Raw genomic sequence first — 71,920 nt, 5'->3', positions numbered from 1 at the left:
CGGGCGAAAGGACCGACAAAGAACTCCACGCTGTTTAGACCTGGTTTAGACCTGGGTCAGTTCTGGTTTAGACCTGGTTTACACTTGTCCCTCGCTCTATCGCAGTTCACTTTTCGCGGTCTCGCTGTTTCGTAGATTATTTTTGTGCAATTTTGCATGCCTTTTGTTTTTACAGTGTATGAATGCGTATTGCGTTCCTCCCGCTGCGTCCTGACTGGCCAAGGGACTCCTGTCTCCTGTACAGTACAGTGCAGAATGTGTTCAGATGCCAAATTTAAATACATGTTCAATCTCTAGCAGTGTGATTCTGAAGTGCTGTACGGTTGCAAGTTTTCTCCCCGACGAAACCCACAACGTCGACGAAACGTTCTGCACCGACAAAGGCTCCTGCACTCGCACCCAAAAGACAGAGGAAGATGCAACCATCGCACAAAAAGTTGGACTTCTGGACACACTGAAGGAAGGTAGAAGTTACGCGCTGTAACAGACTCTTGCACCTGCAAATAGTTGCTGAAATCAGGGCCGCGAGCCCGAGCAGCAGGGTGTCCATAAAGAGCGATCGGGTTTAGTCCTGGTTCAGTACTGGTTCAGTCCATATACAGCGCAAAAGTTCAGCATCTTCGCAGTTATTTTGGTGAGAGTAACGTAAAGTAATGCAATAGTAATGTAATGCCTTACATTTTAAATGCAGTAATATTGTAATGTAACAAATTACTTTCAAATGACAGTATTAAGTAATAAATAACGCATTACAGTTTTAAAGTAACTTGCCCAACAGTGGCGGGGGATGAGCAATAGTCGGACTTTCATAGTTCCTGGTCTGTGATGCCTCCAAGAAATCAGTAACATTTCATAACTATTGTGTAATGGATGTTCCAAAACCCAAATTGTGCTTGTTTATGTGCAGAAGATACAATGTGAAAAGTTATTTTGCATGAGATGGGCCCTTTAACTACTAACATATAATACAAAACATGTCATGTACAAATGTGTTTAAATCGTTGGAAGTCCAGTAATGAACAATTATTATTTAGAATCAAACTTGACACGTTTCCTTTTAGTAACAGGTTTTTTGTTTTGTTTTTTTATTAGGTTTAGTAGAGAAACACTTGTAGAGAAGGTACCACCGGTGAACTGATTAGGTTTATTATTTCTTACATATGTACAGATTCAATTTACATACATAAATTTTAAAAAACAGATTGAAGTCAAATTTGGAGACAAAAAATAACAATTAGGTGATTCAACAAATGTGATTTGTAACAGAGAATATGAACAGAACAGATGAACAGGATTACACATTTCAAAATACAATATATTTTTGAAGAAAATATAGACAATAAACTAATACTTAAACTAATTCATGCCACTAACCTAACTCCAAAAACTTAAAAATGTAAAATAAAGTGGCAAAAACACAAACTGCAATGAATAAAAAGCAAAGTTAAATTATTTGAAGCCAGGATCTAGATTTTTTTTAATGAACAAAATAGTGGAAAACCAGCAGAATCATGTAAAGCGGCTTAATATGAACTTTTTAAAACCAAAATCATGAGGCTCACAGCAGCAGGTACAGAGACAGGGGCCCCAATATTCCAACGTAAATCAACAGGAGCCGGGGTCAGCAGGAGCCGGACGAGCCGCACGGGAACTTCCTGTTTGGAACGCGGCGGCTAGAGCGTGAGCTGTGACAATTTATAAATGCGGTCTGTTGTGTGTCCTCATATGCAGTCTGAGAGTCGATTTATGAGAAAACGCTTTGTTACAGACTGAACAGCCGAATGGTATCTCCCCTGTGTGTGTCCTCATGTGTGTTTTGAGATGAGAGGATGTAGCAAACACTTTTTTACAGACTGAACAGCTGAACGGTTTCTCCCCTGTGTGTGTCCTTTTATGTTTTTTTAAACTAGAACTATCAGCAAACGCTTTGTTACAGACTGAACAGCTGAACGGTTTCTCCCCTGTGTGTGTCCTCATGTGTGTTTTGAGATGAGAGGATGTAGCAAACACTTTTTTACAGACTGAACAGCCGAACGGTTTCTCCCCCGTGTGTGTCCTTTTATGACTTTTTAAACTAGAAACTATCAGCAAACGCTTTGTTACAGACTGAACAGCTGAACGGTTTCTCCCCTGTGTGTGTCCTCATGTGTTTTTTTGAGATAAGAGGCTTTAGCAAACGCTTTCTTACAGACTGAACAGCCGAACGGTTTCTCCCCCGTGTGTGTCCTTTTATGACTTTTTAAACTAAAACTATCAGCAAACGCTTTCTTACAGACTGAACAGCCGAACGGTTTCTCCCCCGTGTGTGTCCTTTTATGACTTTTTAAACTAAAACTATCAGCAAACGCTTTGTTACAGACTGAACAGCTGAACGGTTTCTCCCCTGTGTGTGTCCTCATATGCAGTGTGAGACTAAATTTTACAGTAAACTCTTTCTTACAGACTGAACAGCTGAACGGTTTCTCCCCTGTGTGTGTCCTCATGTGTGTTTTGAGATGAGAGGCTTTAGCAAACGCTTTCTTACAGACTGAACAGCCGAACGGTTTCTCCCCCGTGTGTGTCCTTTTATGACTTTTTAAACCAGAACTATCAGCAAACGCTTTCTTACAGACTGAACAGCCGAACGGTTTCTCCCCCGTGTGTGTCCTTTTATGACTTTTTAAACCAGAACTATCAGCAAACACTTTCTTACAGACTGAACAGCCGAACGGTTTCTCCCCTGTGTGTGTCCTCATGTGTGTTTTGAGATTACATTTTGTAGCAAACTCTTTCTTACAGACTGAACAGCCAAACGGTTTCTCCCCTGTGTGTGTCCTCATATGCAGTGTGAGACTAAGTTTTACAGTAAACTCTTTCTTACAGACTGAACAGCTGAAAGGTTCCTCTCCTGTGTGAACTCTGCGGTGTATTTGTAGTTTATATTTAGACCCAAATCTCTCTTTACAAACAGAACACTTGTGTTTCTTGCCCTCAGCTCCTTCTCCGGTTCCTGTCGTGTCTCCAGTATTCACGGTGGCTCTGGTCTCTGGCGCAGACTCGTCTTCGTCAGACCCTGTGTCCATGTGTGAACGGCTGGGTGGAGCTCTCCAGTCTTCATCACTGTCAGTGTCAGAAGAGTGCTCTGTCTCTCCTTCAGTCTCTCCTTCAGTCTCTCCTTCAGTCTCTGGTCTGATGTCCTCCTTCTGTGCGTCCTCACTGTGGACATGTGGCTCTGCTTTGACGTCCTCTCTCTGCTCAGTTTCTCTTTGTTGAAGCTGCGACGACTCTTCTGTCTTCACACTCACAGCACCAAACTCTGGCACAGACCTGAAAAATAAGACACATTTGTATATTTTAGACCCAATCTGAATATTTGTAATAGAAATGAATAAGAATCAAAGAATAACCAAATAAAAAATTGCAGTTTGAAAGTGTCTGAGACTCACACTTGCAGCTGTTCCTCCTCCTGTCTGATGTTTTGTTCTTGTTTAATGTTTGGAGTCACATCAGGGCTCAGAGAGGGGGGCTGGACAGCTGCAGGAGACAAGAGAATACACACTTATATATACACATGCAGTCTTGTGGCACGAACATTGAGTGCGTACACATGCACATCATTATTCCGGTTATGTAAAACGCAGTAACCCGGTTATGGCAGTATCTCGGTTATTAGAAACCGGGATACTGTAGCTGGTTTATTCTGATAGTAACCGGGATACTGTGGCATGTAAAAGCAGTATCCCGGTTACTGCAACATAAAGTTGAGTGCGCAAGTGTCCAAACGACAAACACTTTCCAGTCTTTTCACCTCAACAGTAGCAACATAAATAAAGTGACCAATATAAATAAAGTGACCAACATAAATAAATTGACCAACATAAATAAAGTGACCATACATGAGTGAAATGTCTGTAAAATAAAGAGCTGCGCTAAACCTGCACATGTACAATCTGCACTTGTACGACCTGCACTCGTGTGATCGCTGAAAAGCTAAAACATGAACTATCTCCAACACGATACACGCACAGAACAGACTTACAATCATTAGCGACTCTTTTGTCACAAAAAGAACACACATAATCCACCGAGTCGTGTCTTTTAGTCCGAAAGAAGCTGAATCACATCATCGGCACAAGGAGCGAACTGTTTTTATCGCCGCTAACAGTTTATGCTAATTAGCCATGCAGACCTTAGTTTCGTCTCTGTAAAATGTAAACAAATGAGATCAGAGCTGAATTATATTATCAAACGGGCTGATGTGGCTCTATATTGGTTATGGTTTATATGTTGTAAAGTTGAGTTTATTTATGCAGAAGATTTTAATGTGGGGTTTAATTGTGGAATCTAGTAGCTCTTTAAACCTCCCGAGTTTCCTCTGCTAAAGGAGCTCATGGTTTGTATTTTTCCTGGTTTACTAGATGGATTTAAGTTAATTTTTCTGTCCATGAAGTTATAAGAAATATGTTTTAGTCAATATTTGAAGTCGTACTGGTTCTTCTGCCGTTATATCCACGGTGCACGTTTCTAACGCGCTGTTTTCTACATCAGATGCGTTTTTCACACTTTTTTAACAACCATGGACAAAAAATAGGATCCATGTTTAGACTGACCGGCTGTGACGAGCAGGACCCTCGGGCTCAGGGCGCTCAGAGCCGAGTCCAAGAGCCGCTGTAACCGCTGGTTCTCCCGTTTGACGCGGCGCAGCTCCTCCTCAAAGTCCGCTTCTGTGTCCTCAAACAGCGCACGTATGTCCTGGGCCCTCGCACTGAGCCGCTCCTCCACACTCGCTCTCCACCCTGCGGACATGTCTGGTTGTTTTTTTCACCGGTGTCTCGGCTCTGCTCCTCTGGTCCCGGTGTCGGTACGTGGGCGGGAATCAGAGCTGCTGTTGGTCACATGTTTGTGTCCAACGGTCCGCGCGCGCTGCTGCTGTTCTGCTTCAAACTTGAAAATAAACAAACTGTTGTTTCTGTTCGTGTTTAGTTTGGATCTTTTAGCCCAATCTGAGACTTCAGCTGATTGTACTGACAAAATGTTCACTTTCACATCAAAAATAAAAGTGAGTTTTTAGTACTAACTTAACTTAACTAGCTAACTAGCTTATATAGCACATATATATAGCACGGTGGCGTGTTGCTGCCATCCACTGGTCGTCCGTGGTACTGCAGTAGAGAAGCTTAGCTCACACTTTTATTGACACAGCCAGAGCATGATTTATATGTATATGTATATGTATATATATTCTCAACAACCTTTTTGAGGTGTTGGAGAATGGTGGTGGACATCGCAATACCAAGCGATGGTAATATCAGGAAAAAAGGAACACGAGAAACTAGAGAAATACCAGGGGCTCAAGGAGGAGCTGGAGAGAGCCTGGAAAGTGAAGGCAACAGTGGTGCCTGTGGTGATCAGACACTCGGGGCTGTAACCCTGAAACTGGAAGAGACGACAAACAGATACCGGGAAAAGCAACGGACAACTCAGTCCAGAAAAGTGCAGTACTGGGAACAGCAAAGATACTGCGCAGAACTCTCAAGCTGCCAGGCCTCTGGTAGACGACCCAAGCTGAATGAGGGTGAGAGAGACCTACCACCGTGGAAGGTGAGAAACACATTATATATATATATATATATATATATATATATATATATTATATATATATATATAATATATATATAACCCCCTCAGCCAAATAATCGACCGCACTGGCTATGGCCGACTCAGAAACGGGGCCACCATCAGTCACCTCCTCTACATGGATGACATCAAGCTGTACGCTAAGAGTGAGCGAGACATCGACTCACTGATCCACACCACAAGGATCTACAGTACAGACATTGGGATGTCATTCGGGCTTGAGAAATGTAGCAGGATGGTGACAAAGAGAGGGAAGGTAGTCCACACAGAAGTACCTTGGTATCCCACAAGCAAATGGCAACCTCGAAGAGGCAACAAGGAAAGCGGCTACGGCCAAATACCTGCAAAGAGTGAGGCAAGTCCTTAGAAGCCAGCTCAATGGCAAGAACAAGGTGCAGGCAATCAACAGCTACGCCCTGCCAGTGATCAGATACCCTGCAGGGATTGTAAGCTGGCCAAAGGAGGAGATACAGACCACAGATGTTAAGACACGAAAACTCCTGACCATGCATGGAGGGTTCCATCCCAAATCCAGCACCCTGAGACTGTACGCAGGCCGGAAGGAAGGGGGCCGAGGACTAGTGAGTGTGGGAACCACTGTCCAGGATGAAACATCCAAGCTCCTTGAGTACATCAAGGACAAGGCCCCGGCAGATGAGGTGCTCAGAGAATGTCTCAGACAGTGGGGTCCAGAGGAAGAGGAGCTGGAGGGACCATCATGGCAGGACAAACCCCTACATGGGGCGTACCACCGGAACATAACTGAAGTGGCTGATATCAAGAAATCCTACCAATGGCTTGAGAGGGCTGGTCTGAAGGACAGCACAGAGGCACTGATCCTGGCTGCTCAGGAGCAGGCCCTGGGCACTCGAGCAATAGAGGCCCAGATCTACCACACCAGACAAGACCCACGGTGTAGACTGTGCAAAGAGGCTCCTGAGACAGTCCAGCACATAACTGCAGGGTGTAAGATGCTGGCAGGGAAAGCATACATGGAGCGACATAACCAAGTGGCGGGCATTGTGTACAGAAACATCTGTGCAGAGTATGGGCTGGAAACCCCAGGATCAAGATGGGAAACACCTCCAAAGGTTGTGGAGAATGACCGAGCCAAGATCCTGTGGGACTTCCAGATACAGACTGACAGAATGGTGATGGCGAACCAACCAGACATAGTGGTGGTGGATAAGAAACAGAGCAGAGCCATGGTGGTGGACATCGCAATACCAAGCGATGGTAATATCAGGAAAAAGGAACACGAGAAGCTAGAGAAATACCAGGGGCTCAAGGAAGAGCTGGAGAGAGCCTGGAAAGTAAAGGCATCAGTGGTGCCTGTGGTGATTGGACACTCGGGGCTGTAACCCCCTTAAACTGGAAGAGTGGCTTCAACAGATACCGGGAAAAACAATGGACATCTCAGTCCAGAAAAGTGCAGTACTGGGAACAGCAAAGATACTGCGCAGAACTCTCAAGCTCCCAGGCCTTTGGTAGACGACCCGAGCTGAATGAGGGTGAGAGACCTACCACCGTGGAAGGTGAGAAACACATTTTTATATATATATAAATTTTTTTAATAATATATATATATATATATATATATATATATATATATATATATATATATATATATATATATATATATTCCTTCTGGTTCTATCTGGGAAAACTGCTGAAAAATCCCCATAAAACTTATTTACATATGTCCAAATGATGTCCTCACTCAGACCAGATTTATTGGTCTGATCTTATTGGTCCTCAAGGCATCATTTAGCAGAAGCCAAATTATAAACCAGCAGCACTTAAGCTCAAACAAAAGTCTCAGAGCAGCTCAACTGGTCAAATCATCAGATCCAGCATCACCGCTGTTTTTCTTTACAGTTTACAGCAAATATAATAGATTCTACCATAACCAGACCAAACTCATCACCGCTGTCTGTAGGATCTGGTTCACCTTTACATAAAATACATTCACAGCGCACACACAGATGTGTGTGTGCCACAGACACAGATGTTTTAAATTACCTTGGTTAGTGTTAGTGAGGGCAATGTTGAAGAGATGAGCAGACAAACCGTGTCATTTTTATTTAACGATACGTCACTTTATTCGATTTTTTGATTGTTTTGACAGTAATAAGTTGTATAATTCTATCATCCTTGTTCTGTCATTACATAGTTCAGTTCATAATCATTCATTTAACATTTATTTTTAAAAGCAAAACAAAAAGAAAAGGACGGACATGTAAAATCAGAGGTGGGTAGTGGTCCAAGAAATTACTCAATGGCAAAATGGTATTTGGGGGAATTACTGTGCATTTGAACATTTGTATCAGATTTTTTTATGTTCATATAGTTCATATAATTGGAAGGAGAATCATAAGAAACATAAACACACACACAATCTGGTGGGTCTATTTTAAATATAAAAATATGATCATATCTGAATGAAACACAAATGTTCAAATCATTCAATATTGTCAACATAAAATGTTTGTCAGTTGTAGACTTGGTCACAATGAGGATATTGACATTGACAATACATGCATCACAAATTTCGGACTTCTGGTCATCGCGCAATACATACTGGGAAGGATCCTCCGAAAAAGTGAACATCAAACCTCCATGTTTGTTTTCCCAGTGGGATGCGTCTATTGTCAAAGTCGATCTTTTCAAGTCTTTTGAACCATATCACTTTTGTTTCTGGTTTTGATATTGTCATATTTTAGTTTTGGAATTCGGACATTGTAATTGTGTGGTTGTTGGATCCTAACAGCGGAAAAGGGCTTCGGAAGTTTGCAAACTCCATAACTGCAAAAGGGAATCAGATGTGTGTGACTGCAAACCTCTGTTCAAACTGTTTCTCTTCCCAACGGAACTGAAAAATAGTGAAAGGTGAAGGCGATGGGCAGGACTGATCCACGGGAAGGACCAAAAAGGAAACATTTGACTGCCTAAGAAATCATCCTGAGTTTGCAGTGAACATTTTGTATGTGGAGCAACAACAAAACATTACCCCGATCCCTCACTCAGCCTTGATTATGAATTTAAAAAGTCAACGCCAAAGTGAAAGGCACCAAGAAACACCTTCCACTGCAAAGAGACCAAGACGTGATGTTGCTGTAAAGTTGAACAAGAAAGTGCGAGCTCAGTCTGTTTGTCTTCTCCACCTCTCGCTTAACAATTTTTGTTGTTGTCGCTCCACATACAAAATGTTTGCTGCAAACTCGGGAAGATTTCTTAGGCAGCCAAACGTTTCCTTTTTGGTTCTTCCTGTGGATCAATCCTGCCCTTCGCCTTTCTCTATTTTTCAATTTCGTTGGGAAGAAAAACAGTTTGAACGAAGGTTTCCAGCCACACACATCTGATTCCCTTTTGCATTTATGGAGTTCACGAAGTTCCAAAGCCCATTTTCCACTGTTAGGGTCCAACAACCACACAATTATGATGTCTGAATCCCAAAAGTAAAATATGACAATATCAGAATCAGAAACAAAAGTGATATGGTTCAAAAGACTTCAAAAGATCAGCTTTGACAATAGACACATCCCACTGGGAAAACAAACATGGTGATTTGATGCTCACGTTTTCGGACGATCCTTCCCAGTATGCATTGCGCAATGACCGGAAGTCCAAAATTCAGAATGCATGTATTGCCAACTTGTAATAGTTTCATGTATGAGGCTGTTCCCCATCTTTGAGGGAGGGAGTCCTGTCCTGCAAAGCCAGCCCCTCCTCCTGTAGCTCCGTCCTGTAGCCCCTCCTCCTGTAGCCCCGCCTTCTCAGTCCTCTGTTTTCTCCAGGATGAGCACAGAGCAGAAGGAGACACCCGTGTGGTACCAGCTCACCCTGGAGAAATACAGGAAGGGACTGCAGAAGGCGGGGCTACAGGAGGAGGGGCTACAGGAGGAGGGGCTACAGGAGGCGGAGCTACAGGAGGAGGGGCTGGCTTTGCAGGACAGGACTCCCTCCCTCAAAGATGGGGAACAGCCTCATACATGAAACTATTACAAGTTGGCAATACATGCATTCTGAATTTTGGACTTCCGGTCATTGCGCAATGCATACTGGGAAGGATCGTCCGAAAACGTGAGCATCAAATCACCATGTTTGTTTTCCCAGTGGGATGTGTCTATTGTCAAAGCTGATCTTTTGAAGTCTTTTGAACCATATCACTTTTGTTTCTGGTTCTGATATTGTCATATTTTACTTTTGGGATTCAGACATCATAATTGTGTGGTTGTTGGACCCTAACAGTGGAAAATGGGCTTTGGAACTTCGTGAACTCCATAAATGCAAAAGGGAATCAGATGTGTGTGGCTGGAAACCTTCGTTCAAACTGTTTTTCTTCCCAACGAAATTGAAAAATAGAGAAAGGCGAAGGGCAGGATTGATCCACAGGAAGAACCAAAAAGGAAACGTTTGGCTGCCTAAGAAATCTTCCCGAGTTTGCAGCAAACATTTTGTATGTGGAGCGACAACAACAAAAATTGTTAAGCGAGAGGTGGAGAAGACAAACAGACTGAGCTCGCACTTTCTTGTTCAACTTTACAGCAACATCACGTCTTGGTCTCTTTGCAGTGGAAGGTGTTTCTTGGTGCCTTTCACTTTGGCGTTGACTTTTTAAATTCATAATCAAGGCTGAGTGAGGGATCGGGGTAATGTTTTGTTGTTGCTCCACATACAAAATGTTCACTGCAAACTCAGGATGATTTCTTAGGCAGTCAAATGTTTCCTTTTTGGTCCTTCCCGTGGATCAGTCCTGCCCATCGCCTTCACCTTTCACTATTTTTCAGTTCCGTTGGGAAGAGAAACAGTTTGAACAGAGGTTTGCAGTCACACACATCTGATTCCCTTTTGCAGTTATGGAGTTTGCAAACTTCCGAAGCCCTTTTCCGCTGTTAGGATCCAACAACCACACAATTACAATGTCCGAATTCCAAAACTAAAATATGACAATATCAAAACCAGAAACAAAAGTGATATGGTTCAAAAGACTTGAAAAGATCGACTTTGACAATAGACGCATCCCACTGGGAAAACAAACATGGAGGTTTGATGTTCACTTTTTCGGAGGATCCTTCCCAGTATGTATTGCGCGATGACCAGAAGTCCGAAATTTGTGATGCATGTATTGTCAATGTCAATATCCTCATTGTGACCAAGTCTACAACTGACAAACATTTTATGTTGACAATATTGAATGATTTGAACATTTGTGTTTCATTCAGATATGATCATATTTTTATATTTAAAATAGACCCACCAGATTGTGTGTGTGTTTATGTTTCTTATGATTCTCCTTCCAATTATATGAACTATATGAACATAAAAAATCTGATACAAATGTTCAAATGCACAGTAATTCCCCCAAATACCATTTTGCCATTGAGTAATTTCTTGGACCACTACCCACCTCTGATTTTACATGTCCGTCCTTTTCTTTTTGTTTTGCTTTTAAAAATAAATGTTAAATGAATGATTATGAACTGAACTATGTAATGACAGAACAAGGATGATAGAATTATACAACTTATTACTGTCAAAACAATCAAAAAATCGAATAAAGTGACGTATCGTTAAATAAAAATGACACGGTTTGTCTGCTCATCTCTTCAACATTGCCCTCACTAACACTAACCAAGGTAATTTAAAACATCTGTGTCTGTGGCACACACACATCTGTGTGTGCGCTGTGAATGTATTTTATGTAAAGGTGAACCAGATCCTACAGACAGCGGTGATGAGTTTGGTCTGGTTATGGTAGAATCTATTATATTTGCTGTAAACTGTAAAGAAAAACAGCGGTGATGCTGGATCTGATGATTTGACCAGTTGAGCTGCTCTGAGACTTTTGTTTGAGCTTAAGTGCTGCTGGTTTATAATTTGGCTTCTGCTAAATGATGCCTTGAGGACCAATAAGATCAGACCAATAAATCTGGTCTGAGTGAGGACATCATTTGGACATATGTAAATAAGTTTTATGGGGATTTTCAGCAGTTTTCCCAGATAGAACCAGAAGGTTATATATATATATATATATATATATATATATATATATATATATATATATATATATATATATATATATATATATATATATATAAATGTGTTTCTCACCTTCCACGGTGGTAGGTCTCTCTCACCCTCATTCAGCTCGGGTCGTCTACCAAAGGCCTGGGAGCTTGAGAGTTCTGCGCAGTATCTTTGCTGTTCCCAGTACTGCACTTTTCTGGACTGAGATGTCCGTTGTTTTTCCCGGTATCTGTTGTAAGCCACTCTTCCAGTTTGAAGGGGGTTACAGCCCCGAGTGCTCCGATCACCACAGGCACCACTGATGCCTTTACTTTCCAGGCTCTCTCCAGCTCCTCCTTGAGCCCCTGGTATTTCTCTAGCTTCTCGTGTTCCTTTTTCCTGATATTACCATCGCTTGGTATTGCGATGTCACCACCACGGCTCTGCTCTGTTTCTTATCCACCACCACTATGTCTGGTTGGTTCGCCATCACCATTCTGTCAGTCTGTATCTGGAAGTCCCACAGGATCTTGGCTCGGTCATTCTCCACAACCTTTGGAGGTGTTTCCCATCTTGATCCTGGGGTTTCCAGCCCGTACTCTGCACAGATGTTTCTGTACACTATGCCCGCCACTTGGTTATGTCGCTCCATGTATGCTTTCCCTGCCAGCATCTTACACCCTGCAGTTATGTGCTGGACTGTCTCAGGAGCCTCTTTGCACAGTCTACACCGTGGGTCTTGTCTGGTGTGGTAGATCTGGGCCTCTATTGCTCGAGTGCCCAGGGTCTGCTCCTGAGCAGCCAGGATCAGTGCCTCTGTGCTGTCCTTCAGACCAGCCCTCTCAAGCCATTGGTAGGATTTCTTGATATCAGCCACTTCAGTTATGTTCCGGTGGTACGCCCCATGTAGGGGTTTGTCCTGCCATGATGGTCCCTCCAGCACCTCTTCCTCTGGACCCCACTGTCTGAGACATTCTCTGAGCACCTCATCTGCCGGGGCCTTGTCCTTGATGTACTCAAGGAGCTTGGATGTTTCATCCTGGACAGTGGTTCCCACACTCACTAGTCCTCGGCCCCCTTCCTTCCGGCCTGCGTACAGTCTCAGGGTGCTGGATTTGGGATGGAACCCTCCATGCATGGTCAGGAGTTTTCGTGTCTTAACATCTGTGGTCTGTATCTCCTCCTTTGGCCAGCTTACAATCCCTGCAGGGTATCTGATCACTGGCAGGGCGTAGCTGTTGATTGCCTGCACCTTGTTCTTGCCATTGAGCTGGCTTCTAAGGACTTGCCTCACTCTTTGCAGGTATTTGGCCGTAGCCGCTTTCCTTGTTGCCTCTTCGAGGTTGCCATTTGCTTGTGGGATACCAAGGTACTTGTAACTGTCCTCAACGTCTGCTATTGTTCCCTCTGGGAGTGACACCCCCTCTGTGTGGACTACCTTCCCTCTCTTTGTCACCATCCTGCTACATTTCTCAAGCCCGAATGACATCCCAATGTCTGTACTGTAGATCCTTGTGGTGTGGATCAGTGAGTCGATGTCTCGCTCACTCTTAGCGTACAGCTTGATGTCATCCATGTAGAGGAGGTGACTGATGGTGGCCCCGTTTCTGAGTCGGTATCCATAGCCAGTGCGGTCGATTATTTGGCTGAGGGGGTTTATATATATATATATATATATATATATATATATATATATTATATATATATATATATATATATATATATATAAATATATAAATGTGTTTCTCACCTTCCACGGTGGTAGGTCTCTCTCACCCTCATTCAGCTCGGGTCGTCTACCAGAGGCCTGGGAGCTTGAGAGTTCTGCGCAGTATCTTTGCTGTTCCCAGTACTGCACTTTTCTGGACTGAGTTGTCCGTTGCTTTTCCCGGTATCTGTTGTCATCTCTTCCAGTTTGGGGGTTACAGCCCCGAGTGTCCGATCACCACAGGCACCACTGTTGCCTTCACTTTCCAGGCTCTCTCCAGCTCCTCCTTGAGCCACTGGTATTTCTCTAGTTTCTCGTGTTCCTTTTTCCTGATATTACCATCGCTTGGTATTGCGATGTCCACCACCATTCTCCAACACCTCAAAAAGGTTGTTGAGAATATATATACATATACATATACATATAAATCATGCTCTGGCTGTGTCAATAAAAGTGTGAGCTAAGCTTCTCTACTGCAGTACCACGGACGACCAGTGGATGGCAGCAACACGCCACCGTGCTATATATATGTGCTATATAAGCTAGTTAGCTAGTTAAGTTAAGTTAGTACTAAAAACTCACTTTATTTTTGATGTGAAAGTGAACATTTTGTCAGTACAATCAGCTGAAGTCTCAGATTGGGCTAAAAGATCCAAACTAAACACGAACAGAAACAACAGTTGGTTTATTTTCAAGTTTGAAGCAGAACAGCAGCAGCGCGCGCGGACCGTTGGACACAAACATGTGACCAACCGCAGCTCTGATCCCCGCCCACGTACCGCCACCGGGACCCGAGGAGCAGAGCCGAGACACCGGTGAAAAAACAACCAGACATGTCCGCAGGGTGGAGAGCGAGTGTGGAGGAGCGGCTCAGTGCGAGGGCCCAGGACATACGTGCGCTGTTTGAGGACACAGAAGCGGACTTTGAGGAGGAGCTGCGCCGCGTCAAACGGGAGAACCAGCGGCTACAGCGGCTCTTGGACTCGGCTCTGAGCGCCCTGAGCCCGAGGGTCCTGCTCGTCACGGCCGGTCAGTCTAAATATGGATCCTATTTTTTGTCCATGGTTGTTAAAAAAAGTGTGAAAAACGCATCTGATGTAGAAAACAGCGCGTTAGAAACGTGCACCGTGGATATAACGGCAGAAGAACCAGTACGACTTCAAATATTGACTAAAACATATTTCTTATAACTTCATGGACAGAAAAATTAACTTAAATCCATCTAGTAAACCAGGAAAAATACAAACCATGAGCTCCTTTAGCAGAGGAAACTCGGGAGGTTTAAAGAGCTACTAGATTCCCACAATTAAACCCCACATTAAAATCTTCTGCATAAATAAACTCAACTTTACAACATATAAACCATAACCAATATAGAGCCACATCAGCCCGTTTGATAATATAATTCAGCTCTGATCTCATTTGTTTACATTTTACAGAGACGAAACTAAGGTCTGCATGGCTAATTAGCATAAACTGTTAGCGGCGATAAAAACAGTTCGCTCCTTGTGCCGATGATGTGATTCAGCTTCTTTCGGACTAAAAGACACGACTCAGGTGGATTATGTGTGTTCTTTTTGTGACAAAAGAGTCGCTAATGATTGTAAGTGTGTTCTGTGCGTGTATCGTGTTGGAGATAGTTCATGTTTTAGCTTTTCAGCGATCACACGAGTGCAGGTCGTACAAGTGCAGATTGTACATGTGCAGGTTTAGCGCAGCTCTTTATTTTACAGACATTTCACTCATGTATGGTCACTTTATTTATGTTGGTCAATTTATTTATGTTGGTCACTTTATTTATATTGGTCACTTTATTTATGTTGCTACTGTTGAGGTGAAAAGACTGGAAAGTGTTTGTCGTTTGGACACTTGCGCACTCAACTTTATGTTGCAGTAACCGGGATACTGCTTTTACATGCCACAGTATCCCGGTTACTATCAGAATATAACCAGCTACAGTATCCCGGTTTCTAATAACCGAGATACTGCCATAACCGGGATTACTGCGTTTTACATAACCGGAATAATGATGTGCATGTGTACGCACTCAATGTTCGTGCCACAAGACTGCATGTGTATATATAAGTGTGTATTCTCTTGTCTCCTGCAGCTGTCCAGCCCCCCTCTCTGAGCCCTGATGTGACTCCAAACATTAAACAAGAACAAAACATCAGACAGGAGGAGGAACAGCTGCAAGTGTGAGTCTCAGACACTTTCAAACTGCAATTTTTTATTTGGTTATTCTTTGATTCTTATTCATTTCTATTACAAATATTCAGATTGGGTCTAAAATATACAAATGTGTCTTATTTTTCAGGTCTGTGCCAGAGTTTGGTGCTGTGAGTGTGAAGACAGAAGAGTCGTCGCAGCTTCAACAAAGAGAAACTGAGCAGAGAGAGGACGTCAAAGCAGAGCCACATGTCCACAGTGAGGACGCACAGAAGGAGGACATCAGACCAGAGACTGAAGGAGAGACTGAAGGAGAGACTGAAGGAGAGACAGAGCACTCTTCTGACACTGACAGTGATGAAGACTGGAGAGCTCCACCCAGCCGTTCACACATGGACACAGGGTCTGACGAAGACGAGTCTGCGCCAGAGACCAGAGCCACCGTGAATACTGGAGACACGACAGGAACCGGAGAAGGAGCTGAGGGCAAGAAACACAAGTGTTCTGTTTGTAAAGAGAGATTTGGGTCTAAATATAAACTACAAATACACCGCAGAGTTCACACAGGAGAGGAACCTTTCAGCTGTTCAGTCTGTAAGAAAGAGTTTACTGTAAAACTTAGTCTCACACTGCATATGAGGACACACACAGGGGAGAAACCGTTTGGCTGTTCAGTCTGTAAGAAAGAGTTTGCTACAAAATGTAATCTCAAAACACACATGAGGACACACACAGGGGAGAAACCGTTCGGCTGTTCAGTCTGTAAGAAAGCGTTTGCTGATAGTTCTGGTTTAAAAAGTCATAAAAGGACACACACGGGGGAGAAACCGTTCGGCTGTTCAGTCTGTAAGAAAGCGTTTGCTGATAGTTCTGGTTTAAAAAGTCATAAAAGGACACACACGGGGAGAAACCGTTCAGCTGTTCAGTCTGTAAGAAAGCGTTTGCTAAAGCCTCTCATCTCAAAACACACATGAGGACACACACAGGGGAGAAACCGTTCAGCTGTTCAGTCTGTAAGAAAGAGTTTACTGTAAAATTTAGTCTCACACTGCATATGAGGACACACACAGGGGAGAAACCGTTCAGCTGTTCAGTCTGTAACAAAGCGTTTGCTGATAGTTCTAGTTTAAAAAGTCATAAAAGGACACACACGGGGAGAAACCGTTCGGCTGTTCAGTCTGTAACAAAGCGTTTGCTGATAGTTTTAGTTTAAAAAGTCATAAAAGGACACACACGGGGGAGAAACCGTTCGGCTGTTCAGTCTGTAAGAAAGCGTTTGCTAAAGCCTCTCATCTCAAAACACACATGAGGACACACACAGGGGAGAAACCGTTCAGCTGTTCAGTCTGTAACAAAGCGTTTGCTGATAGTTCTAGTTTAAAAAAACATAAAAGGACACACACAGGGGAGAAACCGTTCAGCTGTTCAGTCTGTAAAAAAGTGTTTGCTACATCCTCTCATCTCAAAACACACATGAGGACACACACAGGGGAGAAACCGTTCAGCTGTTCAGTCTGTAACAAAGCGTTTGCTGATAGTTCTAGTTTAAAAAAACATAAAAGGACACACACAGGGGAGAAACCGTTCAGCTGTTCAGTCTGTAAAAAAGTGTTTGCTACATCCTCTCATCTCAAAACACACATGAGGACACACACAGGGGAGATACCATTCGGCTGTTCAGTCTGTAACAAAGCGTTTTCTCATAAATCGACTCTCAGACTGCATATTGAGGACACACAACAGACCGCATTTATAAATTGTCACAGCTCACGCTCTAGCCGCCGCGTTCCAAACAGGAAGTTCCCGTGCGGCTCGTCCGGCTCCTGCTGACCCCGGCTCCTGTTGATTTACGTTGGAATATTGGGGCCCCTGTCTCTGTACCTGCTGCTGTGAGCCTCATGATTTTGGTTTTAAAAAGTTCATATTAAGCCGCTTTACATGATTCTGCTGGTTTTCCACTATTTTGTTCATTAAAAAAAATCTAGATCCTGGCTTCAAATAATTTAACTTTGCTTTTTATTCATTGCAGTTTGTGTTTTTGCCACTTTATTTTACATTTTTAAGTTTTTGGAGTTAGGTTAGTGGCATGAATTAGTTTAAGTATTAGTTTATTGTCTATATTTTCTTCAAAAATATATTGTATTTTGAAATGTGTAATCCTGTTCATCTGTTCTGTTCATATTCTCTGTTACAAATCACATTTGTTGAATCACCTAATTGTTATTTTTTGTCTCCAAATTTGACTTCAATCTGTTTTTTAAAATTTATGTATGTAAATTGAATCTGTACATATGTAAGAAATAATAAACCTAATCAGTTCACCGGTGGTACCTTCTCTACAAGTGTTTCTCTACTAAACCTAATAAAAAAAAAAAAAAAAAAAAAACCTGTTACTAAAAGGAAACGTGTCAAGTTTGATTCTAAATGATAATTGTTCATTACTGGACTTCCAACGATTTAAACACATTTGTACATGACATGTTTTGTATTATATGTTAGTAGTTAAAGGGCCCATCTCATGCAAAATAACTTTTCACATTGTATCTTCTGCACATAAACAAGCACAATTTGGGTTTTGGAACATCCATTACACAATAGTTATGAAATGTTACTGATTTCTTGGAGGCATCACAGACCAGGAACTATGAAAGTCCGACTATTGCTCATCCCCCCGCCACTGTTGGGCAAGTTACTTTAAAACTATAATGCGTTATTTATTACTTAATACTGTCATTTGAAAGTAATTTGTTACATTACAATATTACTGCATTTAAAATGTAAGGCATTACATTACTATTGCATTACTTTACGTTACTCTCACCAAAATAACTGCGAAGATGCTGAACTTTTGCGCTGTATATGGACTGAACCAGTACTGAACCAGGACTAAACCCGATCGCTCTTTATGGACCCTGCTGCTCGGGCTCGCGGCCCTGATTTCAGCAACTATTTGCAGGTACAAGACTCTGTTACAGCGCGTAACTTCTACCTTCCTTCAGTGTGTCCAGAAGTCCAACTTTTTGTGCGATGGTTGCATCTTCCTCTGTCTTTTGGGTGCGAGTGCAGGAGACTTTGTCGGTGCAGAACGTTTCGTCGACGTTGTGGGTTTCGTCAGGGAGAAAACTTGCAACCGTACAGCACTTCAGAATCACACTGCTAGAGACTGAACATGTATTTAAATTTGGCATCTGAACACATTCTGCACTGTAGAGACAGGAGTCCCTTGGCCAGTCAGGACGCAGCGGGAGGAACGCAATACGCATTCATACACTGTAAAAACAACAGGCTTGCAAAATTGCACAAAAATAATCTACGAAACAGCGAGACCGCGAAAAGTGAACTGCGATAGAGCGAGGGACAAGTGTAAACCAGGTCTAAACCAGAACTGACCCAGGTCTAAACCAGGTCTAAACAGCGTGGAGTTCTTTGTCGGTCCTTTCGCCCGCGGTTACCTGAAGATCTACGGGGGCGCACCTCCGGCGTTTCACCGCTGCTGATATCGAGGTGATTTTAACGAATTTGTATGAAGAAAAAAACACCACTTCAATCCAGGTTAAAAAAACATTGTGACGTTACTCACATTTGTACCGGGTAAAATATGACTATTTTTCCCCCTGTAATGCCTTACATTACTGCGTTACAGCAAAAAGCAAAGCATTACAGTAATTCGTTACTTTTATAACGCGTTACTCCAAACACTGCCCCCCGCCCCAGGTTTTCTGTATCGTTATTCACAAGAAAAAATTTTAGTGCATGAATTTGAATGTTTATCTATTTATGCAAGTAAGATTTTTAATTTCAAATTAGGACACTTTTAGAAATGTTTCGGGGATTCAATCTTTGAAGAGCTAATAAGTGCAAAAAATGAAACAAACTACAACTAATGAAAATGGTGAGGGACATGTGGGTGGAGGTGCATCTGAAGACTCTTGTGGAACGAGAAAAAGAGAGGGGTAATACAGGAAGTGCGCCGCTGTGTTTTTAAACTCCATACACCTTTAATAGAATCGAATATGATCAGGCTCACTCAAACAAAAAACAATGAAGAATAAGATGGAGGAACTTCAACTAAACCCTCTTTCTGATAATAATAATAAAAAAATCTTTACATCTCATTTTAGGCTTAATTTTTGACATTACAAAGAGCTCAGTTCACAGTCTGGAGTCTCTGAAGCCTGATCTCTAACTTTCTTGAGTCTGACTTTAGGCCCACACTGGTCAAAGCTGCAGCTTTTCTCTTGTTTCAGATGTTTCCTCATGGACTTCAAAGCCTTCCCTCCTTCACGGTCACCTGCTTCGTCTCCCGTGTGCGTTCGGTAGTGACCGGAGAGTTCCTGGGACGTTTTAAAGACCTTTCCACACTGGTCACACTCGTACAGTCTGTGCCAGTAGTGAGTTCTCATGTGTCTATTAAAACTTGCTAATTGAGAGAAAGCGTTCCCACACTTGTCACATCTGAACGGTTTCTCTCCTGTGTGGATTCTCCTGTGCGCTTCTAGGGTGCCCAACTGTGAAAATGCCCTGTCACACACATCACATCTGTACGATTTTTCCCCTGTGTGGATCTTCTCATGGTTACGACGAGCAGAGGAGTCGCAGAATGCCTTCCCACAGTGTTCACATTTAAACGGTTTCACTCCTGTGTGGATTCTCAAGTGCAGACGGAGATGACCAGACTCTGTAAATTTCTTCCCACACTGCTCACATTCAAATGGTTTCTCTGCTCTGTGGATTCTCATGTGTCGATAGAAGCTGCTAGAAACTCTAAATTCCTTCCCACACTGGTCACACTCATATGGCTTCTCTCCCGTGTGGATGCCCATGTGTGTTGCTAAGGAGCCCGACTGTGAAAAGGTCTTCTCACAAATGTCACATCTAAACGCTTTTTCCCCTGTGTGGACTCTCATGTGTCGTTTGCAGGAACGAGATTCTGTAAATTTCTTCCCACACTGGTCACAACTGTACGGTCTTTCCCCCGTGTGAGTTCTGTAGTGTTGTTTCAGTCTGGCAGGTTTTGCATACACTTTTCCACACTGGTCACATGTGTGCGGCATTCTGTTGGTGGATCTTGTATCTCTGCATTAGAACAAAAGAAAGGAAGTGTCAAAATAATTATAATAAATACACATAAAATCACATCTAGTAAATCATTAGGGGTGTAACGATATCCAAGTCTCATGATACGATATTTATTGCGATATTTTCTGGAGGCTAAACAGCTAAAACTGTTAATATGCTACTTTTTCCTCTTAAAATGCCTTAAAAAGACTTAATCCAAAGAATTAAGGCTTAAAAGTGCTTAGAACTGTTATTTCTTCTTGTAGTCTGCACTGAAGTGGAGCAATTTGGTATATGGCTACACATGATTTAGATTCATCAGCTGGTTTCACTTTGTGGAAACCGTCTGACCTCGCAGCAGGATTTAGGATTTGTTCGCTCAACGGTAGGCGGACACTTTTTTTTTTCACTGTTATTTGGTCGTGACGTATGTAATGCGCCAACTCCCGTAGGAAGAAGGGCAATAACATCTTTCCCCTTGATAAAATTCACCAAACATTCTCTTTGTTCCGGCTTTAAATCCTCGATCTCGGGAATCGTCGCCAACACAGAATGTCTGTCTTTGTCTACATCCATCTCGACGCTTTGTTTACTGTTGTGCTGTTCCACAAAAGGGACCCAGACAGGCGCGACGAGTTTGACGTCATGACTTCACAGCTCTTCACTGATTGGCTGGTGTGCGGTCTACAACTTCCGGGGTTTTTGCGAACTGTCTAGTGTATTCTGATTTCTGACCTAGTCACTGGAGAGAAATGAAATTGAGCAGAGGCACTAGATGGTGCCAGCCTGGTTAACACTCATTTCATCTATCCATGCTTTTACTCATATGGTTTATAATTCACTTCACTTAACATAAACTATGAACTATTTGTAGTTCTTTGCAAAGACTGAAGATTGAAAGCATTACAAGTCCTATATTGTTAATAATAATTACTCATGTCCTAAAACTTCTAATGATTTAAATAAACTTTGTTTATACTGTACATATTTTGCTTCTTGTTTTGTTAACTAATGAGATTTAAAGTTAAGATATCACTGATCTCCCTTTGAATTGTTGAGGTTTATGTTTTTAAATGTGCCTCTACATCCCATTTGTGGAACTTGCTGTAAAAAGTGTTTTTTTTTTTTTTGTGCAATTTCAATGCAAATGTTTCTTGTGTATATTTAGGTCAGTTTAAGTGGATCAGTATCAAATATGAAGCATATTCAGGTTTCTAACGACATAATACACAGAACAAAGGCAGATAACCCGGTTCTGAACGCGGGTCACAAACGAGTCCGGCGCAAATACTTTTTGTTATCTGGATACGTGCTTTTAGCTACATAACAACGAGCACTAATCACAAAAACAGTACACCGATACCTGCTCAGTAACTCACCGTTCAGGAAGATGCGGTTTGGAATCAGAAAAATCCACCAATTCACAGATTGAATAGATAGATTGATAGAACATCAAAATAAAAGCTTTATTTTGATTGATTTTTATTATTAATACTTCAGAACCCCAGATGCAAACACACACAAAACACAACAAATGCACAGAAAAAAAAGTTCATGTACAAAGGGCCCTGATCAAAGAAACAAATCGAAATCATTCATAAAAGATACAAGAAACCTGGCCTCTTTTCATTCATCAAGTGAGTTACTTTTGGTTTTATCTTTAAAAAAAAAAAAAAAAAATATATATATATATATATATATGGTCTGAAGGACAGCACAGAGGCTCTGATCCTGGCTGCTCAGGAGCAGACCCTGGGCACTCGAGCAATAGAGGCCCAGATCTACCACACCAGACAAGACCCACGGTGTAGACTGTGCAAAGAGGCTCTTGAGACAGTCCAGCACATAACTGCAGGTGTAAGATGCTGCAGGGAAACAAACACGGAGTGACATAACCAAGAGGAGGGCAGAGTGTACAGAAACATCTGTGCAGAGTACGGGCTGGAGACTCCAGGATCAAGGTGGGAAACACCTCCAAAGGTTGTGGAGAATGACCGAGCCAAGATCCTGTGGGACTTCCAGATACAGACTGACAGAATGGTGATGGACCAATCAGAGATAGTGGTGGTGGACAAGAAACAGAGCAGAGCCCTGGTGGTACATCACAATACCAAGCAATGGTAATATCAGGAAAAAGGAACACGAGAAACTAGAGAAATACCAGAGGCTCAAGGAGGAGCTGGAGAGAGCCTGGAAATGAAGGCATCAGTGGTGCCTGTGGTGATCGGACACTCGGGGCTGTAACCCCCAAACTAGAAGAGACTACTGCAGATACTGGGAAAAACATCAGACATCTCAGTCCAGAAAAGTGCAGTACTGGGAACAGCAAAGATACTGCACAAAACTCTCAGGCTCCCAGGCCTCTGGTAGACGACCCGAGCTGAATGAGGGTGAGACCAACCACCGTGGAAGGTGACAAACACAGACACACACACACACATATAAAGGAAAAACACACACCACATATTTTCATATATTTTTATATTTTGTAGAATATGAGGCATTCTGAAAAAAAATGACAACCATTTAATATTTATATTCATTGACGAGAGAGTCATCTTTCATGTTAGAATAAGGCAGAGAACCAGAAATCCAGACTCTCAACCAGGCCTGTCACAACATCGTATACATTTGTTTTGTCATGGACCATTTTTTGCGGACATATTTTCATTTTGTGATCGTCTTACACGAGGACAACAATAAATTGCTGTAGAAGCACATATAAAGACCTTCTAGCTGTTTAGTCTGCAGTGTTCCAGGCCAACTCCTGCAGCAGACTTTTCCTTTCTGCTCACGCACACACAGTTCACAGGCGTCCATAGATGTTCTCAGGTGTCGAGGTGGGGTTTATCTGCGGTCCGTGCTGCCAGACTTCCTCTTCCCGGCGAGCAGGTGTTTGGGTTTGAGGTCAAACACGTGTCGGTCGGACTCGCCCTTCTTTCCCTGTCGGTTCATGCCCTTCTGAGAGTTCTTCATCATGGTCTTGGCCTTCTTCATCATCTGAGGTAAACACACAAAGGTTGTTTATTTTAAAGGGGAAACTAATTTGGCGTAGAGTGACAGATAAAACAAGAAGAACCAACTCTCATGACATACTGCTGCACTGATTTTAGTGGAATCGTCCATTAAAAAGGAGAAAACTGTGCAATAAAAACAAGAACTGTAAGAATGTTTCTGTTTTTTTTTTTAATAGGTGTGCAATGATATTCCCGTGTTGCCATTTATTTTGGTGGGAAAGGGAAACGGTTATCATGGCGTCCTCCCCAGATGCAGCAGGTGAACAGTTCCAAAGAAACTCACAGCTGAAATATTCTAACGGAGGAGGGTTTTATCTTTCAGTAACTTGTTTTTAATGAGAAAAAAAACAAAAAACGGCTAACAACCGTTTTCTGTTTTCGTGACTTAAACTATGATGCCGGACTTTTGCGCTGCATACGGACTAAACCAGGAGTAAAACAGGACTAAAACGGGACTAAAACGGGACGAAACCAGAACTGTACCAGGACTGAACCAGGACTAAGCCAGGACTAAGCCAGGACTAAGCCAGGACTAAGCCAGGACTAAGCCAGGACTAAGCCAGGACTAAACCAGAACTGACCCAGGTTTAAACCTTGAGTACACCTGGACTGAACCTGGACTGAACCTGGACTGAACCAGGACTGAACCAGGACTGAACCAGGACTGAACCAGAACTAAACCGCTCTGGTCCCGGTCCCCGTGCTAACTGGTCCCGATCTCAGTCCCGGGCCTGGAGCCAGCTAGTCCGGTCTCAGCCCCGGTCTCAGCCCCGGTCTCAGCCCCGGTCTCAGCCCCGGTCTCAGCCCCGGTCTCAGCCCCGGTCCTGGAGCCAACTAGTCCCGTCTCAGTCCCAGTCCTGGAGTCAACTAGTCCTGGTCTCAGTCTCGGTCTCAGGCTGTACATGGCGCAAAAGTCCGGCATCGCAGTTTAAGTCACAGAAACAGGAAACGTTATCAGTTTTTTCCATTTTTATTTAAACACAAAATCTAAACTAAAAAAACAAATCGTTATCGTTTTTTTTTTTCATTTTGGTTTTGGAGACAAATAATGAAGAAAATGTTTTTTAGTTTTCTTATTTTCGGTTTTATTTTGAAAAACAAATTATACGCGGATTAAAAAAATGTTGAAAATATAATTTAGCAATAATTGAAAGCGTGATTTTAAATGTGATTCATTGCACAGACTTAACCTGACCCTCTTTAGGTCTAATAAAACCCTTGTGCTGTTTGAGTGTTTGCAGTGAGTTACCTTGGGATCTCTGAGTCCAGACTTGTCCCGTGGAGGTCTGGACGCGCTCTGGCTGCGGGTGCGGGTTCTGGAGGTGGGGGGAGCGGAGGCCTCGCGTTTGCGTTTCTTCACCAGACTGCGAGAGCGTCGGGCCTGCTGCGCGTAGTGACTCTGAAAAACAGACAGAAAACACACGAGGGTCACGCGCGGTCTTCTCATGAGATCAACTGGACTCACACGTGGAACTCTAAACGTACGTCGTCCTTATCGTCCATGTCCAGACCCAGAGAGCCCATCTCCTTCTCCAGCTGCTTCCTCTCCACCTGGAACAAGAGACACAAGGGACCGGGTCAGAGCTCAGGTTCATCTCTGGGCGCCTTGACGTAGACCAGAGTGAAGTCTACAAGTCTTATATAAATTAGTGTAGATTTCACTCTGTAATACAAAATTATGCTTCAAAAAATAACAAATCACTGATCATGTCTCACAATACATGCATCCCCTATTTCAGACTTCTGGTCATCGCACAATTCATACTGGGAAGGATCCTCTAAAAAAGTGAGCATCAAACCTTCATGTTTGTTTTCCCAGTGGGATGCGTCTATTGTCAAAGTCGATCTTTTCAAGTCTTTTGAACCATATCACTTTTGTTTTTGGTTCTGATATTGTCATATTTTAGTTTTGGGATTTGGACATCGTAATTGTGTGGTTGTTGTGTTGTTCCAACAGTGGAAAACGGGCTTCGGAAGTTTGCGAACTCCGTAAGTGCAAAAGTGAATCAGATGTGTGTGACTGCAAACCTCCGTTCAAACTGTTTCTCTTCCCAACGGAATTGAAAAATAGTGAAAGGTGAAGGCGATGGGCAGGACTGATCCACAGGAAGAACCAAAAAGGAAACCTTTTGTCTGCCTAAGAAATCATCCCGAGTTTGCAGCGAACATTTTGTATGTGGAGCAACAACAAAACAAAATTATTTTTTTGTCAACTGATAGATACAAAAGACAAACAGACTGAGCTGCACTTTCTTGTTCGACTTTACAGCAACATCACGTCTCTTTGCAGTGGAAGGTGTTTCTTGGTGAACAGCTGGTGCCTTTCACTTTAGTGTTGACTCTTTAAATTTGTAAGTGAGGTTGAGCGAGGGATCAGGATTTTACTTTATTGGCGCTCCACATACAAAATGTTTGCAGAGAACTCGGGATGATTTCTTAGGCACTTTGGCCGCACGTGACCAACGTGACCTGACCCACAGTCCTACACGGGTCCATTTTTAGAGACCTGCACCTGCCCGGACCTGTTAACATTCCACCCATTACCGCCCGTGCCCGTGATAACCCAGGAGTAACCCAGGACCAAGGTGCGCCCGAACAGACCTTCGGGTGACCGCAGGCGAAAGGACCGGCGTCGAGCTCTGCACCGCACAGAGTTAAGAGCGGCCGTCGCCCGATCGCGCTTTGCGGACACCTGCTCCACGTGCTCAAGCACAGTGACAGCAGGAGAGATGCAGTGACGCTTGTTCCAAAGCCAAATGTTACTTCTCCCACACTACACACGATATATCCACAAGACAACCAACGTACATGTGCCTCTACAAAAAGTGCATAATCGGAGAGAGTTTTCAGTTCCGCTGGAAATATTATAACTCCGGGGGATGGGGGGTGCGATATCATTGCATACCGCGCTGTTGAGCCGCTATACTGCACTGTAGGAAAAAATCCCTAACCCTGACAGTCCTACTCTGTCCTACAGACTCAAGTCATTTCACACAAGGGGTTTTGGTCCTGAGCCGAGTTGCAACAAACACAAACACCAGGGCCTAATCGTGCCAGATTCCACTGGAAGGCAGTGCCTCCAGTGGACAACTTGGGACACCTAAAAAGGGCTTGTATAGGCTTTTGCACTAGGCTCTCCGTCTTATGGACATGTGGGATATGTTTTACCTCGGGGACAGTGCGGGGACAATGTTGGGACAGTGCAGGGGCATGTTTCACCTTGGTGGCTGTGCGGGGCATGCGGGGCCCGTGCTTGTCCTTCTCCTTGGACTCCAGGACCATCAACTGTTTCTTGTCTTTGATCTGCTTGGCCAGGACGCGGATCTCCTGCATTTCCTCGTCCTCACTGTCCTCGTCCGAGTCGTACTCTCCGGCGCGCTCTCGCAGCTCCTCCTCCCGCTCCAGATCCTCCAGTTTCTGAACAAAACAGCACAAGAACGACCGTCTTAATTAGATATTGTACATTTTAATCTTGTATAATATTCCACTAAAGCTCAAGAACTAAGTGAGCATCTCCAGAATCGTACCTTCATGATATCTGGGTCGATGTAGTCTGCGATGTTGTGTCCCTCCCACACCTCGGGGATCTTGTCCTGCTTCTCCTCGCTGTTCATCAGGTCCCAGTACTCTGCGCAACAGAAGGGAGGTCAGAGGTCACGAGAAACCAACGACCAAGGCAATGGAAAACAAGACTCAAACTACTATGACCTCAACCACGTGATATAAGACAAAAACAGGAGGAAATAAAGTTAACGGACCACCCTCTCTGACGTTTTTAGAATAGTCCACACCGCCTGGTTCAGATTTTAACATTTGCCCCCATTCGGCAAAATAAAAACATTTCTGAAGTCTGTAGACAGCTCAGACCAATGGCTGTTTTATACCGAGGAATACTAGCCAATATCTTAACTTATAGCTCGACTTTGTATGCTTCCCTAATCTATGCAGGATTTGTGACTGTTGTGGGCCTAAATTTTTGGTGCATTGTTCTCCAGCAGAATGTTAGATTTAAACAGGGGGCATTGATTAATTACCCATACAACATATTTAGATCGCAATGTTTATTATTTTTAAAAAGCTCTATTCGCTGAAAACAACATACTGACATGTTTTACAAGTTTCATTTTTAAAGTCAAGCGACAAGGTCTGGGGAGAGTTCACAAAATTACTCAAACATGCATAGACGACACCTTCAACCTCTTCAGATATGTTTTTGAAGAGGGAACACATAGACACAGACACGTTTATTATGTGATCCGTGTTATATGTGCTCATTTTGGAATAGTCTAACCCTGGGGTCTTCAACATTTTTCAGACCAGGGACCCCCAAACTGATGAAGAGCTAGAGCGGGGACCCCCTACTATATATATGGCATATAATTGTTTTTTATATTAAATTGGGCCTAGTGTCATGTATAAACAGCTACTCTGTTATTGTAGATTCAACACCAGAGGGTATTTCATCAAACTCAATTAACAAGTACATTCTTAATCCTGAGCTGAAACTATCTCCATGTCCAGCTTAAGCCTCAAACCGGTCAAAGACAGAAATAAACCTGAGTCTGACCAAAGCTAATTCAGCCCTGAAGTTTAAGCTGCTCTTTGCGCTCAAGGTGACTCCAACAAGGCCAGAGCAACGACATCACAGAAAATGTTATTAGGTTCTTTTATTCAGACCTAGAGTGTTATTTCATACCTGACAGTTTCGACTGCTCACTAACGTCTTCCTCAGAGTCACGTGATGTTGCTGTGACGTGTCTGGTCAGCTGATTTAAACAAGTTTATATCTCTATATGTGTCAATATCAACACACCAGTGAAACCGTACAGAAAACTCAGACAACTACCCGTCCACCCGAAAGACAAAATAGAACCGGAGCATAAATGTAATGTAATATACGAAATACCCTGCATGTCCTGCATAAAACATACATCGGGGAAACGGGGAGGGCGTTCAGTACACGAAAAAAAGGAACATAGAACAGAATGCGAGAAGGAAACAGCGAAGGCGAAACACGAGCAACAAAACACAAAGCAGAACAGGAACAACTCAAATCGGCCATTTCTGACCATTGTAAAAGACAGAACCACGTTATGGACTGGGATGGAGCAAACATCATTGGGACAGAGGAAAACAAACATCGCCGCTGGATTAAAGAAGCAATCGAAATACAGAAACGTGCCCACAGGACTGTAAACCGGGACGAGGGGGCTTTTACACTCTCACACACCTGGGATGCTGTCCCGAGGAAGTCGGACTGCAGGTGGCGCTGTCGTCCTGCCTCCACCGGTAGGAAGACAGCGCCAAAATCTGTTTAAATCAGCTGACCAGACACGTCACAGCAACATCACGTGACTCTGAGGAAGACGCTAGTGAGCAGTCGAAACTGTCAGGTATGAAATAACACTCTAGGTCTGAAAAAAAGAACCTAATAACACAGAATATTGGAAGATCAAATGAATCTCATTGGACTATCACAGAAAATGGGCTCAAACTGTGACTTTTTTAATGATCAGATCAGATTAAACGAGAGAGGAGCCACAGCGCACGGACAAGAGCTTGATTAGGGCCATGGAACTTTTCTCGTCATTCTGACCTGAGGACCGAGAGGAAAGACGTGACTCCCCCCTCCTCTCCTGTTCGCTCTCTGGACAGAGGAGTAGCCTGACCCCCTTCCCGATGCGCGGTAGTACGCTGTGTCCTTAACAAGAAACAATAAAATCTGCGCTGACATGTTTGCAGTTTGACAGGGAGTGAGAGACGAGGGAATGAAGAGAGAGAGAGACGTGATGAAGGAGTGAATAGACAGAACCCACTGAAAACCAGTTCATCCTTCAAAAATGACGTATAAAAAAAAAAAAAGACTTCGTGACCCCCCCTGCAGTACCAAACAGACAGAGGGAAACTTACTCTGCAGATCCAGAATGTAGTCGTCTCCCATCTCCAGCTCCAAGTCGCGCTCCTGCAAAATCACAAAAACATGCACTTTTATGAAGAAATACAAACTGTCTACATCTCCTAAAAGAGCCCTGCCACAAATCCTGTCACATGTGAAACTGTAGAGGAGTGAACATGACCACAGGCAGAGAGCAGAAGAAGCCTGAGCCAGGTTTGGTCATACAACACAAAGTTATTTAAACTGAAGTGAAAACCAGCGCAGGTCAGGATGTAGAAAGAGTCTGTACCGTTTTGCGTTTGGGTTGGTCCACCTCCATGGCCTTCTTCCTCTGGAGCGCCCCCTCTGGGATGAACGGAGGTCTTTCCTGAAAAAATAGGCCTCAGCTTTAGAGAGCATATTTGACACAAGACTGAAATATCAAAATGAACTAATAAACGGAATTTTAGAACAGTGATTTTGATTCCAATATCTAGTGCAGTTCTTGTGGGGCCTGACCTTCTCATCCCTCTTGTTGGGCATGGCCAGGTGCAGGCGGTTCAGCACGTCATGGACCTTCTTCGTCTTCATCTTTGCGTCGACTCGGTGAGCCAGGAGCCGGTCACACGCCTGTGGTCAGCGACACAACCACGACAAAGTTACAGAAACCAGATTGTGGATCCATGGAGGAAGTGAGAAGGTTCTGACAATAGATTCAGTAGGAAATAATTCAGAATAAAGTGAAAGTGGGTCACCTCAGTCTTGACCTGCATGACGCCCTCTTCTGTCAGAGTGCTGCTCTCGATCACAGGAATCCCATCAGACACCAGGTCAGAAAAGATTTTCTGTTCAAACAAAACTAATTAATAAGTACACATTTGGTGACGATTTATGACCGGCTCTTCAGAATCAAACCAAGACTTTTCACTGACAAAAACCAGAAGTTTACTTCATATCAAGCCATGTGACTGACCTGGTTTTCCTCTGTCAGCTCACTGATCTTCTTCACATCACATTTGTTGGCCACAACAATGAGAGGCTGAAAATACAAATTCCATTAAAAAAGAAGTGTCATACCAACCCCACTATTCCTTTTCACATTTTAAAGCAGGGGCCACCAAACTTTTTTCTCTGGCTGTCACATCATTGCTCCTAACTGTGATGGGAGCCGGGGTTGGGTTGGCCGTATAACAGTATGACCCAGACCAAAATGACACCAGCAGGCCTCAGCGTGTAGAAGAAATTACACAATACAATATCAGCACATAATTCCTGGCACATATTTGTTTATCTTTACTGGTGGTTTGCAAAAGTAGTAAGTACTTTGTTTGTTTTAATTTGAAATATCACAGATATTCCATTTATTGCACTATCTGCACTACAGAACTTTGTGCGTGACTGTCTCTTTTTGAGCTTGTCAGGTGATGAAAATTTGGTGGCACATATAAATACGTCATATAATTATTTAAATATACATTCATATTATTATATATACATATAAATACATAAACATATAGTTTTTTTATTTAAAAAAATACAAGATGCACATGTGTTATTAAACAGACCATGACAAATCTTGAGGATTGCCTCACAGGGCCAGTTCAAGTAGTGGGGGGAGGGGCTGGGGACCGGTCAAAGGGGTGTGGCGGACCGGAGTTGACCCACGGGCCTTAGTTTGCTGACCCCTGTTTTAAAGGAACTGTGTCAACTTTTGATTTTAGATTTCATAAACATGAGCTGTGTCCTTAGATATGAGTTTACATGGCACAAATCAAACACAGCTTTTACTGAGAACAATCTAAAGCTGTTGATTCATTCTTAGTTACAAAAACAATATAATGTCCAATTATTATTATTATTTGTGTTACAATTAGGCCGATTACCCAATCAGAAAACAGAATGAGCCTCACATGAGTCTCATTTAGGTTGCACTGCTGAAATACAGTAGGTTTAAACCTATAAGGACTCTCTGATCTGAACGGTCACTCCTTAAACCCCATCCATAAATCCTCTGCAGCTCAGGGAGGGAATTCTGGAGGTTCTGAGCTTTAACACAGGCCAGAGAATGAGGAAACTAGTATATATACTCTATCTGCAGACAATGGCACTTGGAACACAGGTTCAGGTGTAACTGTAATACCTTTTACAAAACAGTAAGAGCACAGGATACATGCTGTTCTTTTGTGTTCCATGCGTAAAGTGTGTGAAAGTGATCACTTAGTTTTGATGTGGGTTTGTACCTTGTTGGCAAAGAGCGGGCGGATGTTGTTGAAGAGCTCCACCTGCTGGCTGAGTGTGTGTCCGCACTGCTCGGACAGATCCATCACGTAGAGCACAGCGGCGCGCAGGTGAGCCAGGGCAGTGATGGCCTGCATCTCGATGGTGTTCCTCTCCTCCAGAGGGTGGTCCAGGATCCCCGGGGTGTCCACTACCTGAACACACAGACGACACGCACAAACAAACATCACAAACATTCTCCTCGTGCTGGGGGAGTTAGACATGGTGCAGAGACGGTGAAGTTACCTGCCAGCGCAGATATCTGTAGTCCATGTGACCTACAAAAAGAGACTTAGTGGTGAAGGCGTACGGCTGCACATCCACATCTGCCCTGGTCACCTGCAAAACACACAGATGTTCACATTCACAGTGTTAACACTTTTTTTCACTGACAAAATGTCATAACTTTTCCATGACTTTTTCACGACTTTACGGCACCTGCATGTGTAGAATTGGTCAGACTTTTTCAGACTTTTAGGGCTAAATATGAAATGTTAACTCTTTCCACTCACCTTATGGTTTGGGATTATAGTTTTTTAACATTCAAAATCCTGTCAGTGCGTTTACTGTCGTCTCTTTTCAACAAAAGGTGCATAAGTTTGGAAATAATGATAACAGCCTCATGAGAACTTAACAGAACACTGGAGTTGTGTGAAAGAGATACTAAAATTCCATGACATTTCCAGGACTGGAAAATGACATTTTCAATTTTGATGACTTTTCCAGGATTTCCATGACTGTGGGAACCCTGCATTCAAATGAACAGTCAGCTTTCAACTTTTGCTTAGTAGATTGGCAATTCCAGACATCCTAGTGAAGGTGTATGGAGTTTAAGGGTGCAATCAGATTAGGACTTTAGAACTGGCACGGATCGCCCCTAAAGCACAGTACGTTTGTACAGTGTGAGCGCAGTCGAACTGTGCCAACGCTGTTCCGCACTGTTTTTATATCCATAAACTCACGGACGAGCATATCATAAAAGGACACACATCAGCCTCAGTATTTAAAAGATATTTATGCCATTGGACTTTTTTTCTCGATCTTAGCACATGTAAACAAACAGCGCAATGTCACGACGTCATCAGGCCGTGGTCCGGTTCTGATGTGCAAGTGTGAGTGCGAGCCATAGAACTCTACGCAATTGTCCTCGAGCACAGCATGGTTCTTAAGTCCTAGTGTGCGCTAAAAACACAGTGGAGCACTTCCATATAACTGCAGGGTTTGTGTGTTAAATGTGTGAATGAATTTAAACAACTCTGGGTATGTTTTTGATAAGGAAACAGCATTTTAACATCAGAAAATAATGGAAAATGGGCCCTTTAAAGCCACTGTAGATTAGACAAATGCTTTCACTGCGAGTGCCTGTATAATTCAGAAGCAAATTGTTACACAGACTAAAGCGGCGTCGAGGCCTGGTAAACAGGTAAAAGGGGGGGCGCACCTTGTTGATGAAGCTGGACTTGCCCACGTTTGGGTACCCACACAGCAGCAGGGTCCTGGTGTTGGGATCGATGGAGGGCAGACGGGACAGATGCTGACGCACTGCAAAAAAAAAAAAAAAAACAAAAAAGATGTTCAGACACCAACTAAAATACACCGAACTGTGATCTGTGTTACGTCTGTGTCCCCTCAAGTGTCCTCGCTTTTATAAATTTTGACTTAATTCTGCACAATTTGACTAAAAATCCAGTGTTTCTTTCCATCTGCCTCTGTGTGTGTGTAAGACCTGCTCCTCCTCTCGCTCTCTGATCCAGCAGCAACTCCTCACCTTTGTTCCTGTTTTTCTCTCCTCTTATAATCCAAATTACACAACGTAAACAATTATTTTATCACCATAATGAGTGAACCTTCTCATTTAACGCATGGACATCGCAAGTGTTTCCTTGTGTCTTACTAATCTCTGTACAATTAAATGTGAATTTCTTCAGAATTATTGGTCCTATCAACGTGAAATAAAAACTGTAGTGGTCTGATTCTCTGCTCTCTATGCCTGAAGTCCTTCTGTCTGTGTTTTCAATAAGATCAAATCGAAAATCGAGACGAATCAATATGGGGGAAAAAAAAAAAAAAGCGATTCTTTTTTCACATCACCCAGCCCTTATTTCTAACGATTTGTGTTTATTCATTCTCCAGTTTTATTTTCTTCTTTCTCCAGGGAAGCAAATAGCGGACACTGCATCATAAATGTTACGCAGTGCAGCTTTAAAATTGGATGTACTTGACTGTGACGTGCAGAGTGTTGTTCATACCCTGCTCCAGGTACTCCAGGCTGGACTTCTGCCTCTTGAGGATGGTGCACATTCTGCCCAGCGCGGCCCTCTTCAGCTGCTTACATCTGTACAGCGAGTCTCCGTACTTCATCAGACGCACGTAATCTTTAGCCACACTGACACAACACAGACAAACATATATTAAATAAAATCCCTGTAGTTTGAAATGTTAAATTTGCATTTTAACTGTCAGATTGCAGATTTGTCGACCTGGTTTGTAGTTAAAATCTAGAATAAAGATTACTAGACTACTGCGTCGGGAGGGACGGTTTGCTGTGACTGGTCATTCTGAGTGTTGAAGTCGGGTTATTTTACTAAATTATTTTGTTACAGAGCTACAGTTTTGTTGCTTGTTTAGTGCAAGGAAACTTGTTTATGCAACAAATTTGTCATTTTCACTGTTTTGATGAAACTTTGATGACTTCTTGCGCAAAGTTTCATAGTTTCATATTCACTTTGCAAAAGAAGTGGTTTAGCAAAGACTTTTAGTGTCACAGCCATAATTTAGCCTTTATTTTTGATTGAAACATATCGATTTGAAACACACACACATTATATATTTTTATATATATATATAAATATATATGCGCATCGTATTGTGGCCTATGTATCGAGGTATGTATCATATCGGCAACTTCTTAATGATACCCAGCCCTAGTCGCGAGAGATTTTTTATTTATAAATCTCCACGCAACCCCGCTCCTCGCTTTCTCAGAAGCACCGTCTTGCCTAACCAATTTTTTTTGTGGGAAACTGATTACTGTTTTTCCTTGTTTAAAACTTGAGAACCGTATTTTCGGGACTATATCCCTTAATATTCTGAAAAAAGATATGCGCCTTATAATTTGGTGCTCCTTATGAAAATAGACGAGAGAATTCAACATTATTGATACTGCGCCTTATAATCCAGTGCGCCTTATAGTCCAAAAAATAAAGTAATGCAGTTCAGGGAGACACAATCACTCAGTCAACAATAAAATATTGTCATTAATGTTCAATAATGACCACAATTTTTTTTTTTTTGCGATTTAAGAGTAATGTATATTAACTTGGGTTGTGAAGAATTGTGACTTTTAAAATATGGGTCCTCAGAAAAAAATCTTGGGGAAACAGTGCAGTAGTGTTGGAGTAATAGGAGGTTCTGTACTTGTCAATGAGGTTCTTGGCGATGTTGATCTGTCCCAGAGCCAGTTTGTAGTGGTCCTTGTCATAGAGCACGTTCATCAGGTCTGCGTAGAACGGGTGGATGTCCTGCAACACAAACGTCACGTCAGCCACCATCCTGTATCTGGAAGGTGCCACCCAGTTTAATCAAAACAGGCTAATACATCATGATATAGTGATACTGCGAGGTGGGTTAAGTGTCTTGCCCAAGCACACAATGACAGCATTCATCTGTGGGAGTTCGAATTGCACCTCCAACTTGTGGATCTGTGGATCTGACCACTCAACCAATGATGTTTCTTATGTCAAGAGCGGGAATCGAACCACCAACCTTCAGATCAGTGGACAAACACTCTAAGGCTATGTTCAGACTGCAGCCTGAAGTGACACAAATCAGATTTTTTTTGGCCCCTGTGCTTCTGTATTTGATCTTTTAAAGACAGTCTGAACGACACAGATCTGATTTTTTCAAACGAGACCCAGTCCACTTGGATATGTGCTCCTGAAACCGATGCATATCCGATCTTTTGACATGTGGCTTCAGTCTGAACGGCCAAGGCGCATTCATCCCACCTACACGTCAGACTCCGAGTCTCGTCAATGGAGGGAAAGTGAGGTTAGTGAGTTCATTCATATTTGGGGGGGATCGCTGTATTTAGGCCAAATTGGAGGGGTCTTATCGGAACCGGATGGTTTATGAAATGATTGCCAAAGAAATGTCCGAGCGCGGCTACAGTCGGTCCTGACTCCAAAGTCAATGAAAAATAAAGAACCCGCGAGCCAAATACAAGGAGGATAAAGACAAAAAAAACAAACTAAGCGGCCGTGGATGTGTAACCTGTCCATTTTACCAAGAACTGGACCATATTTTGGGGACAAGCCCAGAGTTTAGGCGACTTCTGTAAACACTGAGCAGCTCCGTGTGACGTTGTTGTGTCCTCCAATGCGCATGCGGGACATTTTTGGGGCATTTAAATTTCACACTGGAGATCACATACAAGTGGCATTTAATTCCAAACGTGAACGACCTCGCAAAAAAAATCCGAACTGAACATTAAGCCCTGCAGTGTGAAGGTAGCCTTACCAACTGAGCTACTGTCACCTCAATAATAATAATAACAGAATAAAGTGGCGAGGAGCGGTTGCCTGTTGTGGCGTGACTCACGTCAAGCTTGGGGAAGTCGGTGAGGATCTGGCTGAGGCGGTCGTGGTAGTTCTGCTGGGTAAACTTGACTTTCCTCATGTAGAAGTGGCGGATGCGGTGGATCTGGTAGTGCTTGTGCACCACGGTGGGGGTCTTGCGCTGGGTCTTGGATAAGGTGATGTCAATGAAGTCCTGCAACAACAAAAAGCACACATATCTGTTGGACACGGTAAGGATCAGGGTGAGTCATGTTGAAATATTCAAACACTACTGTGGCGGTGCATCAGTATTGTGTTAGAACGTGCCCCTAAATGTCTTGGTTAAGGATCGTGCAGCATTTTTTATATTCATTTACTCCACTTACACCAATCTACGCGCACACTATTCACGCACACACCACTTTCAAACTAGGCAACGCGAGTGAAGAAGAGTCTTGCCTCAGGACTGTTTCTTAGTATAGAACAATAAACAACTGTAATATACAAACTACTGAAATGAATTTACATTATTAAAAGAACAGCTTAAAAGATTAAATATTGGTAATAAGTGATGACAACACTCCAAAAGGTGAATTAAATCCCTGTGCCATCAAACACTGCTCAAGGTGCCATTTCAGCTTACCCATCTTTTCTTATTTTTTATTTTATTTTATTTTTATTTATTTGAGACAGGGACAGCGCACAATTTTCGCATTAACCTTGACAGGAGAGATGCATTGTACATCAGGTTGTAGCATCAGTGCTAATTTCCACCTGTCGTCCCTGGACAGGTTCATTGACTGACTGTATTTAACTGACCTTGACTATCAACTGTTCTGGAGACCTGGGGGAAACCGGAGCACCCAGAGGAAACCCATCCAGACACGGGGAGAAACATGCAAACTCCACACAGAAAGGCCCTGGGCGACCTGGGGATCGAACCCAAAACCTTCTTGCTGTGAGGCATGAGTGCTAGCCACTCAGCCACCGTGCCGCCTTCTTTCTTTCTTGATTTAATATGAACAATGAAAATGTATTTAAATTGTTCATACAGCCTTCAAAACAAAGACAGTGAGGCTTGTATGACGCGTCTCATCTTTTTAATCAACAAAAGCACTAGTATACAGAAATATGCGTTCCCATGCACAGGGTTCCCACTCTTTTTCACTGACAAATCTCAAAACATTTTCATGACCTAAAGTGAATTTTCCATTTCCACTTTACAGCACCTGCATGTTTAGAATTGCTCAGACTTTTAGGGCTAAATGTTAACCCTTTCCACTCTCTCTTTTAAACAAAAAGTGCAGACATTCAGAAATAATAGTCTAATGCAGGGGTGGGCAAACTTTCTGGCTCGCGGGCCACATAGGGTCCTAAAGTTTGACTGAAGGGCCGGACAGAAGACAGGACATGACGTGTTAAGAGCTCAGATTCATTACGTTCTTATTCACATTTATCTAGGACGTCAGACGCGCTGCACGTCTCATCACTGCTGTGAAAGATTCAGAACACATAAAACCGTTAAGACAAGTTCCACGACACACCACGAGTGAATGTACGTCGTGAGTTCACTGTTTTTGAATATAATTGGTAACAGCTCAAAAACAAAGCTCACACTGTTCAACCACAGATACACACCTGTGAGTGTGGTAAAACCTGACTCCAAAACGTTGTACACATTAACAAATACAACTCAGAGTCCATAGATTTCCTTGATTGATTTATATCAACTCAAAATGGAAGCAGTCTTATATCTTAAGCACCAACTACTTCACTCATGGTCTGAATAACTCCTGTAAGAACACTTTCCCATAAAGCATTGCGGCCAACATAATACGCCGCAACTCAATGTATATATAGTGCGCCATCTACTGGGAAATGCTGGAAATGCATGACAAATAAAACATCAACAAGGTTTATTATTGTAATTTATTCCAGTTCGGCGGGCCGGATTAAAAGGTTTAAAGGGCCGCATACGGTCCCCGGGCCGTAGTTTGCCCACCCCTGGTCTAATGAGAACTTAACACGATGCTGGAGTTGCGTGAAAGAGATACAAAAATTCCATGATTTTTTTCAGGTCTGGAAAATGACATTTTCAATTTCCATGACTTTTCCAGGATTTCCATGACCGTGGGAACCCTCAATACAGTGTTCAAGAGCACCAGGTTAGGTTAGGTTAAGTCGTTTTATTCGCTATACATAATAAATACATATAAAAACACAATTACAAATAAAGTGTTGCAGAGCTCCAGGGCATTTGTTCCATAAATAACTCATTTCTCAAACTAGGGGGTGTAACGATATGAAAGTCTCATTGTACAATATCCAAATTTCTCTGTATGATATTTTCACGATACACATCACACGGTACGATATTTATTGTGATATTTTGTGGAGACTAACAGCTGTCAACAGGCTATTTTTTCTTTTAAAATGCCTTGACAAGACTTAATCCAAAGAACTAAGACTTAAAAGTGCTTAGAACTGTTATTTCTTCTTGTCGTCTGCACTGAAATGGAGCAAAGGATCATGGTCTATGTAGTTCCCTCTGTCTCTTTTTAGCTGTTGCTGCATCATAACTCTTCATTTAAGCAAAGAGACTTGTAATTTAATATATTTTGATGGTCCGTGATCAGTGTTGGGAAGGTGACTTTTAAAATGTATATTTAAAAACCCTACAGATTACAGATTACACACACACACACAATGTAGTTTGTAACGTAATCCATTAAATTACTTAAAGTGAGTAACGTAATCTGAATACTTTGGATTACTTGATATTGTCATGCTTTTTAGTTTAGTTCTGGTTTTAGTCCTAGTTTAGTCCTAGTTTAGTTCTACTTTAGTCCTAGTTTAGTTTAGTTTAGTCCTAATTTAGTCCTAGTTTAGCTCTGGTTTTAGTCCTGGTTTAGTTCTGATTTAGTCCCAGTTTAGTTCTAGTTTAGTCCCAGTTTAGTTCTAGTTCCAGTTTAGTTCTAGTTTAGTCCCAGTTTAGTTCTAATTTCGTTCTGGTTTAGTCCTAGTTTAGCTTTGGTTTTAGTCCTGGTTTAGTCCTACTTTAGTCCCAGTTTAGTTCTGGTTTTAGTCCTAGTTTAGTTCTGGTTTTAGTCCTAGTTTAGTTCTGGTTTTAGTCCTAGTTTAGTTCTGGTTTTAGTCCTAGTTTAGTCCTGGTTTAGTCCTAGTTTAGTCCTGGTTTGTCCCAAAATGTGAAAACTGAAAATTACCGCCCTGTAATCCATTTATTTCAACAAAGTAACTGTAATCCAATTACCACTCACTGAAACAGTAACTGTAACTGAATACAGTTACTCATAATTTGTACTCTGATTACTCTGGTACATGTAATCTGTTACTCCCCAACACTGTCCGTGATATTATTGTGAGAACTCTGATGATTCAGTATTTAATTTTAATTAATTTATTCATGAGTACAACAGCAGCTGGAACGAAACTACTTTTAAAAAGATTTGTGTGACTGTAACAAACTGCACAGAAACGAGATGCTTCTCCCATTTTATCCACTATTGAGATATTGCAGCAGAAATAACACCACTGTAATAAATGTTAAGTGTGTCCACGTTGAGTTTTGTATTGTTATTGTGGGCAGAGGTTTATCACATGGTTCTACACATGCGCAAAAAGGACCTGCCTCCCCACGACAACACGCAGCTTATATTATCATTATTATTAGACCAAGAACGTGATTTAAGTGAAAATACGGGTTCGAATAGTTATGGTTTAGTATTAGTTTAAAGCACAGGTGTCAATCATAAGGCCCGGGGGCCAGATCCGGCCCTCCAAGACCTTTAATGTGGCCCTTGGGTGATTTTCTACTAAAATATTTTAATTATATTTTCTATTATAATATTGGTAATTTTCTGTGGTGTTTATCACAGCAGCGTCTCCAGTGTCTCTGTACGTGGCCCCTCCCACCAGAGCAGCACAAATGAAGACTTGACAAACGCTCTTAAAGGACGATCGTTTTGACTGTTGACCGTGACACCCTCATCAGAAAAATGTCCAACATGAGAAAAGTGGAGCCGAGGGCAGGATTTTACAAGAAAAATTGACTTATTCCTGTTTGCATACAAGTTCATGTTAAAACATTGTGTTGAAATTGCATTTTTCTTAAAGTTTCAAGTTGTTCATAATATTATAATATTTTGTAAAAGAAAGAGTTCATCAATTAAAAAAGATTTCTGTAATAGATTTGTGTTTCTCTGCACAAATATTTGAACTTATTGCTTATTTTTGTGGTTTATATGAGATGAGTTTTCTGATCCGGCCCCTTTGGAATCAAATTAGGTTGGATATGGCCCCCGGACCAAAATGAGTTTGACACCCCTGGTTTAAAGCTTAGACATGTAACATTAATGGTTAAGGTTAAAATCAGCCTCCAAGAATTAAATGGAAGTCAAAGTAGGGAGGCCAGACATCCCTGTTTAGCCGGGACAGTCCCAGTTTTGAGCCCTATGTTAGTATTTTGACCAATTTGATCCAAACCAGGTCTAAACCAGGTCTAAACTAAAACAGGACTAAAACAGTTTTTTAGACTAGTCTGAGCCCCGGTGCGCACACACGTGTTTCTCTCTCTCCACAGACTCTGGTCTAAACCGTATTTTGTCTCGTATTTTCTCGCTGACAGCCTCGTCGGAAAACAGCGCGGGGCTTTAGAGGTTCGGAGAGTTCGGACTGGACTCACCTTGGCGGTAGGGACCACCATAATCTTCTTAAAATTGTACAGTGCCATGTTTGGACGGTGGAGACGGTCCGGCGAGGCACGCGGAGAGGACAGGAGCACTTCCGCCCACACCGGAAATGATGTGGAGGAGCGTTTTCAAAGGAGCGCCCTCTAATGGTACTGCCCACAGAACTATAATGGTACTGCCCATAGAACTATAATGGTACTGCCCATAGAACTATAATGGTACTGCCCATAGAACTATAATGGTACTGCCCATAGAACTATAACAGAGATCTCAACCTGTAGCTCAGGACCTACCAGTAGCTCAACAAAGGATTTTGGAATTATACCATTCTGCTGAATAAGAAGGGAAAAAAAAAAGTTAATTACATGCCTATTAGGCAAGAAATCTAGGGGTAATAATGGACTCAGACTTTTAACTTTAACAGCCACATCAAATCAATAACATCTGCAGCCTTTTACCATCTGAAAAACAGAGCAAAAATCAGAGGTTTACTGTCTAAATCAGACTTGGAGAAACTTATCCATGCGTTTGTCTCCAGTAGGTTAGATACTGTAATGTTCTGCTCACTGGTCTCTCCAAACGAGCTGTGAGACGCTGCAGAACATCCAGAACATCCAGAACATCCAGAACGCTGCAGCTCGGGTCCTGACTCGAACTAGGAAGTACGAGCACATAAGTCCTGTGCTCAGGTCTCTGCACTGGCTTCCTGTGGCTCAGAGACTTTAAAGCAGCTCTGTTTGTACAAGTGTCTCCATGACCGAGCACCAAAGTCCATCTGTGACATGTTAGTGTCATATGAACCATCTCACACTCTGAGGAGCTCAGGGACCGGCCTCCTGCTGGTGCCCAGAGTCACGACTAAACAAGGGGAGTCAGAGTTTCAGGTTCATGCAGCTAAAACCTGGAACAGTCTGAACATGTGAGACAGACTCTTCTGTGATGCTGTTTAAATCCAGACTCAAAACATTTCTGTTTAACTGTGCAAATAACTGAAAGGTTTTCATTCCGCACTCTTCTCTCCAATTTATGTCTCTCTTTTTTAATTTTAATCTTCATGATTATTTATGTTTTGATTTGTTTTTATTATGATTTTAATGTATTTCTTTTTCTGTAAAGCACTTTGAATTACTTTGTGTACGAATTGTGCTGTACAAATAAACTTGCCTTGCCTCGCCTATTATGATTGTAAATGTATAATTTTGAAGCCCAACTGTGTGCACTAACTAATGGACAATTGTTTATGTTGTACAGGCATCTAAGTGTACCCAGTGTTGGGAAGGTCACTTTTAAAATGTATTCCTCTACAGATTACAGATTACATACCCCAAAATGTAGTTTGTAGCGTAATCCATTAATAGTTAATTAATTATTACTTAAAGTGAGTAATCTCTGAGTAATCTGAATGCTTTGGATTACTTGGTTTGCTCTAGAGAAGCAAAGACTAGGACCAGACTTTCCTTAACCGTATTAAAAATATTATTGATAAAAGAGAAAGAGACACAGTCTGCACAGCATGATTTAGTCCTGTTAAATCCTGTTTGAGACATAGTTTAGACCTGGTTTTAGACCTGATTTAGACCTGGTTTAGACCTGGTTTTAGTCCTTGTTTTGGTCCTAGTTTAGACCTGGTTTAGACCTGGAGTCCAGCAATGAGTGGAATTACTGAAAAAAATAAAACAAAAAAAAATAGCCCAAAATGTGAAAACAGGAAAATACCTCTGTATCCATTTATTTCCAACCAAGTTATTGTAATTCAGTTACCACTCATTGAAACAGTAACTGTAACTGAATACTGTTACTCTTAATTTGTACTCTGATTATGTAACTCTGGTACATGTAATCTGTTACTCCCCAACACTGACTGTACCCTCGTCCTCTTTTTTTATAATTGTCTCAATTTCTTTCTGCCGTTAAAATGAGTAGCTCTCTGGCATTTTTGTTTTGTAAAAGTAGCTCATTGGAGGAAAACGTTTTGAGACCCCTGATCTATAATCTCTTGTCTCAGGAGCACAGACTCACACAAACAGAAGCTTCATTCTTCCAGCTAGTTGTTGTAGCAGTGGAGAAATGCAGCATGTCTATAAAATAAAGGCCTTCATGTGTGACTTTGGAGCTAAAACATCACAGCTCTGCAATAAAAAGTTGTTGGGGCTGATTGAATCTTTTTATTCTAAGAATAAAACAATTTCCTATAATTTTATTCTTAAATCAAGTAAGTATCTATTTTCAAATATCATTCAACAAATTGTGAAGCTTTTCAGCAGCCAAACTCTGAGCTCTGTGCTGCCCTCTAGAGGACAGAGGGACAATAAAATCGCTAAAACAAATGCTGATTGTTCAAATGCTGATTTTTGTTGCAACAGAAGAAGTATTAACATTAATATCACCAGAGCTAAAATACTTGTGTACTACTACTAATACTGTAAATGGAGAGGCAAGAGGGTAGACATCATAAAAATTATGACGGTGAAGATAATATTAGTTTGAGTATAGGGACTAAAAATGTTTATTTAAAAATGGGGGGATACAATGAAATGCCTTTAAAATTACACTTTGAGTTTGTAATAAGTAGCAGAAGATGATGAAAGGAAATTAGTTTAATTATAAGTATAATAGTTTAAGTAAAGGGACTAGAAATGTTTATTTAAAAATGGGAGAGGAAAAAATAAATAAATAAAATAATTGTCCGTAATGTGTCAATGTGAAGGGCCTAGTGGTGTGTTTTTGTTTGATTTAGCCAAATTTGTGTCAGTGTGTGTGTGGTCAGGGAGAAATGGGGGCTTTTTTTTGTGTTTTGTTTTATGTTGTTTATTGTAATTTGTTAAATGTTGATTGTTATATTTTTTTAATGTTATATTCTGTTGTCGTTAATAAAAAAAAAAACATCATAAAAATCACATTACACACATGTAAAAAACAGATAAAACATCATAATCATCATAATAATAAATAATAACAGCCGGTTTGTGTGACACAGACCAGCAGCATCAGTCTCTCCTCTCTGTCTCTCTCTGGTCTTATTTCTAACCCTGATTGACCCTGATAATTTAGATCACATGTTACGAATTAATTCTCCCTCCCTTTGCTCTCCACGTTAAGTCACTCCCCCTTCAGAGCGCCATCACAACACAGTCAAGAGTGCAACCCGCTAATGAAGCTGCTGCACATCACATCAGGTTTGTGAAGTTGTTGTGCACAGTCTTAGATCGTACTTTTGTATTTATGGACGACCAGATGACAACGGCCAGATGTGCGAACCGAATTGCCCTTTGGGATTAATAAAGTTGCTGATTGATTGATTGAGAACATTAAGTATCACCAGGGATCAGGGATGGACCTTCACTGGAGACCAGGGAGATGGTGCAGTTGTTTGGCAAGAGGACGCATCAGACTGAACAGCTATTGGTCGCTCAGTGTGTCCATCAAAACGCATTTATAACATCTTTTTTTACAACTTTTTAATGCGTTTTATCATATTTACATATTTATATTTAAACGTTATTTATCAAAATTTATTCCCACTGTGATTTTAACCAAGTGTTTATGAATATTTATTTGTTTTAATCACCTTTTTTAACATCATGTCACTTTATACATGCAGTCTATTGTGTGTCCTCATGTGTCTTTTGAGACTAGATCTTACAGCAAAAACTTTCTTACAGACTGAACAGCTGAACGGTTTCTCTCCCGTGTGTGTCCTCATGTGCGTTTTGAGATTAAACCTCACAGCAAACACTTTGGCACAGACTGAACAGCTGAATGATTTCTCCCCGGTGTGTGTCTTCATATGAGTTTTGAGATTAAATCTGACAGCAAAAACCTTCTCACAGACTGGGCAGGCAAACGGTTTCTCCCCGGTGTGTGTCCTCAAGTGCGTTTTGAGATCACAATTTTACAGCAAACACTTTCTTACAGACTGAACAGCTGAACGGTTTCTCCCCGGTGTGTGTCCTCATATGTTTTTTGAGACTAGAACTATCAGCACACACTTTCTTACAGACTGAACAGCCGAATGGTTCTTCTCCTGTGTGAACTCTGCGGTGTATTTGTAGTTTATATTTAGACCCAAATCTCTCTTTACAAACAGAGCACTTGTGTTTCGTGCCCTCAGTTCCTTCTCCAGTTCCTGTCGTGTCTCCAGTGTTCACGGTGGCTCTGGTCTCTGGCGCAGACTCGTCTTCGTCAGACCCTGTGTCCAAGTGTGAACGGCTGAGTGGAGCTCTCCAGTCTTCATCACTGTCAGAAGAGTGCTCTGTCTCTCCTTCAGTCTCTGGTCTGATGTCCTCTTCCTGTGCGTCCTCACTGTGGACACGTGGCTCTGCTTTGACGTCCTCTCTCTGCTCAGTTTCTCTTTGTTGAAGCTGCGACGACTCTTCTGTCTTCACACTCACAGCACCAAACTCTGGCACAGACCTGAAAAATATAAGACACATTTGTATATTTTAAACCAAAACTGAATATCTGTAATAGAAATGAATAAGAATGAAAGAATAACCAAATAAAGAATTGCAGGTTGTTTTGCACGAACATAAACGCTAAACTTTTTCGCCTTCGTTAACATTATTATTAGTTTGTACGACCATAAACGAAAAACAAATTTAAAAAAAAAGAACGAGGAAGAAAAGAATTTTGGTTTGTAAAATATTTGGCGCAATGACTTTAAATATTTCAACACTGCAGAAACCTTTTAAAAAAGAGTATAAACTGTCATGTTTTGGAAAATATGGAGCTCTGGAGTTGATGAATTGTGCATTGAGTTTTGTTTGTTTTACTTTATATTTTGTCTCTTATATGTACAGTGAGTGGAGTTGTGAATGTAAACTTGTTGTGAATGCGTTTGGTATCTTTGTTTCAGCTCGGACTCTTCCTGTCATGACCCGCGTAGTCGTGGTTTATGTTTTGTTTTTGTTTGCCGCAAATTATCCAATTGAAAAAAAAAAGAAAAAAAAGAATGGCAGTTTGAAAGTGTCTGAGACTCACACTTGCAGCTGTTCTTCCTCCTGTTTGATGTCGTGTTCTTGTTTAATCTGTGGAGTCAGATCAGGGCTCAGAGTCGACACCTGGACACCTGCAGGAGACAAGAGAATACACACTTCACACACAAAGTTCATTTTCTACATGAACTAGTTCAAAGTTCAGTTCACAAATTTCATAGTTCATAATTGTTTACAGTTCCAAGAAATTAACTAGTTCATAGTTCTTTTTTTTCAATACTATGCTGCGATCGATTATTTTTCAATATCATTGCCAAAGCCCAAAAAACAATCACAGACAACAATTATTTTATCAGTTTTAACAATGAAACTATGTATTAGATTTCATCTTCATGTCAAATTTGTCGCTGAGAGACTGCACTATACTGAAGTCTTAAGGTCTTACTGTACTGTACTGATTACTGTCGCTGTCAATGGGATTCGGGTGGAGGATCTGTCTGTACGGTCTTTTGATTTTGTCTGTGCTTTCATAAACCTTGAAAGTCTGGCCCGGGTGCTTCAGTACAATGTGTCATTTTAAGTTTACTGTTGATGTGAGTGAAGTTTTTGAAGATTTTGTTTTTGAAAGGTGGCAGGCAAAATTTGTAAGTAAATGTGAGGTTATTCCCTTCCTCAGTGACCTTGTCAAAGATCTTGTGAACAATAATCCTTTTTCATATAAGTGCAAAACGTCCTGTTCTGTAACCTTGCTGCTTAATGCTCTGTTTTATGATACAAACGTCCAGAAGATTCCCAGAAGTAAAACTATCAAGTCAACTAAAAATAACATTTATAAATAAACAATACAAAAAGCTTTGGGCAGACTCCCTCAGGCCTTTAGACTCTGATATTTTTTGTTTTTTGTCACACTGATGCTGTGAATTGTGCTGTAGCATCATTAAAGTTTCTGTATCTCTGCCTCTGCGGCTGGTTTTTCATTTTTGCAAAGATACAACAGAAATCAACAAGCTCTTTTAAATATTCACAAGATAAATCCTTGTTGCTCCTACCTGCTACAGTCACCTCCATGCTGCTCACAGAACTATAATACTGAATATTTATTTATAATGTTTTTTATTATAGATCCATGCTGCTGCTGCTTTGTTTTGTTTTGTCTTGTTTCGATGACGCACGCGGCGATGCGACGCTGGAGGCGCGTGTTGCCAGATTGAATGTTTTTCCGCTAAATATTAAAGGCTTTTTACTGTGTGTTTAGCCGGGATTTCGGCTACAAAAATCTGGCACCCTGTGAGTTAAATAGAAGCGCATGGCGTTTACAGACACCGGGACGAACGCGCTCACACTCCGTTCATCAGTGACACAGTAAAAAAAACAAAGTGTTTACACATTTACGCCGTACACTTTGGCTGGTCATAAAACAGCGCGTTCAGTTCACGTTCGCCCAAAATATGAACAAAACAAACACAACACTGCGATTTACATTATACATTCATATTGGTCAGTGGAAACCAAACAACCTGCATATTTTTAATTAAAATCATAATGTAAATAAAGGTACTAGTTATCAATTGATTTCACAATGATAAAGGCTTAAGATAAAAAAAAACAAAAAAACAAAAAAAAAACAAATAATAATAATTTGGACCGTTGCCATAGCAACTGGCCTAATAATTTAAACAAAACATCTTATCTTTTGAATAATGAAGAAAAATCTGCAGTAGCGGCACGCCCAGTCGTGGATAGTGAGCGCCACAGACCGTATATATGAACTATAACTTTATTTTGCTTTATACAGTCTATGGTGAACACAGAGGTTTGTTTTTCATCTTAAGTCACCAGTGTAAAACTGCAGTGAATGATGTTTGTCCTTCAGAACCATCTGCACCATAAACTCTACATATGATCTGCACATGACTCTGAGGAGCTATAGTATGTAGCACAATAGAGAAATTGTAGATGACTTAAATATTTATTTGTTGTACTATTTTATTTTCTGAATGAGGCTAATCAGTGCTGTGTTTTAGCAACACAAATGAAGAAAATCAAACTTACTCTGCATCTACATCATCATAATAAACTGAAGGGGTTCTAAAATTTCTGTCATCTCTGGTATGCTCCTCATTTTTCTCATCATCCAGAAAGTCAGAATCACAATCTCCCTCAATAATTCAGTAGAGAAATCTTTCTGTTTCAGTTCTGTGAGCTCCAAAGGGAAGTTCGATCAAATACAACACAATTGTCCCAGAATGAACAATGAACTGTAAAACTGAAAGCCGCTAATAATGCAACGATTCATTAATTAAACATGCTTTACTGCTGTCCCTGTACTGAAGTTGTTGCAACAATATAAACTCCTCATTAAGTTTTGATTCTTTTCTCTGTCTGCCTCCTGAAGCTTCCTCATGTTTACTCCTGTCTTGGTGACACATTTGATTGACAGCTGAAAAAATGGAGGAGAGGATTCAAGGAGAAGGAAGCAATGAAAGAGAAACTAGATGCGGCCCTGTGCTCCCTGCTCTTCTTCTGTTAGGTTATTTTAATAGATAGATAAGAGACAGTGTTGGGAAGGTGACTTTTAAAATGTATTCCCCTAAAGATTACAGATTACATACCCCAGAATGTAGTTTGTAACGTAATCCATGAAGTTACTTAAAATGAGTAACTTAATCTGAATACTTTGGATTACTTGATATTGTCATGCTTTTTAAAACTACATGAATGTACCGACCACATCCTGAAAATTCCTGTTTGTTCTCTTCAAATTCTCTGTTGAGCCCAAGTCTCCATGAACAGGCAAGTGTTTACTGTAGAGAAGCAAAGACCAGGAAATCTTATCATAAGATGTTTTGTTTTGTCTGCTAAAAGACAATAAAAAGCCCAGTCTTTACTTAAGCATATAAAAAATATTGTTGATAGAGAAATTATTTCTATATGAGATCACGGCTGCCTTAAATTATGTTCACTCTACTGTTAGGTGTCATATTGTTTAGACCTGATTTAGTCCTGATTTAGTCCTGGTTTTAGGCCTGGTTTTAGTCCTAGTTTTAGTCCTAGTTTAGTTTTAGTTTAGTCCTGGTTTAGACCTGGTTTAGACCTGGTTCAGTTCTAGTTTAGTCCTGGTTTAGACCTGTTTTAGACCTGGTTTAGTCCTGGTTTAGACCTGGTTTTAGTCCTGGTTTAGCCCAAAATGTGAAAACAGGAAAATACTGCCCTGTAATCCATTTATTTCAACAAAGTAACTGTAATCCAATTACCACTCACTGAAACAGTAACTGTAACTGAATACGGTTACTCATAATTTGTACTCTGATTATATAACTCGTATGTAATCTGTTACTCCCCAACACTGATAAGAGATAACAAATTCTATTTCATACTTTTATTGTGAAAGCCAAATTGACAAGCCTGTCTTTTATTGTGACACCGGATGTGCTCCGGTGCGTTTCCGCTCACTCCCTCTCTGCATTTTGGACAAAACGTGCCCAGCGCTATGGATTATGTTCCAGAGAATGACATTTACTGCGCGATACTGCACTAAAAACCTGTAACTCCGTTTTGAAAGTGAGTAAAATTAGTTCTTTGTTCCAGATTGTATTAATAGCCTATTAGCTGCTCGTCTACGGTTCAGACGAATGCACATTGATAATAACAAAACATGTCATGACGTTATGGCTAATCCCACCCAGATCGTATCCTAGTGTTATTGTTCGCGTGTTTCTGCAGGTAAATTCGTGTAATTATCGGTGTTCTGTCTGGATTTATTCGTTATAATCGCGTAACAACAGCTCAAACGCCCTTTTTTCCTCTCATCCATCAGTCTGGAGCTCTGAGGCAAGTGTCTGAAGCTTTAATCTGCCCAAACTCCGCACAATATCACACCAGCTCAAGTCCCTGTTTATTTCATTTTTATTTTTTTTACCACCTTTTTAAATCTGTAAGTCTTGTGTGGCTGGGGACGGGTTGCCGGTTTTAGTCCTGAAATCCGTGCGTGCGTGATGTGTGCGTGATGTGAAGGGCACCGTGACAGCGACAGCCTCAGTGTGACATCTCCACGGGCCACGGGAGTGTTACTACACAGCCACACTCTGTAAGAATAATAATCAGACAAAGCTGGATCATTTATTTATTTATTTATTTTTATTCTTATTACTGTTTATTTTGGTACAATCACAAACGATAAACTTTTGTGCCTTCTTCATTATTACTATTATTAGTTTGTACTAGGCCTGTAACGATAACAGATTTTGCTGGAAGATGAATTGACCAAGAATTTATTGCGATAAACGATAATATTGACATTTTGAGACCGATTTTAACTATTATGATGACTAGGGGTGTGCAAAAATATCGGAATATCGATATATCATATCGTTTAATGTGATGATACAGTATCGATATCGTGGGCTACTGTATCGATATATCACCAAGAGTATTTTTACGTGTGTTTTACTAAATTATTTTGTTACAGTGCTACAGTTTTGTTGCTTGTGGTGTGAAAGGAAACTCATTTATGCGACACATTTGACATTTTTACTGTTTTGATGATTAAAATGTTTGTGTTTCATATGAACTTTGCACAAGAAGTGGTTTAACAAAAACTTTTAGTATCACAGCCATGATTTAGCCTTTATTTTTTATTGAACCGTATCGAATCGATTTGAAATATATCGTATTGAATCGAAAGTGCACTGTACAGATATGTATCGTATCGTGGCCTGTGTATCGAGGCAACTTCTTAATGATACCCAGCCATAATGATGACCTTGGAATAAAAATGCAATTACACCCTTTCAAAGATCAATAAAAACCTTCCTTTCTAAAGAACATTTAACACAGGAACTGTAAAACAACCGGCTGTTGGGGTTTGAGACATTTCTTCTCGTCGTTTGTGTTTCGCTGCATTTGACGCACGTGGCTGTTGAGACGTGTCCCGCTCACCAGTGTTGATTCGGCATCGTGACTTGTTTTGGCACTCGGCGATGAACTGTTTTCTGAAACGCTTTCTGCAATCAGGCTGCGCGCGCATCCGCTGTGCCGATAAACACAGCGCACGTCGGTTCAAGCGTCATTACACTTGTTAAACGAGAGGAGTCAGAGCGGTAGAAACTTCTAACATTCACCCCCTTTGAGAGCGAGAGAGAGCGAGGAAAACAAACAAGCTGCAAATAGAATTTATCGTGGCCGGAAAAGTTATCAAGCTCGTTAAAAGTTATTGTACGATTAACTGATTTATCGATTATCGTTACAGGTCTAGTTTGTACGACCATAAACGAAAACAAAAAAATCCCTACATTTTTCATTGTCATTACTGTTTATTTTGTACGATCATAAATGAAAACAAAAATCCTTAATTTTTTCATTACTATGTGAATTACTATGCACCAACAAATCCTCTTTTTGTTAAGCTAAAAGTACAAATTTTTTTTTTATCTTGTCGACCTGAGTACAGCTGTTGTGATGTACCTAAAATCATCTGGTTCCTCTTTGTTTACAGGAGATATCTGAGCAAAGAGAGAGTCAGTTTAACCTTAGAGGAGCAGGTATCTTCAAAAAAATGAAGATAAGAACTAAGAAAAAAAGTGATTGTATTTCTATTAGAGGGGTTAGTTTATTTAATAACCTGAGTGATGATTTAAAAAAGTTTAAACTGAAGCCTTTAAAAATGGGTATAAAGTGGATTGTTTTGAAAGATATAGAGCTATGGATGAATTATGCGTTCAATTTTGTTTGTTTTAATTTATATTTTGTCTCTTTTATTTACAGTAAGTCATAAGTAAAATTGTAAATGTAAACTTGCTGTTCATTTTCTTGGAATTCTGTCATTGTTTTTACTTCAGCCCAGACCCTTTCGGTCATGATCTATGAGGTTGTAGTGTATGTTTTGTTTTTGTTTCTACTACAACACTGGAGCTTTCACATCGACCAGAAATCCTAGAAATCCTGAAGTCATTATAATATGCACATACTGGCTGCAAAAACGACATGTGCTGGGAGGAGGATAACAACTACACCATGTAAACAGGAGGAAATGAATACAAAGAAAACTGTATTGTGGTTAGTGGTTGCATTTTCTTTCATTCATGTATGTTTGAGGAAACCGGCAGCTCAGACCACATTGTTCCACCTGACAGGGCCTTAACTCGATTAATTGGTCGATGATGTTTCAGCACCTTCTCTATAGCAGGGGTGGGCAATTATTTTTCCATGGGGTCGCACTCAATTGTGCATAATATTAATAGTATTTTCTTTATAAAAAGCAGCAATAAAAAGCATTCTTTTGACAAGCTGGTCAGGCTGGTAAGAGTTTATGCTATGACTAAGCAATGAGAAGTGAGGTTGCCTTACAAGAATCTCATTTAAAAAAACACTTCTAAAATGAAAACAATGCAGCTTTTGTCCATGTATGATGTAAAATTAAAAATATGTTTATTTTGTAATTCCAAATGAGTTTAAACGGGCCGGTCAGAGTCGACCAAAGGGCCGTATGTGGCCCAGGAGCTGTACAGTGCCCAGGTCTGTTCTATAGACACAAATCAGATTTATGCTAAACAAGAAGACTACAGCCAAGGAACAACATCACCATGGGAACATACACCATTTTTGGGGCTGAAAAGTTAGATATTGTGGCTTTAAATATGCCTTTCCAAGAACTAACTGATGAAGAATTTCTTTAGTGAATTTAAGCCCTAATCCACTGATGTCATGATTCACGAGGTGTTGCACCTCCTGAAGGTGACCTTCACCACATTGATTATTCCAGCACAATTTTACCTTCACTTCAAAGCTTGTTTTTTTGCTTCTTGGACAAAACTGGGGCTCTAAAATGTAGGATAAAAAATGCAATAGGAATCAAACCTGAATGAATAATACTGTATTACAGGTTAAGTAAACTCAGGTAACTAATATAGGGGTTTGTAATTAAAATACATACAAGAGTTAGGGAAAGGAAACAAGAGAAATGCCATGAGGTCATCTCTGACATGAGGTCGCCTTGTTCAGCAGCTGTGTGCACTTTGGAGTGTCGTGGACGTAGCGCACACAAACATGTGTTTGTTTTGGTCACAGATCCGGACTGAGGAGCCATGCCTGTGGAGAGCAGCAGCAGCAGTGCAGCGCGTCAGGCCAAGCAGAAGAGGAAGTCCCACAGTCTGTCCATCCGGAGGACCAACAGCACGGAGCAGGAGCGCAGGGAGCTCATGGAGAGTCAGGTGCGCTCAGGAGTCACTGCACAAGCGTGTGTGACATTACAACATTCTAAACTCAGAATAAATGTTTGAAAATTTCATCCATTATTCTAATTTGACTTAAGTGTCACCTGTATATTATTTGAATGGTTACAATGTGGAGATTCACTGTTTTTGAAATGAATCTCCAAACTTATGATCCACAAATGATAAACCTTCTCATTATTTGTTTGGAATTGGCTCCACAATCTTATCTTAATCTCTTTTATGATTTGAAGTCCTTTCATCTGACAACAATCACGTTTTTGGGGTTGAATAACGGCACCAGTTTTGAAGCTTTTGTGAAAATATAACTTCACCTTTGTTTACTTTTTCCACTTTTTGTGAATATACACAGTAATTTCAGAAATATTAACCATAAACCAGATCAAAACATCTACCATCTGACAAATTCATGATGGCAAATTCTACCTGAAAATTCTAACCTGTCTTCAATTTGCTCAGTCTGACTTCTAATATAAACTAAAGGGATTCTATAGTTAGTTCAGTGACTTCTGTGGTAGCGTTTAAAAGAAATAAATTATAATCCTAACCCATTTCATAATTTTGTTATTAGTTAAAAGGACTTTATGTGAACCCAGTGTCTACAAAATGAAACACAGATCATATTTCAACATTTGTGGATTTTGGTTCAGAGATACCTTCCCAGATAAGTGAAGTCTCTTATGTCAAAAAAAGAACATTATTATCCATTATCCATTTTTACAATTTTAATTCCCAGTGTAATTCTGGCTGTACGTTTGTGCTGTTAACACAAAAACTCAATTATTTAAGGATCAAGTAATGATAATCATGATTTCAAGTGTGCTACCTGGTCCTGATCAGACCTGAGTAAATACCAGGATTATAATCTGAATGCTTTGTTGGCTTTGTACGCTGGTAGTCGTCAGATAATCTGGAGTCCCTGGTTCGCCCGGAGGTAAGTGACTCTACAGTGGAGATAGTTTGTTTTCCTGTAGTGTTTAGATCCTACATTTTGGGTTTGTGGAGTAGTTTCGTCTTCCTTAGGACACCAGGAGAGTACAGTGTATTTGTCTGAACATTCTAAATAAATTACCCAGGGGTCTGCATCCTCTAGCTGTCCACCCCCTTCCAAGTAGCTCGCCGAGGGATTTCTGAATTATACGTAGTGTGCTGCAGAAGTTGAAACTGATTAAATGCCTGTTACTATTGTAAATGTATAATTTTGATGCCTAACTTTATACATTAATACAGGGTTCCCACACGGTCAAGGAAATTCTGGAAAAGTAATGGAAATTAAAAATTATATTGTCCAGGCCTGTAAAAGTCATGGAGTTTTGTAAATTCAATGAAAGTTTTGGAACAGTCATGGAACTTTAGTGTCTCTTTCATTCAACTACACTGTTCTCTTAAGTTCTCATGAGGCAAACTAAAGCTCGGGGGCAAAATGCGGCCCTTTAATCTTTGTAATCCGGTCCTCTGAACTTGATTAAATTATAATAGTAAAAGTTGTAATGCTTTGTAATGATATTCAATTGAAATTCAAGCACAGGTTTTCTACATACCCCGTGTTATTTTTTTCTCTTATGTGGTGGATTACCAAAACACTCCATCCATCTGCTCCTGCTCCGGCCCTTCCGTCAAATTTTAGAACCCTTTTTGTGGCCCATGAGTCAAAAAGTTTGCCCACCCCTGCATTAGGCTATTATGATTATTTCTGAACGTCTACGCCTTTTAGTTTAACCCTCTCCAGGCAGGCGTTGCAGATTTGCAACAGCTAAATGCCAATTACCTACTTATTCCACATCCATATTTTATGAGACTTTTTTACTAAGGAGCCTTTTTTCCCATCCATGCTGATAAATGTAGATGATGCAGACTGTGCAAGAACGGCTACACGCAAACGGCCTGCCAGAAGTGCAAAGTACTTTTGTGCTTTACAAAGGATAAAAATTGTTTCTTGGAGCACCACACGAAAAAGTGATGTTGTTCTGCCACTGTAAAGCTGTTACACTGTGCTTTATGTTTTCATTGTTATGAAAAGTTGTATTACACATAAAGTTAGTGTTCATATCATTTTCAGTCTTCAGTGTTAATTTACCACACCGGACCAAATCTGCAACCTCCCAGAACGCTTTGGATGTGAAGGTCTGTCTCAAAAAAAAAAAAGAAGTCAGGATTGTATATTACTACCCCATATGATAATTTTCCCCAAATATCAGATTTTTCCTGTCACTAAAACTTAATTTGAGCCTGAGAGGGATAAAAGAGACGACAATAAATGCACTGACAGTATTTTGAATGTTAAAAAAATGATAATCCCAGAAATGGAAAGATTTAACATTTCATTCATATTTAGCCCTAAAAGTCTCATCAATTCTCTCATGTAAGTGCCATAAAGTCACGGAAAATTCACTTAAGGTCATGAAAAAGTCTTGGAAAAGTTTTGAAATTTTGTCAGTGAAAAAGAGCGGGAACCCTGTTAATAAATGGATAATGGTTTATGTTTTATAGACATCTAACTGTACCCTACCGAAGGCTCGCTATGACTTTTATATTTACTCAAATACTTGTAATCGCTAAAACTAGTCGCTCTCTGGCATTTTGGTTTTGTAAAAGTGGCTCACCGGAGGAAAAAGGTTGGAGACCAGTTAAATACTTACTGTTACCCCATTGATCACCACGGGGAACTGGCCAAGACGTCATGAGGTCTTAAATAAAATAATGATCTTTTAGCAGCCATCAAAGGAATTAGGAACCAATAAATCATTTATAGATTTACAGATGAGACTTAACTAACCATTGACAACTATGCGATTAATATTTCATTGATAGAGCAGGGAAGTTTCACAGTGCTCCTTTAACTTCTGTCATAATTAATTTGTAGATAATGTAATGCTGTTGGTAGGAAACTGCACGTCCGTGTGTCTCTTGAAATTTCTGTAATTTAGACCTCTTAGTTTTTATGGTAACACTTTTAACACCTGCAAATTAGCACAGTTGTAGATGGTAATTTGTCATTAATTCGTATTTATTAAGCCCTTATTAATGTCTAATTCCCCATAAGCTTATTCTGCAATTAGCTAGACATTTACAAACACTTCGGCAGCATATTTCAGTGTTTGCAGCAGGACAGCGGCTCAGTAGAGAGCGAAGTGACAGTGGTACAGGAGTAATAGTCGTACTAGATACTGACACACGAGCCTAGAGCCTCTCGTGGCTGTCAGTCTGAAAAACGTATAATCCGAAAAATACGGTATTTGCACTTAATACATTTACTCTTATGTACTAAATCACTTTCTATTAGCTGTTAATAGAGTCCAACTAACCATGAATTAAGTAAGCTAAATTTATTAAAAGCAAATAAGTAAAAGCTACATTTCTTGTGCAACTAGTCCTTAACAACACGCTTATTACCAAAAGCTTATTAGAATCATAATTCATGGACAAGACCGGCCTAGTATCAAACTAATAAGCAGTAATAAGGAGTGTATTAATAGGAAAGTGTTTGTAAATGTCTAACAAATAGCAGAATAAGCTTATTAGACATTAATAAGAACTGAATAAATACTCATTAATGACAACTTAACCATCTGCAACTATGCTAATAAGTAGGTAGTTAGATGTTAATAAGTGTACCCTAAAATAAAGTCTTACCGTTTTTATTCCAAAATTATTAGTCTGTGAATTGTTTGTGGTTCCTATAAACAAAGAGAAAGCGTCCACCCTCTAGATGAGCAGACCCCTCCCTCCCATGTAGTGTCCTTATGTAGCCTGCACTAGCCTGTCTTAGTCATTTCAGAGTAGATCTGTCACCATCACTGGGTAGAGTAGCCAAAAATTGTACTCAAATAAGAGTATTGTTACTTCAAAATAATATTACTCAAGAGGAAGTACAAAGTAATGTTCCAAGAAACTGCTCAAGAGGAAAAAAGTATATGGGAAAAGTAGAGAATCCGTGTGTCATTCGTTTATTCGTTTTTCAATATAAAACCAAAAATAAGAAAACAAACAAACAACTGTTTTCTTCATTATTTGTCTCCAAAACCAAAATGGAAAAAACAGATAATGATTATTTTTTTTCAGTTTTCGATTTTGTGTTTAAATGAAAAATGGAAAAAACGGATAACGACCGTTTACGTGACTTCCGTGACTGCGATGCCGAACTTTTGAGACTTCCAGGCCAGGAGGACTCAGAGCCCACGGCAGTCGAAGCTGAGGCTCGGAGTCCACTCTGGTCCCACTCTGGTCCCGCTCTGGTCCTGGTCTGGTCCTGATCTCAGTCCCGCTCTGGTCCCGGTGTGGTCCCAGTCCTGGATCAGTCCTGGTTCAGTCCGTATGCAGCTCAAAAGTCCGGCATTGCTGTCACGGAAGTCACGTAAACGGCCGTTATCCATTTTTTCCTTTCTTCATTTAAACACAAAATCAGAAAGTGAAAAAAACCCGAATCATTATCTGTTTTTTCATTTTGGTTTTGGAGACAAATAATGAAGAAATCAGTTGTTTGTTTTCTTATTTTTGGTTTTATATTGAAAAACAAATGAACGAATGATAAACGGATTGTAGAACTCAAGTAGGACACACTTCTCAACTCTCAGAAACCAGTGCAGAGTTTTGTTGTCACAGTAATGCTAATGCACACTTCCTGATTATCAGAAACGAAATTGCTTTATAATTAGATCCAGATAGTTTGCAGCGGACATATTCTGACATCACAAGCTGCGTTTACAATATCTCTGTACTGCGGTGAGACACATTTTGCTCAAATACAGAGGGAAATATTGAGGTCCAGGGACTTTAAAATGAGTTTCGATATTGTTGTTTGTGCGACTCTTTAAACTGGGCCCAGGTCTGAGCACACGCAGCTGTGAGGCAGAGGGCTCGAGTCTGAAGAAGCTCTACGCCTCACTGGGCTCTTTATGAAAACTCACATCACACACACTGGAGAGGTTATTTATAGCGCTGAGAAGAAAGACCCGTCTCCACTTAAGAATTCACTCTGGTCCTAATATCGACCACATTTTAACCCACTTTAGTCCTTTAAACAACTGAAACATGACTCAAAGCTCTGAAAAGTACAAAATACGTCAGCATTAAATACAAATAAAAAACCTTTTAGTTTTAGTTTATGGTTTAGTGTTGTCCCCTTTTTAGTCACAGTTGTGGTTAGGAGTGTCACGATATTCAATTGATACGATATCGTCACAGTATGAACCTCACTGTATGATATTTATTGCAATATCGTGGGAAAGCTCATGATATGGTGGGAAGGCTCACAATTAGGGATATAACAATATCCAAATCTCTCAGTACAATATTTTCACAATATACATCTCACAGTATGATATTTATTGCGATATCTTGTGGAGACTAACAAACAAAACTGTTAATACGCTACTTTTTCCTCTTAAAGTTCCTTGACAAGACTTAATTCAAAGAACTAAGACTTAAAAGTGCTTCGAACTGTTATTTCGTCTTGTAGTCTAGACTGAAATGGAGCAAAGGATCATGGTCTATGTAGTTCCCTCTGTCTTTTTTTATCTATTGCTGTCCCATAACTCTTAATTTAAGCAAAGAGACTTGTAATTCGATATATTGTGATGGTCCACGATATTACTGTGAGAACTTTGACGATATGATATCACTATATTTCGGTTATTGTTACATCCCTAATTGTGATATTGTTGATTAAAAACAGGTACAGTTTTAATTCGGATCTATATTTGATCTACTCCTATAAATAATTGTCATCTTTACTACAAACTTTAATGGTGTTATGTTAGATTTAAAATTTTACTAGAAGTTCGCGTTAGCATTGAGTCACAAAGGCCCATTTTAAGTGTCGTCTGCTGAAGCGACTCGGCAACAGTTTCATAGAAATACCGTATTTTTCGGCCTATAAGTCTCTCCAGAGTATAAGTCTCACCAGCCAAAATACTGCATAATGCAAAAGAAAAAAACATATATAAGTCGCACTTTTTGAGGGAAATTTATTTTATAAAATCAGGGACCAGGAACTGACATTTCCTGTTGAAAGACAAGTTCTGGTAAAAACAATAGAATAAAGAACAACGGGCTGAACAGGCGTTAATATGATAACGCCACATATGAACATTTCTTCAGATAACTATAGCATAAACAACAGAAAATAAGTTTACCAAACTCTCGATCTCACTCCAAATCACTAAATCCATTCAATTCTTCATCCTCGGTGTCACTTCTGAACAACTCCGCGCAACTTCGGTTGTCACGTGAGTCCATGATTTGTCATCCAGTGACTTCCGGGAAAGTTTCATGTCGCACCCTCCTGGTTCCCGTGAAGCTGTGTTCTCCATCCCCGCTTTCCCGCAGTCCCTCACAAGTTTCTCGCTCACTCCAAACTTTCTTTCTGCTGCTCGATTACTTGTTTTCTGCTGCATATTTCACTACTTGCAGCAGGACAGCGACTTTTTCTGCCGGAGACTTGCACAGAAAACTGATACACAAGCCTAGAGCGCCATCTCGCTGCTGTCAGTTTGAACATTTCAATATATAAGTCACAGGAAACACCCAAACCATGAAAAAAGTGCGACTTATAGTCCAAAAAATATGGTAATAGTGGAAATGGTTTTGCCGACCGTCCCTCTGACACACACAACCTACTGAGCATTTCAAATTTCAGACAGTTTACAAAGGTAGACCATGAAATACATCCTAATCTGACAAAAAGCACTTGTGTAAATCAATTCTGAAAAATGCACCGAAAAAGAGCTTTTAAAATAACATTTGTCTCCACAGGACTCTAAGCTGCCTCTGTCCATGCGCTCCAACCTCCTGGACCTGTTCAGCCAGATCGAGAGGGAGTTTGAGAACCTCTACATCGAGAACATTGAACGTAGGCTCGCTCTCGTCCCTCAGCGCCAGTGTGCCTCGTGTGGGTGTAACAGCTGTGCTCTGTGTCCTCAGTGCGCAGAGAGATCGAGACTCTGAACGACCGCCTCACCGCAGACGGACAAACCATAGAGGGATCAGACTTGACCAAAGGAGCTCTCAAAACTAAAGGTACCGGCTCAAATCAAAGTCTTCATTGTAAACTAATAAAATGTTATCGGAAAACTACTATGTACCGTTTTTAGAATAAGATACAGGATTTGTAAACGTTTTCGAATATTACTATTAATATTATTTCGAATTTTGGACATAGGACCTCATTTCCTAGTGAGCCAGAGTGTTGGAGATATGTGGAGACACTTTTGTAAATATTCCATCTAGTCCTTGTATTTGCAGAGGTCGCTGATGCTAGACTAGTGCATGTCAATGGTCATAGATATCCTGCCTCTAAAAACAGTCTTACCCCCTCCACAAAACACCGGAAACAAATCTATTATTACACCAGACTGTTGATGTAAATGTCAGTGTTGACAGAATAATGTTTGAAATAAAACTAACCTTGCATCGCATGAATTGTTGCACGTTGAGGGACTATTTTCTCATATATCAGTCCGCTGCTGCCGAGCTTTCTATCAGGAAGTACAACTCGCTGCTGCTCAGACATAAATCCTTCAAATGCAAGGTTGGTTTTACTTCTAAAATTATTCTATCGACACAGACATTCACATGGACAGTCTGGTGTAATAATAGATTTGTTTCGGGTGTTTTGTGGAGGTGGGTAAGACTGTTTTTAGTGGCAGGATAACTATGACCATTGACATGCACTAGTCCAGCACCAGCGACCTCTGCAAATACAAGGACTGGATGGAATATTTTAAAAAGTGTCTCCACACGTCTCCAACACTCTGGATCACGAGGAAATGAGGCCCTATGTCCAAAATTCCAAAATGTCCCTTTTTAAATACTAATTCTGGACTAAACTATGACTCAAAGAGATGGAATTTTAATTTTGTTTTTTAAATTTAATAAAGGTATCTATGTCCCCAGATATGCAGTAAACATGTCCAAATCAAATAGAGCTTTTCCTGGTAACAGTTTATTCTTCATTACTAAAACATTTGGCATGATGGCCGAGTTACTTAAATTTGTTGTTTTGGTTCTCCAGACAATTATCCATCAGAAAGCAGAATGAGCCACGTGTGAGTTTCTCATTTGCGCTGCCAGATTCAATGCCGAACCTAAAACAACTCTCTTAATGTGCTAGTGCAGCCTCTGCAGCTCACTGATTCTGGAGGTTCTCAGATTTCACATGAGACATAGCCTGTCCATATACTGAGAACTTGTGTGTGTCCTCTATCTTCAGGTTAAGTCTCTGGCAAACCAAAACACTACAACTTAGTGTTGGGCGGTATCCAAATTTTGATACAGTTAAACCTTCTCAGGATTTTACCGTGGTAAACAATATTACCGTATTACCAAAATGTTTTAATACGACTTTGGGAAGACATGAATCCCCACTGCTGTACGGTCTGTGTGTACGACCTGCAGACTTATAATCTCTGAAAAGTTTCACATGAACCTTTTTCGACAGAAGCACAGAACAGACTCACCATCAGCAGCACATCCTCTGTCACAGAAAGAACACTCATATTCCACTGAGTCGTGTCCTTTAGTTTGACAGAAGCTGAACCACATCAGCGCACAAGGAAAGAGCTGTTTTTATCAGCGCTTACTGTATAGTTTATGCAATTGAGCCATGTGGTTTTAAGTTTTGTTTCTGTAAAATGTAAACAAAGGTAGAGGTACTAGAATTTTTTTTGGGACCAACTCTCCTGCGGCCAGACTGACCATCTTGTCTTGGTCTCCCATATGAGCATCATGTGACAACGGAACGAAACTAAAATGAAACTCGAACGTCATCTCCCTATGCAGTTAAAAGAAACATTATAGACACTATTAGTTTTAAATTATGATAGCATTAAACTGAAAATACAACCACACTTTCATTTGTGCTGAGCAAACAAATTTAGGTATCAATAAATTATAATATTATATTAGGTGCGCTGCAGATTTTTTTAATGACGGTAATGAAATTGATACCGTTGTTGCTTTTTGATACCACGGGATACTGTAATACCGTATTACCGCCCAACCCTACTACAACTAATATTTGACTTTTAAAATAGCTTTATGTGTCAAAGCACATGTCTAACTTTAGCTGTATCAGGACATAAATACAGTATGCTAAGAAATCCGTGTATCATTCCTTCATTCGTTTTTGAATATAAATCCAAAAATAAGAAAATGAAAAAACAACAATTTTCTTCATTATTTGTCTCCAAAACCAAAATGAAAAAACAGATAATGATTCGTTTTTTCAGTTTTTGATTTTGATTTTGTGTTTAAATGAAAAATGGAAAAAACAGATAACGGCCGTTTCCCGTTTACGTGACTTTTGTGACTGCGATGCTGGACTTTTGCGTTGCATACGGACTGAACCAGGACTGAACAGGTCCGGGACCAGACCGGGACCAGACCGGGACCAGCCCGAGACTGAGACCGGAACTGAGACCGAGACCAGGTCGGGATCAGACCGGGACCAGACCGCAGGCTCAGAGCCCACGGCAGGGCCGGAGGTCGAAGCTGAGGCTTGGACCCCGCGGAGGCTCAGAGTCAAAGCTCGGAGTCCGCTCTGGTCCCGATCTGGTCCCAGTCTGGTCCCGGTCTCAGTCCTGCTCTGGTTCCAGTCTGGTCCCGGTGTGGTCCCGGACCTGGATCAGTCCTGGTTCAGTCCGTATGTAGCGCAAAAGTCCGGCATTGCAGTCAAGGGAGTCACATAAACGGGAAACAACCGTTATCTGTTTTTTCCATTCTTCATTTAAACACAAATTGAAAACTGAAAAAACAAATCATTATCCCTTTTTCCATTTTGGTTTTGGAGATAAATAATGAAGAAAACAATTGTTTTTTAATTTTCTTATTTTTGGTTTTATCTTGAAAAACGATTGAACAAATGATACACAAATTCTAAGATCCTTTCTCTTTTTCCAGCCAGTCACAGCACAAGTCAACTCTCCCAAAAACTCAAGACCACGTACAAAGCCTCCACCAGCAAGGTACAAGTGTTTGTCTGTGTGCTAATGCCTGTGGGTGCAGTACCGCCTGTCTGCCTGTGTGTGGGGCTATTCCATGTTTGTGCTCTGTCTTCATCTTCACCTGTCTCTCACCACTCCACGCTCCAGCCGCGCTCAAACTCGTGCCAGGCGCGCGTCACCGGAGCCCCATACTTCAGCGTGAGCAGCTGGGAGCTGTGGGGCACGGACTCTTGGGTAATCTTGACTGACCTGTGCCCTTTCTGTGCCACTATGCATGAGCAGGGCAGCCACGGGGGGGAGGAGTCTGCCGCCTCCCCTCGAGAACTCCTCATCCACATGTATGAGCGCCCCCTTGTCCTACGTGAGATAAACTACAGCCTGCGACCGCTGCGACCGCGCTCTGTTCAGATGGGGCATTCAAAGCACCTCGAGACCTTTTATCTCTGTTAAACTGCTTATGACAGCTTTTCACCTTACTTAATTTGCTGGGATAACAAAAATGGTAAATATTTATCATAGTTTTACATCAATTAAGTGACAGTTTGCAGAAAAATATAAGAAGAAGCACTGAGATAAATCACAATCTCCTCTAACTATGTCATCAACACATGCTTTCCAAAATAAGGAGACAATTTACGCACGTTGAAGGCATTTTTCTGACAGATTAGACGTTCATTTTACAAATTAATCTAATGATAACTATTGTGTATATTGTGTTTTTGCCCTTCAACATTATGGTTGAAGGGCTAATCTTCTTCTAAATTATCTTTACGTTATGTCCAATCTGCTGCCTGTTTCCAACCGGAAAGTAGGATCAGAGTCCTGCACGGGTCCATTTTTGGAAACCCGCACTCGCCCGTTAACCCGTGATTATATCAAAGTTAAATCTGCGCTCGCCTGGACAGTTAATAATCCACCCGTTACCCGCCCGTGCCCGTGATAAATCGGGGTCAGCTCATTAGTCTAACAGCATAATAATCCAGGACTAAACCAGGACTGAACCTATGCTGTGTCATTAGTGGATTATAAATATATACACGCTTCATCCGCCAAGACGATCGCCAGGTCTAAACCAGGTCTAAACCAGGACTAAACCAGGACTAACCCAGGACTAAACCAGGACTAAACCAGGACTAACCAGGACTAAACCAGGACTAACCAGGTCTAAACCAGGTCTAAACCAGGACTAAACCAGGACTGAACCAGTGTCATTTGCATAAACATATACACACTCCAACCGTCGAGCCAGTTGCCAGGTGTAAACCAGGAGTAAACCAGGACTAAACCAGGACTGAACCTACACCGTGTCATTAGTGGATTATAAATATATACATGCCGCAACCGCAGAGCCGCTCACCAGGACTAAACCAGCACTAACCCGAGACTAAACCGGGACTGAAGCTACGGCGTGTCATTACCGGATTATAAATATATACATGCTGCAACCGCAAAGCTGATCACCAGGACTACACCGGGACTACACCAGGACTCAACCAGGACTAAACCAGGACTAAATCAGGAGTAAACCAGGAGTAAACCAGGAGCCCAGCGGAGCCAATCATTTCCGCGGATGGTTCTATGTAATAAATACACTAAAGTCTCTCTCTCAGCCTGGTCTGCCATCGTTCCGGGAAAAAAAAATGGGAAATGGTTCTTAGTTCTTAGTATTTTTCTCCCGTCCGTCATTCATTTGATTCACCTGATCCACCCGTTTGTAATCACTACCCGCCCACAAACCTGCTTGTAAAATTCCAGAACGTTAAAACCCGCCCGTTTCTGCAACCATTTGTACCCGACCCGGTGCAGGACTCTGAGTAGGATCATATACTCTAAAAAAATGAAAATATTTAAAGTCTCCATGTACAATAGAAGTAATCATTTAACTAGTCGACTACAGAAAAAAATCTGACTAGTTGACTCCTAAAATGATGGTTAGTTGCAGCCCAATTGAACATTTCAAATTGTGCTCTCCAGCCCCAGTTGTAGTCCTTCTGGATCTGGAAACGTTTGGGAGCAAATGTAAAAGTCGACGCACGTGTTTGATCGAGGGGTTGGTTCTGTGGTGGTCTCTGGATGCCCGCTCTGAAACAGTGTCTTATCTCACTAACATCCTCTTCAGTTGCGCCTCACGCTGGTACACCGTGGGCCCTCACCTCGTGTACTGGTTAACCGTCCTCCCGGGACAGTTGGGATGCTGTGTGAAATGACAGAAACAGTCAGACCTCATGGTGTGCGGTGTTTCTGTGTTAAGTTTGCATGAAAAACCTAGAAAAACCCCTGTCTGTGTGTCCACTGATGAACGTTAATGAAAGAGCAAAGGTCACGTTTCTACAGCACATTTATAAACATTTACACTTCCCCAATTATTCCACAAAGGATAGTTTAATCCTAAAAGATAAACACACAAATGAAAGTAAAATGCGTTACAGAACTTAGCAGAGTTTGACTTAAAGAGCATCTGACAGATTAATATATTTTTGTAATTATGACTTGGTGTGGTGGGAAAACAGTAGAAAACAAAAAGTTATAAATACAGGAAGGATCATTTATGTTATTAGGTTCTTTTTTCAAATCAAGAGTTTGTTTTCATACCTGACAGTTTTGACTGCTCACTGCGATCACGTGATGTTACTGTGACGTGTCTGGTCAGCTGATTTATACAGATTTTGGTTCTGTTTTCCTATCGGTGGAGGCAGGACGACACCAGAAAGACAAAACAGAACCAGAGCGTAAATGTACTGTATTTTTTGGACTATATATCTTCATCCTCTGTGTCACTTCTGAGCAACTTGGCCTCAACCTCCGGAGGTAAACGGAGCGCCGCTTCCTCTTCTGTGTCGCTGTCGTCAGACTCAGCATCAGTTCCAGTTAGAATTATTCGGGGCCTTTCTGAATCCCGACAGGATGGTTTCGTTGTCACTGAAGTCCAGGCTTTGTCCATCCATAACTTCCAGGAAAGTTTCATGGTGCATCCTCCCGGTGTCACAGGTTTCTCTCTCACTCCAAACTTTCTTTATGCTGCTCGATTACAGTTTTCGGCTGAATATTTCACTACTTGCAGCAGGACAGAGGCTCTTTCTGCAGGAGACATGCGCAGTAAAGCCAAGTGACAGTGGTACAGGAGTAATAGAAGCAGCAGATACTGACACAGAAGACTAGAGCCTCAGTGTGAACATTTTATGATATAAGTCGCACCAGAATATAAATAGCAGGAAACACCCAAACCATGAAAAGTAGTGCAACTTATAGTCTGAAAAATACGGTAATGTCATATATGAAATACCCTGCACGTTCTCCAATAAAACATACACCAGAGAAACAGAGAGGGCATTCAGTACATGAAAAAAGGAACATAGGACAGAATGCGAGGAGGAACCAACAAAGGGGAAACACGAGCAACAAAACACAAAACAGAACAGGAACAACTTAAATCAGCCATTTGTGACACTGTAAAAGAGAGAAACACATTATGAACTGGGACAGAGGAAAACAAACGTCGTCGCTGGATTAAAGAGGCAATCGAAATACAGAAATGTTCCCACCGGACGATAAACCCGGACGAGGGGGCTTTTTTACTTTCACACACCTGAGATACTGTCCTGAGGAAGTCGGACTGCAGGTGGCGCTGTCGTCCTGCCTCTACCAGTAGGAAAACAGCACCAAAATCTGTTTAAATCAGCTGAGCGGACACATCACAGCAACATCACGTGACTCTGAGGAAGACCACAGGGAGCAGACGAAACTGTCAGGTATGAAAAAAAAACCTAATAACTACTTATGTTATCGACTGTCACAAAGCCAAAAATTCATGCACAAAGAAGGATGTATTCTGGCAGTGTGGACATTAATTTCATAAAACAGATGTGTTGTAATAAATTTTTATTTGTCAAATCATAACTATTTTATAGTTTCGTGTCCAGCCAGGAAGCAAAACTACAAACCTCACCACACGTCACTACAAAAGAGTAGATCTAAATGAATCTACTGATGTTAACCTGTCATTTGCACTTTAAAAGCCAGTGTAAAAAAGTCTTTTCAGCTCTTCTGTACAGGGGAAGAGAGTTCCCAGAGTTTGTTTTACACAGTGTCCCAGTGTTCGGCTGCTGCTGCTCTCTTAGTTTGACTGGGCTTTGCAGTCCCCCGCTGCTTTAGTCCAGCAAGTTATCGCCGCATTTTCATCATGTCAGTTCTTCTCTTTGGCCCAAAGCCCAGCCTAAAGGAAACCAAGTGTCGCTGTGTGAAGCATACCTGCTCTTGGCTCATCAATCATGCAGTGTAGTGGTCCAGCAGACGCAAATCTAGGCTCTGGATTAGACTAGGGCTGCTTGATATGATCAAAAATTGTAATATTCAATAATAGGGATGGAACGAGACAAAATTTCCATGACATGAGACAAGATTGGGTCCATAAGAGCGAGACAAGATGAGATTTGAACATAATTCATGGTTCGATTTCCAATTTTGGCCTCACAATTTAAAAAAATTTTTTTTAGTTTCATACTTTTGTTTCCATTCTACTTCTGCTTTTTGGGACTGTAAGAGATATAACTCACCAACAGGTACCGTATTTTCCGGGCTATTAATCGCACTCTTAAGCCTTCAAGCCCATCAAAAAACGACCGCTCGCCCCACAATCCAGAGCGCCCTATACACGAATCCACCCGGGTGTCCCAGCACGACTTCAGTAAACTACAAAGTCGCACCACCCGCAGAACACGCAAACACACACGGAGCAGACAGCGACCGCGCGGCGAAAAACACCCACAGACACACTCATCACTCCACGCCGACGAGGAACGGAACGGAGGAACGAACCTGAAAAAGCGAGCGCAATGTGCCGCTTCTAGACACGACTGAACAACCGAGTCACTGTGAACACGCCAAACAAAGTCCCACTGACACATCCATCTGTTGTGTTTCGTTTAAAGTCCGGTGCGGTTTATTTGTGAAAAAAGATTGAAAATAGACCATTTAATCCAGAGCGCCTAATAGCCCGGAAAATACGGTAACCCTTTTTTTGTCCAATCTAAATGTAAACACTTGGGAAAACATCTCACAAGATAATTTTTCTCTCGCGTGCACAGTCTTGTGGCAGTTTTGTCTCGTGAGATCTTATGGCACGAGATCTTGTCCCATCCCTTCTCAATATTTATGTTAAGTATTGAGATAACTATTTTTACTCTGATAGTTTACGATAGTCTACAAAAAGTTCAATTTAATTAAAACAAAAAATGTGCATGCCTTTGTTCATTAGTCAAAAAATGTGTCAAAACAAAAACAGAAAGTCTTTCCAAAAACAGGACATACATATATTTCCTTTTCTTGCGTTACTGATTATTACTTTTGCCAGTATATATTATTATCTGTATTTTTGTAATGTATTTTGCAGCCCTACTGGGGACTTTTAACTTAAGTAGCGTACCCACATTTTTTTTTTATTAGTTGATTAATTATTTTATTGGCGTATTAGGTTTTACATGAACCACAGCGGAAGGGAGAGGGCTTGTCGTAAATTAGTTTAAGATTAAGGAGTAAATCTGCTTTTTTTTAACGCTTCAAATACACGATACTTGTCATTTTCTGTATAAATATTTGTAACTGCATGAATTCTTGTGATCAGGTGAGTGCAGCTTGCGTTAAAGACTTAATTGCTTAAAAGCTTTTGTCAGCGCCACACTTCGCCCTCTTTTGGTTCACTAATAATCGATGCAGAGGATTTAGTCGAGCAAGAATGCCGTTGTGGATTGTAGCCTGAATGGGCCTGTACCTGATTTTAAACCATGAATCAGGAACATGTTTAAGCCCCGCCCACTTGGTCCTTTTCTTCCCATGGATCTGTAATAAAAACTGTGTAAGACCGACTACTGGCCGCTCCAGGTACTGCATAGAAGCGCAAGGCATTTTTGGGGGAATTGAAACTTTCACAATGGTTGAATTTTGTAGGGATTCTGTTTTATTTTCACAACATAAATAAAAGTTAGTTGTGTAAGACTTAGCCTCGTCCCGCTTTGAAGCCGCACTCGCTCCGCTCTAGCAGCTCTCGTTCTGATTGGTCCAAACTCTTCACGCCGCGCACTTTACATACATCACACGGGTGGGAGGAGCTCGTCCCGTATTGAGGAAGTAATGCGGAAGAGAAAATGTGTATGGAGTACGAAAGCTTTCAGAAATATTCGTGTGCATATTTAACTGTAGTTGAGCATAAAATAAATACTCGTAAACTCTTGAATGAGCCCAATTGTACGTAAAATGTGTTGTGTGTATTTTATCCATCAGAATACGAATTGAAAAGTTACGACATCAAGAATTAGAATCATGAGCTGAAGATTTACGATTACGCTTTCTTCAGTACGAACACGAATTCAGAGACGCGACTTTACTGTCAAAAATACGTCGTCACCTCACAGGCATTATTTATTGAGCAGAAGAAACATCGATCGTATACAGACTAAACCTAGCCTGACTCATCAGCCGGTTTTACTTTGTTTCACTTCGTAGAAACCGTCTGACAGCCTTAGATTTCGTTCGCTCGACGGTAGCTGGTACCTTTTGTTATTTAACCAATCGCTGCTATTTGGTCGTGACGTATGTACTTCGCCGCTAACGGGGCTAACTGGAATATTAAGCTTTTCCCAAATCCCGTAGGAAGAAGGGCAATAACGTCTTTCCCCTTGATAAAATTCACCGAACATTCTCTTTGTTCCGGCTTTAAATCCTCGATCTCGGAAATCGTTGACAACACAGAATGTATGACTCTTCGCTGATCGGCTGATGCCCGAACTTGCACTACCGGGGTTTTTGCGAACCGTCTAGTGTATTCTGATTCCTGACCTAGTCCCTGGAGAGAAATAAAAACTGAGCGGAGGCACTAGGTGGCATCAGTCAGCATCGCTAGACTGAACCAGGAAAGAACCAGGACTGAGTGTAGGGACGTTGTGTTGGACCTATTCCTTGAAAGAAATAAACTTTGTCTTTGCTTCAGCATTCATCAGTATCTACAAAAGGTCTTTTTCCACAACATTAACAATATAAACATTAGTTCCTCCCATCTTTATTAAATAATATTGGCCTATAGAACGTTGTCACATCATCAGTACCTGCACAAATGAATATCTAGTTTCAATCCTAGTTTTAGTTTTTAGTTAAATCTGGTACAGGCCCATTCATTTTCAGTATGTAAAGCACAAGTGTCCAGTTGTTTTCCTGTTTGCCTGTTGGTTTTACTGACGAGTCTTGTCTTGTGTGGACTGGGTAAGTGTCTCTGTGCTCTTTCAGCTGCAGTTTGTTCAGTGGAATTTTCCCCAAACGAGCCGGCACCAGCCCCGTGTGCATCGTGCCCATCTTCAACGTAAACACTACGCTCCGCAAAACCTACTCACGCCTTCCTCGCATTTTGAAGTACGACACACAAGGCCTTGGGCTATGAAAAAAACACAGACATGCAGTATTTTGTGTCTTTAATCGTGTTTTTCATGAAGGCTTCGATAGTGTCAGTTCAAAATGTGACGAAGATGAAGGAAGCTCCAGTTCTGACTAATAATGACTGACAAAAACCTTGTGTATTCATGGGTTTCAGCTTCCTGTTGGTTGACCATTCAAATTATATATATTTTGAATGGTATTTTTTTTATATTTTGCTCTGTCAGTGGTCCTAACTTCTCATCATTCAAGACCCATGGATACAGTGTTTGATCCCCTTTTGTTGCATCATAAAAATACTTAATGCTTTTACAGTGCAACAGGAGGCATAGACCCGCACACAGTGGGTTTATGCTTTGCTTTGATTTGGCTTTTTCCATGCTTCTCTCTCCTCTAATCCTGAATTATTCCCGATGGATAATAATTGCAAACCAGCTCTTTTTATGTTCGTTCAAAACATCTAAAATCCTTGCCTTTTAGAAACACTGCGTAACTTTTTGGTGGCAAGCTGCCGGTTAAAACCACAGTTTGGAACATTTTTAGAGGATATAAGTTCTAAGCAACTGTCTTCCATAGTGATGAGCAGGTGGTGTGCCAAGTTAGAGTCATATCTGTGGAAGGGCAAGCCTGCTTTGAGAGTTTCATTTAGAGAAACTTACCTTCACAAGAGAAAGATGTTCAGTTGCAGACAAAAATACCGTTAAGCCAGGGGTCATCAAATTAAGGCCCGCGGGCTGACTACGGCCCTCCACGCCCCTTTGACCGGCCCCACACCACTTGAACTGGCCCTATGAGACAGTGCTCAAAAGTTGTTTAAATTACTTTTTGGGAAATAATAACACATCTGAATCTTGTATTTTGTTGATTTTTTCTATAAAAAAAGGATATTGATATGAAGTATTTATATTTAAATAATTGTATGACGTATTTCTATTTTTGCCGCCAAATTTTCGTCACCCGACAAACTCGAGATCAAACAGTGACAGTCGACGCACGCGCAGAGTTCTGTAGTGCAGTTAAGGACAGAAAAATGGTAAGTGTTAAAGTACGAAAACTTGACAGAAAGTGCGTGAGTTTACAAAAAACAGTAGACGACTGATTATTTTGTTGTCCAGTGTAAGGAGCGTGCAGTTTGTCCGATATGTAAAGAAAGTGCGGCCATTTTATAATCTGCGTCGCAAAGGTCATAAAATTCTGTAATTCGGCCCCCCGTCACAGTCAGGAGCGATAATGTGGCCCCCAGAGAAAAAAAGTTTGGTGACCCCTGTGTTAAGCAATATGAAACGCACATTTATGAAAGTAAAAAAAAAAAACAACACTAAAGAAACACATACACACAAGTTAAACCCGAGCTTTTGCGCCCCGCCCTCTCTAAAGCGCAGGTTAACCGTCCCCTCCCCTCT

The 71,920-nt window shown here is 41.1% G+C and overlaps 4 protein-coding genes and 2 pseudogenes across 5 annotated transcripts in view; 2 read left to right on the top strand and 4 right to left on the bottom strand.

The window, feature by feature from the left end:
* Window positions 1-1,621: 1,621 nt before the first annotated feature.
* Window positions 1,622-4,095, bottom strand: LOC129408250 (gastrula zinc finger protein XlCGF17.1-like; annotated as a pseudogene).
* Window positions 4,096-14,166: 10,071 nt separating this feature from the next.
* On the top strand, window positions 14,167-17,332 carry LOC129408249 (oocyte zinc finger protein XlCOF6-like; annotated as a pseudogene).
* A 2,306-nt stretch (window positions 17,333-19,638) lies between these two features.
* On the bottom strand, window positions 19,639-20,556 carry LOC129408248 (gastrula zinc finger protein XlCGF8.2DB-like). Its single transcript, XM_055151390.1, has one exon. The coding sequence runs from the start codon at window positions 20,554-20,556 to the stop codon at window positions 19,639-19,641; it is 918 nt and encodes a 305-aa protein (XP_055007365.1).
* Window positions 20,557-23,024: 2,468 nt separating this feature from the next.
* gtpbp4 (GTP binding protein 4) lies at window positions 23,025-41,113 on the bottom strand. The gene is made up of 17 exons (XM_020932376.2): window positions 40,988-41,113; window positions 36,329-36,499; window positions 35,147-35,250; window positions 33,979-34,115; window positions 33,171-33,271; window positions 31,976-32,068; window positions 31,693-31,884; window positions 30,426-30,491; window positions 30,208-30,297; window positions 29,972-30,082; window positions 29,763-29,840; window positions 29,488-29,539; window positions 27,105-27,205; window positions 26,797-26,994; window positions 25,063-25,128; window positions 24,827-24,976; window positions 23,025-23,560 (listed from the first exon to the last, which is right to left on the bottom strand). Exons 1-17 carry the CDS (start codon window positions 41,033-41,035, stop codon window positions 23,408-23,410), a joined length of 1,911 nt encoding a protein of 636 aa, XP_020788035.2. The 5' UTR covers window positions 41,036-41,113; the 3' UTR covers window positions 23,025-23,407.
* Window positions 41,114-43,518: 2,405 nt separating this feature from the next.
* Window positions 43,519-47,109, bottom strand: LOC110167078 (protein glass-like). Its single transcript, XM_020932381.2, has 3 exons — window positions 46,978-47,109; window positions 45,975-46,062; window positions 43,519-45,407 (listed from the first exon to the last, which is right to left on the bottom strand). Exons 1-3 carry the CDS (start codon window positions 46,994-46,996, stop codon window positions 44,879-44,881), a joined length of 636 nt encoding a protein of 211 aa, XP_020788040.2. The 5' UTR covers window positions 46,997-47,109; the 3' UTR covers window positions 43,519-44,878.
* Window positions 47,110-49,360: 2,251 nt separating this feature from the next.
* Window positions 49,361-71,920, top strand: part of LOC110167080 (WD repeat-containing protein 37) — a 31,969-nt gene continuing 9,409 nt past the window's right edge. For both annotated transcript variants that reach the window (XM_020932384.2, XM_020932383.2), the window contains exons 1-5: window positions 49,361-49,489; window positions 52,994-53,136; window positions 59,911-60,007; window positions 60,079-60,174; window positions 63,055-63,119. In XM_020932384.2, the coding sequence (XP_020788043.1) occupies window positions 53,011-53,136; window positions 59,911-60,007; window positions 60,079-60,174; window positions 63,055-63,119 (384 nt within the window). In that variant the 5' untranslated portion in view covers window positions 49,361-49,489; window positions 52,994-53,010. The remainder of the gene's footprint in view (window positions 49,490-52,993; window positions 53,137-59,910; window positions 60,008-60,078; window positions 60,175-63,054; window positions 63,120-71,920) is intronic.

Source organism: Boleophthalmus pectinirostris, unplaced genomic scaffold (assembly GCF_026225935.1).
Source record: "Boleophthalmus pectinirostris isolate CB_2022bp ecotype Guang Dong unplaced genomic scaffold, ASM2622593v1 HiC_scaffold_16, whole genome shotgun sequence".
NCBI lineage: Eukaryota > Metazoa > Chordata > Actinopteri > Gobiiformes > Gobiidae > Boleophthalmus > Boleophthalmus pectinirostris.
This window is presented reverse-complemented; position numbering and strand designations above follow the sequence as displayed.

Coding starts and splice junctions, on each gene's coding strand:
- LOC129408248 (XM_055151390.1), bottom strand. CDS start 20,556: ATGCCGCACACATGTGACCAGTGTGGAAAAGTGTATGCAAAACCTGCC.
- gtpbp4 (XM_020932376.2), bottom strand. CDS start 41,035: ATGGCACTGTACAATTTTAAGAAGATTATGGTGGTCCCTACCGCCAAG. Junction 27,206..29,487: donor CTACATTCTGGATCTGCAGA/GTAAGTTTCCCT, acceptor TCTGTTGCGCAG/AGTACTGGGACCTGATGAAC. Junction 25,129..26,796: donor TGCCCCGCACAGCCACCAAG/GTGAAACATGCC, acceptor CTCTTGTTCCAG/GTGGAGAGGAAGCAGCTGGA.
- LOC110167078 (XM_020932381.2), bottom strand. Junction 45,408..45,974: donor GAGGAAGAACAGCTGCAAGT/GTGAGTCTCAGA, acceptor TATATTTTTCAG/GTCTGTGCCAGAGTTTGGTG.